This window comes from Lissotriton vulgaris, chromosome 8 (genome assembly GCF_964263255.1).
Source record: "Lissotriton vulgaris chromosome 8, aLisVul1.2, whole genome shotgun sequence".
Classification (NCBI taxonomy): Eukaryota; Metazoa; Chordata; class Amphibia; order Caudata; family Salamandridae; genus Lissotriton; species Lissotriton vulgaris.
The window spans coordinates 1,258,360,566-1,258,432,654 of record NC_141696.1 but is presented as its reverse complement, the minus strand read 5'-3'; the positions used below and the strand labels follow the sequence as shown (position 1 = coordinate 1,258,432,654).

General features: G+C 44.1%; 1 protein-coding gene across 1 annotated transcript; it reads left to right on the top strand.

The window, feature by feature from the left end:
• The first annotated feature begins 35,110 nt into the window (after positions 1 to 35,110).
• On the top strand, positions 35,111 to 40,939 carry RASL11A (RAS like family 11 member A). The gene is made up of 4 exons (XM_086933464.1): positions 35,111 to 35,411; positions 38,189 to 38,245; positions 38,343 to 38,422; positions 40,186 to 40,939. The coding sequence occupies exons 1-4, from the start codon at positions 35,288 to 35,290 to the stop codon at positions 40,645 to 40,647; spliced, it is 723 nt and encodes a 240-aa protein (XP_086789590.1). The 5' UTR covers positions 35,111 to 35,287; the 3' UTR covers positions 40,648 to 40,939.
• The last annotated feature ends 31,150 nt before the right edge of the window (positions 40,940 to 72,089 follow it).

Below are 72,089 nucleotides of genomic sequence, written 5' to 3'. Positions count from 1 at the left end.
GCCCGCCATAAGTGCTGGGGTCCCGTAGGGGGAATTAGGATGTGCCCCCCACAGTGGCGGGCACATCCTGTATTTTCAGTATTGTGGCGGGCGGTGCTTTCTGCACCGCCTGCCACAATACTGAAAATGACATGCAGCATTTGCATAACCAAAGCGGCAGGCACCGCGCGGTGCCTGCCGCTTTGATTATGTAAATGTGGGGGGGTACCACAGGTACCACCGTGTGCACCCCCCCATTCTCCTTCACTCTGGGGGCCTGCAAGGGGCCCCCAGAGTGAAGGCCGCCTGCCTTTCCGTGGCGGCATTGACGCCACGAAAAGGCATGTCAATTTGCCCATTGTAATATGGCTGGCGGTGTCTAACAGACACCACCACCATATTAAACAATTTTCGCCCCGGCAGCAAGGCGACCGGGGCGGAAAACAGGCGGGCGATGTTTTACACCGCCGCGGTCACCCCGCCATCCTAATATGGCGGGGGGAATTGGGCAGTGGATGTCGGGTGGATTGCCTCCGCCAGGCCGGCGGTGGCTACCGCCAGCCTGGCGGAGGCAATCCGCCCGACATCCTAATGACCCCCTAAGTATGCAAACCTCTAAACTCAAGATTCTCTCACTTAACGTGAGGGGACTCAATAACTTGATTAAACGCCGTGCAGTGCTATCATATTTGGAACAGACGGAGGCGGATATCTGCCTGTTACAGGAAACCCACCTTTTAGCCAGGGACTGTTATAGGCTTAAAGCACGGGCATTTCCCATCCAGCTGTTCTCGTCTAACTTACTAAAACGGCGGGGTTGCTATCTTGGTACCACAGGCTTTCAAGGGTAGGGTGGTTCAGAAAGAAGCTGAGATCAAAGGCAGACTGCTTTCTTATTGCTTTATAGTCAGAGGCCGGGGACTAACAGTAGGTTCGATTTATGCCCCTAATGAGGTCAGGAGGGTTTCTTCCACACCGCCCTGTCAGAGGTTTTTGCCACGGATGAACTTAATATACTACTGGCAGGGGACCTTAACTTAGTATTTAATATCACAGGTGATAGGTCAGCACAACAACAGGGACAAGTACACGCACTGTCCAAGGAGGGGCATGTTCGTTAGCAGGAACTAGTCTAATTGCTCTCTGGAGGGAGTCTTACCCTAAAGCAAGGGAATACTCCTACTATTCTGACACCCGCAAAACATATACCAGGTTGGGCTATATACTGGGTTCTAGAGAAATACATACTTTAGCTGCCCACATGGAAATACTCACCGCTACTCTCTCAGATCATGCGGCGATGGTGACAGATCTGTCGCTCCCGCCCTAAACTCATCCCTGCAGACAGTGGCGACTGAGAGATACTCTACTCAAGTGCAAAGAGGTAGTGGATCAAATTAAGCATACAATGGAGGTCTATTTTGCTCACAACGAGACCCCAGAGATCGACATATCCACCCTATGGGGGGCACTCAAAACAGTGGTAAGCGGTGAATTTATAGCGATTTTGGCAGCAGACAATAAGGTGGGGAGGGAGAAGAGAGAGAGCTTATCCCAACAGGTCAGGGAACTAGAATGCATACATCAGAGGACCGGGGCTCCAAGGGTGTGGTGACAACTCACAGCAGTACATGCTCAATTTGCGGCATTAGATTTGGACAGAGCACAGCATGCAGCCCTCCGACTGTGCCACTCCTTTTATGTGGGGGTATAAATGCGTGTGATGATTGGCAAACAGGCTTTGGGAAAGCCGGTAGCAGCAGAGTATCCAAATGATTAGCACCTGAGAGGGAGACCTGGTGACAGACTGCGCTGCGATAGTTGAGCCATGCAGAGCATGCGGCATAAACGCTAGACAATTCAGAAAGCACTAGATACCTCCAAGATGTGCAAACACCTTAACTGACTTCTGGTCAAACCGCAACCTTAGAGGAGGAAATCCGCATTGAGGAAGTAGTTTCGGCAATATCCTGGTTAAAGCTGACCAAATCCCCAGGCTATGCTGGCTTCTCAACTGCCTTTTATAAAAACAATTGCCCAGAGATTGCTCCTTTACTGACTAGGCTTTTTAATTCCTTCTCTACACCAAGTGCAATTCCGGCCTCCATGCTGGAGGCTGTTATAATGGTCATCCACAAACTAGGGAAAGATAAAACACACTGCGGCCCATCTCGTTGCTCAATATAGTCCTAAAGCTATATGCAGTTATACTGGCACACAGACTGAGTCGATACATGCCAGCCTTAGTTGACCCCGATAAAGCCGGCTTTATCCCCCAGAGGCAGACCAGTGATAACACCAGGAGGGTACTACATATACTAGCCCAGGCTTCTAGATTCCCAGGAAGTTATATGATGGTGATAATAGATGCTGAAAAAGCATTCGACAGAGTACACTGGTCCTATCAGGAACAAGTCCTGTGCCATTTTGGAGAATTATTTTGCACTCAGATCTCAAACTGTTATCACTTTCCTACAGTAACTATGAGAGTTAATGGTCATAGGTAAGCCCCTCTCCAGATTGCCCAAGGCACAAGACTGGGATGCCTTCTATCACCACTGATATTTTCACTATGTATGGATCCTTTTTCAAATAGAGTGCGGACACATCCACAGATACTTGGAGTCCCCGTTTGTGGGGACACACATACTATATGTCTCTATACGGATGATGTCTTAGTGACCCTTAACAAACCTGATACATGACTGAAGGCATTCCTCACAGAATTAGAAACGTTTGGCAGAGTAGCCGGTTTCAAAGTCAATGTGGGGAAATCTGTGGCTCTTAACCTCTCTCTCTCTCCCCTGAGGTGGTGGAACAACTTCAGGGTAAACATCCATTTCAATGATCCCTTGACACAATTCCTTACCTGGGAATTCAAATAGCTGAGTCCACACACACTACCGTCACAGCCAACTACACCAACCAACTCAGACAAGTCTATACCAATATACGTAGATGGAAACACCACCGATCTCCTGGTTGGGCAGAATAGCGGCTATTAAGATGATGATCCTCAACAAAATTTTATATTTGTTTCAGACACTTCCACTTCATCCACCATTGAGCATGATTCCCAAACTGCAAACGGAGATCATGCAATTCATGTGGCAGGGTAGTAAGCCCAGAATGAAAAAGAGCCCCAGCTTTCTACCACCTGGCGAGGGCGGGCTGGGAATCCCCGACCTCCAGCTGTATTATCAAGCAGCTCAGTTAAGGCATTTAGTGTAATGGAATCAAACAGTAAGAAAAACACTGGCTATTCCAGGATAGGGCAATAGCGAGTACGTCATTAATGAAAATTCCTTTTTTAAAGAAGACCCACAGACCGTGGAGCCTTTATGTGTCCAACATCACACAGACAACATTGACGACATGGGACCAGACCAATAATAAACATAACCTCATGATGTTCCCATCACCTCTGACCCCATTATTTGACAACCCAGACTTCGAGCCAGGAGTGGGGGAGAAAAAGTTTGTTATGGCGCAACTCCAAGCGTTGCGCCATGGGTCATTTTTTTAATGTTTAGGGGGTACTTCTGTTTCAATAAATCAAAGCAGACTACAGCATCCCAAAAACAGAGCGTTAGAGGTACTTACAACTTAGACATTGGGTTATGCAGCAACAAAATAGAGAGGACGCACAACGACTCCTTACTCTCTATGAGAGATGGCTACTGTCAAAGTCTTCAGACAAGAGAATGATCTCCGACCTATACAAGCTTCTGAATACACGAAACACATCTACATATAATGCAGGATGAGATAGATGGGAAAAAGACATAGGGGGACCCCTAAGCAACAAAGAGTGGGAAGAAGTGGGAAGGAGTGGGAAGGCATCTGTCACTGAGCACGACACATGGCTAGTAACATGGCCCTGACGCACATGCTCACGAAAGTGGTAACTTATTGGTACTGCACATAGAGAGTGCACATGATCAACCCATCAGCTAGCGCAGATTGCTGGAGAAACTGTGGGATGGTAGGCACACTGGTACATCTACTATGGAAATGTCTGCAAATTCGAAACTACTGGACCCAGTTATTGGATGAAATTGACAAACATCTTGAGACTTAACTACTTAGATTTCCAGCACAAACTCTGTTGGGAGTACCAGATCCGTTGGCCTACCCACTGAAGTCTACAAGGTGGGGCTTGATAGCTATAGCATTGGGTTCTGCCTTGCAAAACATCCTTGCACATTGGGGAACCCACCAAATTACTACACATACAGGCTGGCTAACACGTCTATGGCACATCTTGGGAATAGAAAAAATAACTCTTACACTTGCCGTAAACGGCACAGACTTTCGTAAGGTATGGCTCCCCTTTCTGTCCCTATTGACGCACGTGTTCCGTGAACTCACGTGCCAAGTATCTGCGCTTGCTACGGTTACCAGAAGACGGGGTGCCACCAGCCTTGGAGTAGCAACGGTGCACGGAAATTTTAACTACTTCTAGAACAGGGTTTAATGGAGGAAGGGTGGGGGTTGTGCAGGCTAGGGCGGGTTAGGGGGTTTGTTCCTTTTTCTGCTGCAGGTTGCATACTTTAATGTTATAGCAGGGCTCTGTGTAGCCCAAATTTGTGCCAGGTCATCTATTGGCAGTTTTTTTGTTTCCCTTTTTTGTTTCTATCTGAAAACAGCAATAAAAAGAATTAAACCATAAAGTGCATATGTGAAATGCCACTATTGAACCGAAAGGGAAGCCTCACTTTATCAGGCCAATGAGTTGCACCACTCACACCGTACATAAATACGTTGTAATACTGACCTGAGTGTTAGTCATAAGCATAAAAGCAAGCAACTGACTGATGTACAAACTGATGCCTGGTGCTAAGTAGAACTACATTTCTCTATGTCACAAATTCCAAGAATCACATATGTCCAGGATGGGTAGAGAAGTCCTCGGTCATGAGGGTAGAAAGGGCACATCCTCCCTCTTTTTTATACTTTAACAAAATAGGGTATCCTTCCCGTTATTTCTTTGTTATAACCCGCCAAGGATGGGGGGGGACAAAGAAAACAAACCAAAAATGGGTGTAGGCTTCCAATATGTATAATGGTGACTCTCTCTAGTCTAGTGTTACTCAGAGGATCAAGAGAATATATATGGAATCAACCCGCTGCTGTGGGTGGAAAGGGAGAAAGAACCCTTTTTCTTTTAATTGCCCTCACTCACTCTAATAGTGACATGCTTCAGAGCCTTACACTAACCTGCTGACGCTGCCACAGACCGGACCTTTCTTTCCTGGCTGCAGGGGCACTGGAGACAAGCCGCCACCGCCGAGAGTCATCTTTTGCACAGACTGCACGCGTCGCCGCTCCGGGACTTCAATTCCCGGCAGCCTACGCGGCGGCGCGCTTCACAGTGACGCGAGGGCGCCAGGAGGCGCACAAAAGCGGCGCTGATACCCGCTTCGCGGGACGCCCGGACGAAGCCCGGACAAAGGCCGGGCCGTCTGAGGCCGTCCGAGGTTGGCCACGGTTGGGTTGGGCCAGGGACTTTGCTCCAATTACTCCATCCATAGCGTACAAGGCAGTCCAGGCTCACTAAGCTCCAGGTAATCAGTAACCTTACTATTTGTAGTACGTGTTTTAGTCCCAAGTGGATTTCTGTTGCCAAATGCCTGCAAAAAAGCAACCCACACCTTCTAACACTATGGAGAACTATCTCGTACAGGTTGTGACAAAAATCAACACTGATAGAAGGGCCTCACTGGGTCTGGATTTACCACTACAATCACCATTAGTAGATATAGAGAACGAGGACTCATTCGCCTTGTTAAACAATAGCCTCCTCGGTGGGGCACATGCCTCCCTCCAGGATTCAAATTGTATTCAGCCTAGCGGCATTGTTGCTAATAGAGAAGAAAATAGTGACATAGATGCACCAACTGTGCTTTCCGTAAATAGCGAGTTTGCTATTTCTACCGCTCCCCCCATCCCCGCACCTAGGGTTTCAGGGGGTAAAAGGAAAGCCATACAAAAGAGAGGAGGCTTAAGGTCATCTAAAAACAAAGTTGCGTCGCCACCAAGGAAATCTACCGATGATGAGGAGGAGGACTTGACTGGGGAAACTTATGTGACTCTTTCCGACGATTTATTGCAAAAACTTTGTTGTCTGATGGATACAAAAATTAAAGGGATGGTAAAACCCCTAATCAGTAAAATCGACAAATTAACTGCTGAGGTAAGCAAACTGGAAGGTCTATTGGGAAAAACCTTGGGGGAGGTGAGAAAACTACCAGAAGCCATTTCAACATGTGTCCAGCCTCTGTTGTCAGAAATTAAATCTACCCACTCTGATGGTCCGACTCCTGTTGTTACACAAAATCCCCCGTTGCCCTTACTGGCAAACTTATCTGACAGGCCTCCCGGAGATGTTTCATCTGCTTTACCTTATGGGGAATCAAATACCACGAATGGAGCATCAGAGCTCGTCGTTGAAGCCTCACCATTAGTTCTCGTTCTTGCTAATGTACCCAAATTAGCCCCCGGTGATGTTGAGTCGACTGCGTCATTACTCAACAAATCATTGTCATGGCTAACTAATAACATGGCCATAACACCCTGGGGCAAGGAGCAACTTGCGGAAGAACTGGTGAATGCACGAAGGGTCGAGTGGATTGGGAACAGGGCAAAAAAATTTAAGGGGGATTGCGTTGTACTTAACTTTACTGACCCCGAGGTCCTGCCTAATATTTTACCAAACCTCCACCCGCCCCAGAAAAGATTTACCCCTATTGTTCCTCTGACTTTAGATTTCTTTTATCCTAGAAAAGGCAGAGGTCCTAATTGCAGCACTCTTAGAACAAAATGGAACGTTGTAACTAAGAGGGGCAGCAAGAACTCTTATCTTGCTGAGTGGGGTCTAGGAGTGGAAAATAGATTCGCTGCACTCTCCAACCTAGACGCTTGTGATTGACTATCATGCACCCCTACCACCGTGCTGCAAGTTCCTATGGCTGCTAACTATACAGTGGTTTCGAGTTGTCCTCAATCTGTACAGGATGTGATAGACACGACTGTATCTAGAGCTGGTGTAGTTATTGCAAATCCTAATGAAACTGGCAATGTTGATCTGTTGTCATCAGGGTTGGATTATTGCACTTGTTCTATAACAGCAAACACAACTGGGAATTTATTGTCTTGGAATATTGCGGGCCTATGTTCTAAAATGGATTGTGGTGTATGGTCTGGTTTTGTCAGCCAATATGATGTCTGCATTTTCCAAGAAACTTGGGCTGTAGATCCTGTATTTGCACTTGGTTATCTGAATTTCTACATACCAGCCACGAAGGGTCCTAAAGGGCGACCGATGGGGGGACTTACGATATGGGTGCGCCAGGCTCTCATGGTTGATGTGAGAAACATTGAGCTTCATCTAAAAGACATTCAGCTCATTCGATTAAAGGGTAGCTCATCTACATCCATGGATATCTACAATGTATATGCCAGGGGGGGAAATGCAAGCAAATCTGAGGTCCTTTTGTCTTTGTACAATCTATTAGAAACTCATTCATCAGGAAATAACATATTAATAGCCGGCGACCTAAATCGCACTTTTGAGCCTTTAGACACTGGCGATGTACAATTGGGTATGGAAGAAGACACCCTATGGGATATCCCCGCTCTCAATGCAGTCCCAATAACTCGTTGGACTGAGGACATTCTTGGCCTAAACGCTATGTGTTTTGAACATGGGTTAAGGGCCTTGAATGGCCGAACAAAGTCTGACAGAATACCAGCCATGACCTTTAACAATGGAAGAAACAAGAGCCGTATTGACTACGTAATATGTAGTATGTCTCTATGGCCAAAGGTCATTGATATGGCTGTGTTGGAAAGGTTAGAGAGCGATCACGACCCTTTATGTGTCCTTCATAACTGGTGGAAGTCCGATGCCGTTTTAAATACCTGTGCTGAACCCCTCCCGCCTTTGATTATACCCACTAATGATATGCACAGGCTGAGGTGGACCAGTGTTAAATCTGACCTGCTGGCTTTGGGAAAAATAAATATGGCAACTGATAGGGCCATTGTGGCCCTTGAGGGTGTGGTCGGGTTACCATCTACCCAGAACATAGTTACTCAGGTCCACAATGACCTTTTCAAAGAAATACAACGCCATTTTTTAAAATCGACTAATAACAAAAAGCCAGGGAAACTTAGGCCAGCCAAATGGTATAACCAAGACTGTAAGGGGGCCAGGGCCCGTTTATGGGCCGCGATTAAAGATAAAAACAAGGAGGCCATTAGGATGGCTAGGGTACAATATAAATCTTCAATAATTAAGGCTAAAAAAGTTTGGGACGAAGCTCATTGGAATATGTTACAGAGTGCCAGCGACCAAAATAACTCTAGGTTATTTTGGCATATAGTTAAATGGGGCCATGACAGGATTGAAGATGCCTCTACAAATAATGTCCCCCAGGATGCTTGGGTTAAATTTTTTAGTGAACAATACGCATCGAGCAACCTGGCTACGGATAGCGTTTGTGTACCCCATGAAACGATGGAAGCTGACACCTTTACGCAGCATGAAATAATGATGGCACTTAAATCTGTCCATCAAGGTCGTGCTCCTGGCATCGACGGTGTACCTGCAGACGTTTTTTTAAACGATACTGCAAGGTGGTCTAAATACATCCATCTGCTAATCAACCACATCGCCAGAGGTGCAGATATCCCTGTGACATGGAGGGGTGCCGTCATCATCCCGATATACAAGAAAGGGGATCGTGCTCTGCCTAGTAATTACCGTCCGATCAGTCTGATCGATACTGTCCAAAAGATAGTCGGTCGAGTAATTGTAAATAGGCTGCTTGATTGGGCTGAGGATAATAACATCTTATCCCCCTTCCAGGCTGGCTTTCGCAGGGCAACCAGCACTGTCGACCAAGTCTTCCGCCTCCAGCTGATTCAGTGGAGGACCGTGGTGCTAGGCGGAGGCAGCCTGTATGCAGCATTTGTTGATCTGCGGGCTGCCTTCGACCTGGTACCAAGGTCAAAACTGTGGGAAGTTCTTGTGACACTTGGGGTCCCCGGGGAATTGTTGTCCCTAATCATGCGGCTGCATGAGGGCAATTATGCCAAAATTCGCTGGGGTGGGTATGGTAATGACACCGTCGAATTCCCAGTTGAGCGTGGGGTTAGGCAGGGTTGTTCAATGGCGCCTACCCTGTTCACCCTTTTTATTAACGGTGTGGTTTCTTCCATGCAGTCCCAGGCAGTTGATGCTCCTTCCCTTGCAGGTGAAAAAGTTCCAATTTTAATGTTCGCCGATGATACTTTAATTTTATCAAAAACACCAGCAGGGTTGCAAAAAGCACTGGCAATATTTGATGATTTCTGTGTAGCTCATGGACTGGAGGTAAATGGGTCCAAGACAAAACTCATGGCCTTCAACCCTCACAGAAATTTTAAATCTAATATTTTGTTGAGTGGTCGTACCCTGGAGGTTGTTAAATCCTTCACCTACCTAGGGATACATATTTCCAACGATAACAGGTGGCAGTCTCACCTTAATATTTCTATATTAAGGCACAAGCAAATAGCTGGCACAATCATTAAAGAGCAAAGGAAATCGTTTACTAAGCCCATCAAACCACCCCTGATAATCTACGAGGCAAAAGCAATAGGGTCTGCCCTGTATGGTGCGGAACTATGGGGGTATGAAAACCTTCAGGAGCTCCAAACCTCAGAAAATAAATTTTACAGGAATCTGATAGGCGTCCCCCAGAGCAGCCCGCAATTGCCTCTAAGATATGAATTAGGCAGGAGAGCAATTTCTGACAAGGCCAAACTACGCCCGATTTTATATTGGCGTAGGCTTTGGACCACGCCAGAGCTCTCTCACTATGCGAATGGGTTTAAAGATGTTGTCACTAGAGATTGCTACAACAAAATTAAATGGTTTAAATCATTGAAGATTGCCTTGTTCGATATAGGACTTAATGCTCTTTGGGTTGACCCAGCCGGGGCCCTATTCCCTTCTAAGTCTACTATAAAAAGTATCTACTGGGAACATGTTGTTAATAAAAGTATGCTTAGTTTAAACAGTGGGTCCATGACCACTAGCTACTTAGAGACCAAGTTGTACCCAAATTATGAAATGTATTGGGATTACATATTAAAGCCCATGGACAGGAAACTGCTTTTTCAACTGAGGGTTGGTTCCTTGCCTTTATCCAACTTAACATCTAAATGGAAAGCAGGGTGCGCGACAACCTGTCCTGCCTGTGGGGTAGGCAATGAGACCCTTGGTCACTTTCTGTTCTCATGTTCAAGGTACTCTATTCCTAGGAGAGTTTGGTTGGCCCCAATGAGTAGGAACCTAGGAACAAAAAATAGCATGGTAGCACTGCGGATTTTAAGAACTACATCTGCTAATTGGATTATTATTGCCATTGCAAAGTACCTGGGGTGGGCTTGGGTTTTAAGACAGAGAACGATTAGAGGGCAATAACTCAATCTGTTGTTTACAGGATTGTTAGTACACGTCTATTCTCTGTAACAAGTTATGATATACTCAGAGACTGCTAGGCTTTAGTCTATTCTCTGGAAAAATGATTATTTGGTCAGAGACTGCTAGACTTGTATTCATCTTTCACCTTTTATAACATATTCAATTTTAATGTATCATCGGTTAGAAATTTTATGATATATTGTCTTTTTTAAAAATTGCTTATTTATGATCACTATTTTGGCACTTTTTCATATTTATCCTGCTTATGATAATTCTTTCATGTATTGTGTCTTTCTAAATATTAATTGTGTGCTTAAGTCTAATATGACGTTGTAAATTTAATTGTTTTTTATTATATGTATGTTTGTCTGCTTTTATGAGTAATACTCGAAATAAAGCACTTTGAAACTGACATGCTTCATCATAGGGCCATCCTGACTCCTACAGGTCGGGTGTGCTCAACCATGTTTCAGGGTGCACTTAGAGCTATTTTGTAATGGGGCGTACCATTAAAGATAAAATTCCTCACCCACTCCTAAAGAAATCTTTAATAGTGGAGTGGGAGGAAAGATTAAAGTACAAAAACGGGTATAAAAGATGTGATGGTCCTATGACCCTAAACACAACACCAACATATTCAGCCCTTCTTAACCGGCCTAAATAAGTCCTGGGCTTTCATCAGGGTGGGATGTAAGAATCACTGACATAACCTTGACAGACCGAATATCGACTAGACAAAATATCGATGACAAATTATCGACTACAAAAATATCGACCTCTAATACTTAAACAAGAAATAACAAATATATTGAAACCACAATATCGATAAAAAATAAAATCGACTACAACATTATCGACCATCAATATTATCGCATGTAAAAAATATCGACCAGCAATCCTTAACATAAAACACAGTCAAAATATCGACCATCACTATATAGAATACTATAATATCGAAAAATAAATAGTATCGAATTTACAAAATACATCAAAAATGTGCTTTCTAAAGAAAAAACCTATTTTACACATCACAAATATACATAATATATTTTTTTAAAATAATACAACATACAATAAACATTTCTAACAATTAAAAGAAACATTTACATCAAATAAACAATGTATAATACATATACAACATTGCAAATAATAAAACATTGCTTAATGCACATAATAAATATTCTTTCACTTTAAATCTTAAAAAACGCCATTAACCATTGAAAAAAATTGCTTTACCCATAAAAAAACATTAATTGGCGTCACCCATTTAAGGAAAACAATTACCAAAATAAGTTAAAAAATTCAAATAAACCAATAAGAACAAGCTATCAAAGTGGATAACCAATAAACTTTCTGAAACAATTTAACACATCCTATAAAAAGAAGGATTACACCTGCTAAAATAGCAAACTAAAACACCTAAAAAAAGGAAGGAGAAACTCTGCCAGTTTGCTGAAAGAGAACGGATTGACTTCTTCCAAAAAACAGCTACACCATTTATACTATATGACAACAACTCAAAAGATAAAAGAATAATACTGTTTGCCACTGCTGACAACATGACTAAACTAAACCAATGCCAAATTTGGATGATGGATGGTACTTTTGCAGTATGTCCTAAACCTTTTTACCAATTGTACACTATCCATGGTCATTTCCAAAATGCTAATATTCCATTCCTATATGCCCTCCTACCAAACAAACAACAATCTACCTACCAAGAAATCCTAACCAAAGTCAAACAACAAACTAATGACTATTTCCCACAAAAAATTATCATTGATTTCGAAAAAGCAATTATAAACAGTATCCTTAAAATATACCCACACACAGCAATACAAGGTTGCTATTATCATTTTAATCAATGTATATGGCGACATCTACAGAAATCTACTTCAATAGGTCCATTAGGAGGGCGGGCAGAGCCCACCCTCCTTCCCTGTATTCCCCCCGCCATATTAGAATGGTGGGGGGGACCACGGCGGAGCAAAACATCACCCGCCACTTTTACGCCCCCGTCGCATTGTGGTGGGGCGGAAAATGATTGATATGGTGGCGGTGTCAAGCAGACACCGCCAGCCATATTATGAAGGGCTTAGGGTGATGCCTTTCCATGGCGGCGCATGTGGTCTTCACTCTGGGGGCCCCATGCGGGCCCCCAGAGTGAAGGAGGGGGGTATTTCACATGGGGGGTGCCCATTTAATTGTAATTAAATTATCAAATAAATTTCAAACACATTTATTAAATTTATTATGATAATTTACTTTCAAACTATTACATATAACATAGCAATACAACAAATTAAAACAGATTTCCCACCCAAAAACATTTCTTTATATACTTACAGTTTCTGTCGCTTCTTCAAAAGTAATCCAATGTTGAAAAATCCATACCAAAAAATCCACAACCTCCGTACAATTCAAGGAAGTCCCAAACAAAATGAAAAAATACAAGCAAATCCATGGCGACTCCTCTCCAATGTAATCCACAGAGTAAACCCTTCAAAACCCGAAAATAGTAATTTAAAAAAATAAACGCTCCAGGAAAACCCAACAAAACAAAGTATGTGTGTAAAAATCCGAGTATATAATACTCGTCAAACTACTTAAAGAAAACGGAGCTCCTCCAAAAACTAAAAGGGCGACGACAACCTAAAAATAGAAAAAAGACATACCTACCCACACAAATACACCCATACATATATAAAAATACATATTTATACTATCAACATAAGCATTTACTAACATTTAAACATATAAACATACCTCACACACCTAGCACTAAAACGCGATAAACACTCAGGGCCTGATTAGGATGGTGGTCGGGCTTTGCCCACCCGCCACCCTAGTAGTAAACGGGACTGTCTGCCTCAAGGGCGGGGGTCCCGGGGATGGCATTAGGATGTGCCCGACACAGTTGCAGGCACATCCTGTACTTTTAGCATTATGGCGGGTGGTGCTCTCTGCACCGCCCGCCACAATGCTAAAAATGCACTGCAGCATTTGCATAATGAAAGCAGCAGGCACGCGGGCAGTACCCCCCGTGTGCACCCCCCTACTGTGCTTCACTCTGGGGGCCCGCAGGGGGTCCCCAGAGTGAAGTCCGCCTGCTTTTCAGTGGCAGCATTGCCGCCACGGAAAGGCATTGTAAAATGCCCATAATAATATGGCTGGCGGCGTCTGATAGACACCGCCACCATATTGTTCATTTTCTGCCCCGGCCGCAAGGCGACCGGGGCGGAAAAGCGGAGGACGGTCTTTCCGTCCGCCGAGGTCCCCTCGCCATACTAATATGGTAGGGGGAAAACGAGGGATGATGGCGGGTGGATTGCCCCCGCCAGGCTGGCGGTGGCCACCGCCAGCCTGGCGGGGACAATCCACCAGCCATCATAATGGACCCCTTAATATCGAACACTCGAGCTAACGCCTAAAACACAATGTACGATCGATATTACAATGCTACGCAACCTAAATACACCACACATACACTTAAATTAAATTTTGTTACTTATAAAATACAACAAAAACAAACGTACCCTCTCCAACGCGACGCAGCATCCAACCGAGAGCTGTTCCAGTACCAAATAAAACAAAATAACATTACGCGGTTAAAAAATAGTCCCTGTATAACTGAAAAGCCTATTTCTTTCATATTTTCTTACACTTAAAAATGTTAAATATAGGCTTACATTATATATTATTTCTCCCAATAATTTGTTTAAATAATTATAAATATATACTTATTTAAAACAATTATTTACAATATTATTTAATGAACTATGAAAAAGAAAACATTATTTATATGTACACTTTGTAATTAAATAAAATGTTGAAATTACTTTTATCATTCACTTTCTGTTAAACCTTATGCCTATAAATATGTTAATGTGATTATAAAATGTATCTACAGTTTAGAAATTATTTCTCATTATTTACTTTTGTAAAAATTTATATTATTAATATTTTCAATATTAATTTTATTAATTTATAAAATAAATATTATCATTTTGTAACCAACAAAAATGTTACTATTTTGAAATCTGTAAGAAATGTATCTATCAATGATTTGTACTATAAAATACTAAAAATTGTATGTACAAGAAATATAACAATTATTTTCAACATGTTTACTATTAAAATATTTCTATTTTGTATATGATTTAAAGTAATTGTTATGAAATAAATTGTACACTATGTAATTATATTTGTTATGAAAATTTACCTTTCCAATATATGTGAATTAACATAAAAATTATCTCACTGCAATTTATGAATATTTTTAATATTCAAATATTTACTTGCTATTACATTTTTTTTAAACTATTCACTTTCAAAATTATACTGCAAATAAAAACTTTTCCTCTACTCCCCATTTCTTTTTACATCTTAATAAACTGTTTGTAAATATTTTCACTCAACCATGTGTGTGTCTCCTTTCTTAATTTTCTAAATAAAATATAATGTAAACATTTTTTAATTCTTTATTATTTATGTTTTTTTAAATCATACAAATTGTGATTTCTTTATCAATGTATTACTAATATAACAATAAATAAAATGTCTACTATAGTTAATATATTTACATACAAATATTAATTCTAATATTCTACCAACTAAAATGTATATCTCTACAATGTGTTTGCTATTCCCACTCCACCAACTATAAACTCAGTGAAGGTGCTGGACATTCAACCCTTATAAATTACTATTCCCACTCCACCAAGTATGAACTCAGGGAAGGTGCTGGACAGTAAACCCATATAAATTACTATTCCCACTCCACCAAGTATAAACTCAGGGAAGGTGCTGGACAGTAAACCCATAAAAATTACTATTCCCACTCCACCAAGTATAAACTCAGGGAAGGTGCTGGACAGTAAACCCATAAAATTACTATTCCCACTCCACCAAGTATAAACTCAGGGAAGGTGCTGGACATTCAACCCATATAAATTACTTTTTCCACTCCACCAAGTATAAACTCAGGGAAGGTGCTGGACAGTAAACCCAAATAAATTACTATTCCCACTCCACCAAGTATAAACTCAGGGAAGGTGGTGGACAGTAAACCCATATAAATTACTATTCCCACTCCACCAAGTATAAACTCAGGGAAGGTGCTGGACAGTAAACCCATAAAAATTACTATTCCCACTCCACCAAGTATAAACTCAGGGAAGGTGCTGGACAGTAAACCCATAAAATTACTATTCCCACTCCACCAAGTATAAACTCAGGGAAGGTGCTGGACATTCAACCCATATAAATTACTTTTTCCACTCCACCAAGTATAAACTCAGGGAAGGTGCTGGACAGTAAACCCAAATAAATTACTATTCCCACTCCACCAAGTATAAACTCAGGGAAGGTGGTGGACAGTAAACCCATATAAATTACTATTCCCACTCCGCCAAGTATAAACTATGGGAAGGTGCTTGACAATAAACCCATATAAATTACTATTCCCACTGCACCAAGTATAAACTCAGGGAAGGTGCTGGACAGTAAACCCATATAAATTATTATTCCCACTCCACCAACTATAAACTCAGGGAAGGTGCTGGACATTCAACCCATATAAATTACTATTCCCACTCCACCAAGTATAAACTCAGGGAAGGTGCTGGACAGTAAACCCAAATAAATTACTATTCCAACTCCACCAAGTATAAACTCATGGAAGGTGCTGGACAGTAAACCCATATAAATTACTATTCCCACTCCACCAAGTAAAAACTCAGGGAAGGTGCTGGACATTCGATACTTATGATTTACTATTTCCACTACACCAAGTATAAACTAAGCGAAGGTGCTGGACAGTAAACCCAAATAAATTACTATTCCCACTCCACCAAGTATAAACTCAGGGAAGTTGCTGGACATTCAACCCATATAAATTACTATTCCCACTCCACCAAGTATAAAGTCAGGGAAGGTGCTGGACATTCAACCCATATAAATTAATGTTCCCACTCCACCAAGTATAAACTCAGGGAAGGTGCTGGGCAGTAAACCCATGTAAATTACTATTCCTACTCCACCAAGTATAAACTCAGAGAAGGTGCTGGACATTAAACCCATATAAATTACTATTCCCACTCCACCAAGTATAAACTCAGTGAAGGTGCTGGACAGGAACCCCATAAAAATTATTATTAATCCCACTCCACCAAGTATAAAGTCAGGGAAGGTGCTGGACATTCAACCCATATAAATTACTATTTCCACTCCACCATGTATAAACTCAGGGAAGATGCTGGACAGTAAACCCATATGAATTACTATTCCTACTCCACCAAGTATAAACTCATTGAAGATACTGGACACTAACGCCATATAAGTTACAAAAATTCAACAACACACTCCTAATAAATAAAATATTTTATACAATATTACATTTAAAAAATTAATACAAATTTACCTTTAATATTTTAATTTAATTTCTACATTTAATTTCATTTTTTTTTTAAATTCCTAGCCTAATCCCCCAAAAAACCACAACCCAGTCCTAAACTAAATTATGTAATAAAATTAAAAATTTCTATAACATTTCTAAATTTAAAAAAATATTTTTTAATATATTTCTAAATGTAAATTTATTTTTTTTCCCAAATATTCCAACATTATTACCCAAAAATTACACTGCCCAATCCTAAAACACTAACATTTCAAACACAAATAAATTTGTAATAAACTTGTCATTTAAAATATATGACTTAACATAATTATTGCAATTTAATATTTAAATTTTCCACAAAAATTCGAAATTTATCTCCCACAAATTACACTACACAATCCTAAAATACAAATATTTAATACACTAAAAATGTTAAATAAAATTAAAAATATAAATAATTTAAATTTCTTGTCCAAATTAATTTCAAATACATTTCTAAATTTAAATAAATAATTTAAAATTAATTTCCAAATTATTTTTAAATAAATATCTAAATTTAAATAAATTATTTCAAATTAATTTCGAAATTAATTTCAAATAAATATCTAAATTTAATTAAATAATTTCAAATTAATTTCGAAATTAATTTCAAATAAATATCTAAAACTAAATTAATAATTTCAAATTAATGTCGAAATTACTTTTAAATAAATATCTAAATTTAAATAAATAATTTCAAAATAATTTCGAAATTAATCTCAAATAAATATCTAAATTCAAATAAATAATTCAAAATTAATTTCAAATTTAACTTGTAAATATTTTAAAACACTTCCCACCCTATTCCCCTAAAAACCCACAACCCGCTACTAAAACATAAATTTTTACAAAATTTTACAATTATAAAACATTTTTTATAATTTATTTTTATATATTTTAAAACACTTCCCTCCCTATTCCCCTAAAAACCCACAACCTGCTCCTAAAATTTTTTATTATTTTTTAACTACATATACATTTATTTTTATTTAAATTATTTATATATTTTATTACATGAAATAACAGACATAAACAATATTTTACAAAAAAATGTTCAAACTACAACATTATAAACATTCTATATTTCACAAATCGATATTCTAACACTCAATATTTTCTCTTTCGATATTCTAACACTCTATATTTTGACATTCGATATTTTCTACAGTCGATATAAACTACTCGATATTTTATACTTCGATATTTTTTTAAACACTTAAAAATCGATAACATTAACATCAATATTACTTACCTCGATATTACTGCCATGTCGATATTCTGTAGTTGATAATAAAAACTAGATTTAGCCTGCACACCGGGTACATGAGGTTACTTCCCCCAAAGACGTGGGTGCGAATGTACCATTTGCCTCCTGCACTACAAAAATAAAAATAAAAAATAATACCAAGCCTAATACTTACCATCGATCTGGATGAAGAATTTCCCCAGCAACTCAGGGTTAATGATTCTCAAGGGAGCTCAGGAGGGAGGCCTTCTAGTCACACATTCAGCAAAGGTCCTTCCCTGCTGGAAACCTACGTTTACTTGTACTCCCCGGCTTGTGCTTAATTACTCAGCATACATCTTAATGGAGTTGAGTGAATGGCATAAATTATACTTATTTGCAACACTGTTACTAGATTTTTTTTAAATCCTTCTAAAGTAAATGAAGCGCAGTATTTCAAGTGATGAGGAGGGCACACACTGTCTCTCATCCCAGCACAGTTCACCCTATTGCATTCTGGTGAATGCAGTACTCTTTCTTCAAAGTTTCTCTAGTTTTTGACCTTATTTGGTACAGTTTGTGCTGTTATCTCTAGACTCGTGTTTCTGGGTTTACCCCTTCATCAGTATAGAGCGGAAGTGGTAGAGAGCAGAGAAAAGTCCTTTGGGGTTGCTGAATTGCAGCCCACGTCTTCACAGGTCACAGTACCACTTCACAGGCATACAGTTGCATCCCAGGTAAACTTATCAGCTTGTTTGCTCAAGGGAGCCTTCTAAACACCAGGGGGGGGGAGAGCACACTGCCTCCCATCCCAGCACAGTTCACCCCGTTGCATTCTAGTAAATGCAGTATGCTTATTTCAAAGTTGCTTTTGTTTTTCACCAGAGTTGGTGCATGTAGCGCTGTTATCTCTAGACATGTGTTTCTGGGTTTAGCCCTTCATCAGCACCTACTTTGGTGAAAAATGACAGCAACTTTGAAGTAAGCATGCTGCATTTACCAGAATCCAATGGGGTGGACTGTGCAGGGATGAGAGGCAGTGTGCTCCCTCACCCCTTGTGTTTGAAGGTCTCCCTGGCAACGAGCTGAAAAACTCACCTGGGATGAACCTGTGCTCCTGATGAGTGGTACTGTAACCTGTGAAGACTTGGGCAGCATTTCAGCAACCCCAGATAACTTTCCCTGCTCTCTACTACTTTGTCTCTCTACTGATGAAAGGCTGTCTAGAAATAACAGCGCTAACTGCACCAACTTTGGTGAAAAACTACATGGTCTTTGAAGTGTACTTCATTTACCAAAATGCAATGGGGTGAACTGCGCGGGATGAGAGGCAGTGTGCACCCTCCTCCTTTGTGTTTAAAAGGCTCCCTTGAGCCAACCAGCTGACCTGTGATGCACCTGTATGTATGGAGTGGTACTGTGACCTGTGAAGATTTGGGCAGCATTTCAGCAACCCCAGATGACTTTTTCACTGCTCTTTACTACTTCTGCTCTCTACTGATGAAGGACTAAACCCAGAAATACATGTCTAGCGATACCAGCAGTGCCTGCACCAACTTTGGTGAAAAACGACAGCAACTTTGAAGTAAGCGTACTGTATTTACCAGAATACAATAGGATAAACTGTGCTGGGATGAGAGGCAGTGTGCACACTCCTTGTGTTTAAAAGACTCCCTTGAGCCAGCAAGCTTACAAGCTTACCTGGGATGCACCTGTGAACCTGTGGAGTGATACTGTGACTTGTGAATACTTTGGCAGCAACCCCAGAGGACTTTTTTCTGCTCTCTACTACTTCTGCTCTCTACTGATGAAGGACTAAACCCAGAAACACATGTCTGGAGATAACAGCACTACCTGCACCAACTTTGGTTAAAACTACAGCAACTTTGAAGTAAGCGTACTACATTTGCCAGAATGCAATGGGTGAACTGTGCTTTGGATAAGAGGCAGTTTTCTCCCTCCCCCTTGAACTATTTTGCTTCATTACTTTGGAAGGATTTCTTTTAAATCCAGTACCCGTGTTGAAAGTAAGTATAATTACTGCCATACACTCGTCTCTATTGAGATGTATGATGGGTAATGTAGTTCTACTGAGCACCAGGCATCTGTTTGTACATCAGTCAACTGCTTGCTTTTATGCTTATCACTCACATTCAGTTCAGTATTGAAACATGTAAAGTGTGAATGGCACGACCTGTTAGCATTACAAAGTGAGGCTTACTGCATGGCTCACTGGTCATGTTTCACATGGACACTTTAGCTTCCAGTATGGTCTTCGATAGCACCATGATGCGGATTGCAGTCACAGAGTGTGACTTCTTGTATCTCCTTCTGTACAGACGGTTTTCTTCCTTTCTTTCTTTCCTTCTTCTTCTTCTGCATTTACTGCTGTTTTATCGTATACTGCTTTTTACCCGACCTTCATGATGTTTATTCCAAACCTTTTTTCTTGATTCATAGTTACTCCAGATGAAGGGTGTTACACCCTAAATGCATTGGGCTACAACACAAAAAATGTAAATCTTCAATTTCTGATAATGATACCTCACCAACTTTCATCTACAAGTGTGGAGCAACATTTGTATCTGCATTGAAAGCTTGAAATCAAATTGTTTTGAATAAACTGTGTATAACAGCATTATCAATTCTTTTTCTAAAAGTTCTTGTATACTGTTAAAATGTAAATAAGGATTGTTAGATATCGATCCCTAGCGCTCACAGTTGTGCATTGTGGGTCTAGATTGCCATTTGGTGAACGAGCTTACAGAAATTTATCACAAGTACAGGCAAGACTAGCTCCAGAACTGCACAATTGTCTGAATTGTTTATCATTTGGATTATTTTGTCAAATCACAGTTGAGTGCATTATAAAAATGTTTCTGAAGGGTTTATTTTGCTAGGTCGAAATGGCAGTTTAAAACTGCACTACAGGCTGCAGTGGCAGGCCTGAGACACGTTTTAAAATGCTACTTTAGTGGTCGTACAATGAGTGTTGCTGACCACTAAATGCATTCCGTTTACAGGCCCTGGGTTCACATATTACTATTTACTAGAGACTTACAAGTAAATTAAATGTGCCAATTAGCGAGTCCAATGCTACCATGTTTGAAGGCGAGAGCACAAACACTTTAGCAAGAGTAAAAAGCACAGTCCTTATGCTACCAAAATCGAGTTTAGCAAAATCAGGGAGTGAATGTAAAATGTTTGGAGTATACCACAACAAGGATGTAAGGTCAAATAGCTTGGTCTGCATGCTGGGCCTCTCACCAAGATTGGCCATACAAACGACAAAGTTTACATTTTCTGACTTGGCCATAGTGCTGGCCAACAGGCAAATAGCAATGTGGTTTAAGAAGGACATGGCTCCCCCAAAACAGGGTTCGTATGCAGACTTGCGCAGGTGGGTGGCGGCGAAAAGCGCAGCTCTGGCTATGCTGGCCTCTAACGCTAAACCCAGGCAATGGTGTGATGAATGAGAAGTGTATTTGCTCAACATTCAAAACAAGGATGATACCAGACCTCCGTAGATCCCCCCGACCGGTTGCCCCACATGCAATAAAAGTGGGACATCCTTACGTTAAAAACGATTGGTATAGACAGATGTAGATGTGGAACTAAGTAAAGGGGAAAAGGACAAGCTAATCGCAAGCATAAATGTTTAAAGAAAAATTAAAATAGGACATAGTACATATAATCAAACGACACAGTGCTTGAATATTATCACAAAATATATTTTTATTTGTATTGTTTTACATGATATTTTGTCATTTTTTCAAGTGTATAAAAAAATATAATATAATTCTAAATGTTTAAAAATCGCAATGCATCAACACATATTATGACATCTGAGACATAATCAAGAGACTAGGAGATTAAAACATAGTGATACCATTGCCTTATGATATAATATTTTCTCTTATATTTGTGACAGGGCCCAGATCATATATGGACAGGAAGGAGGGTCGGCGGTAGATGGTACTACGCGTGTTTCGGCAAGTTGCCTTCATCAGGACACCGTTTCAACTTTCACTATTGTTATGTCTGGGTACTCTTTAACGGTTGCTTTCAGTTACAAAGGTTTTTGAAGATAAAATGCAAAGAGTCCCTGGGTCTTATGAAATGAACATCGGCAAGTTGGTCTGGTCAGTAGATTATCACGTTTTATTATTTTTCAAATCTCTACTAGCCTAGATTAGACGATTTAATCCAGTCGCAATATGTATCTCTGTAATCGGTCCCTATATGACCAGGGAATCCTACGGGCTGTTGTTCTATGCGCTCAGGACATCGTAGAGCAGCATATAGGGTCTCAATCCAATAACGTGCCTTTGCCCGGGGAATGATACCAGACCTCCATAGATCCCCCGACCGGTTGCCCCACATGCAAAGAAAGTGGGACATCCTTACGTTAATAACAATTGATATAGACAGATGTAGATGTGGCACTACACTGGTGTCTTTCACATTTGAGGGGAGGGAAGGCTGCTCTGAGGTAAATGTCTCATTGAGAAAGTAAATTCACAGACGTTCAGAATGTTTTGTAGGACTTCCAGCTTCTTTGACAGGCTATAGAGAAATATCTATGAACCTATTGCTTAAGAAATACGTTTGTTGCTAAGCAATTAACTCGCTGCTGAGCGATTGCTTTCCCGAACCGTTTTTCTGCATGTCTGACATACCATGTAACAAATATGTATGTGGGTTTTGGTGTCTTTATTTGTATTGCTACCTTTGCATAACTTAACAACAATAAAAATATATGCAAAAAAAGATGGGTCATGGGCTTTATTACATAACTTTCCTCCCTTTAAAGAATATCTCAATTACTACATATTAAAGATCTCTGCACTCTGGCAAGCACAAACCTCTTTCCCAGCACAACTAAAGGTCTTAAATACTGGCCCACCTGCTCCTGTTAAGGCGTACGCTAACTAATACTCACCCACCCATCGCAAGCAAGTGATAGTATTTAGGAGAAGTTCGAGTACTGTTGAGAAGCCCCAAAGCTTTTGGTCTCAGCTTGCATGCACCTCGGGGAAGCTTAGGGTCCAAGGAAAAGAAAATATTGAAAACCAGGCTGAGCTGCCTGGGTTAGCAGGTGTATGACACAGTATCTCCTTCCCACTTCAGCTGCCTTTGTAAAAGTTGTATGTTTTCTCACTCATTAGTCAATGAAAATCTTAATGGTTAATCGACATGGCGTGATCAATTTTCTAAAGGCAATTAACAAGTAAGGTCTCATTAAGTAGGGGATCACGCTTTGGTTATATATCTCCTTAGAACATTTTGAGTCTTTTGACCCAGTCTGCTGAGATATTGACTACTGTGGAATGTAAAAAGGTGCTTGTTTTTTTTTATACCATGCCTGATAATCCAAAGCCTCAAAACTTTCTTTGCTAAAAGTATGTTCCTTAACCTAATTTCCCTTTGCAACAGCTCTTGGTAGTGCACTGTATATTACAAGTAGAAGGTTTCCTTCTTTTAGGTTCATTTTACAATCCATATATTTATTAAAACAATGGCATCACAGGTAGATTTTCCTGATTCCCATGCTCTGCTGGACCTATGCATTGTGCTCTGTCGCAATATGTACGAGGTGCATGTGTTGAACCTGCATTCAATGTTATCCTCCCAGCTGCTGCTTTTTTTCAAGAAGCCACATTACCCAGTTTTCTCATCCATGCTAGTTTGTGGGGAGAGGTGGGTCAAGGGCTAAGGAGGTATAAACATGTCCTCAGCTTTGGGTGCCACGGCCACGGCATCTAATATTTTTTAGTCCAGGGATTTTTGGTTTATTTGTTACAGATCACACTTTAAAACGTATCTAGCACACATCCTCGAGGGTGCCAACTAGTGAACAAGTTCAGAAGATGGTTTTACTAGCTGGTGTTCATGCTGCAATGCTTGAGCATACGCTTTAAAGCAGAAAAATAGAGCCACTGATCCCACTATAAAATGTGGATTTATCAAGCTAAATTGACAGAATTAGCTGGTTTTATTAAATGCTGACGTAAACAGTACCCTTCTGTGTGTATAAAATCTAACATATGGATTTTCTTTCAGCAGGAGGAACGTCGGCAGCAGTATGATTTCTCTGACTCAGTCCTGGGGCATGGTCTTCGTCCTTATGAACTGGGACTGCTGCTCTTAATTACAGGCATCTCCTTGTTGGAACATGACCAGAAAAGATGTTTTGTAAACTGAAAAGTAGAGGTCCATGGTATCTGCCGACAGGCATTTGTTCACAATCTGAAAGTTTCATTGACTCATATTTTCCCCTAAAATCATGGCAGGTACAATTTCTCTTGCAATGACTAAAGGATGATAAGAGGAAACCTCATAGTCATCTTGTTGTTCTTAATAAAAGCTGGACATTTGTTCACTTTAACTAGCAAAATACTCAATGCATTACATGTACTTTTCGCATTACACATATTTACAAGAAACATATTTACAATTTGGGGCACAAAATGAGATTTGTCCAGAATGGCAACGTTTTGGCCAAGTACCAAAACTATTATTAGATCCCAAGTCTCCAATATGGGGGGGTACAAAAAGAACACACTAGACCAGTTGGCAGGGGGTGGTAGCTGTGGTTTGAAAACGAGGGTGCGTTTGTGGCAAAAACGAATTGCAGGACCTGAATTCAGATGAGAACATGAAAGCAGTATAGTTACTAAGAGAAAAGAGTGTGGATATACCCAAAGAGGGGTAAACTGGTGGATGCAGCGCACTCTTTTTTCCATCTTGTATCCACCTTAGCACAGTCCTCTGGATGTAGGCCCTATCATTCTCTCACCAAGGTCAGGATAGCAGCTTCGGGCTTCACTTCGACCTCTCAATCTCGCACTTGTCTGAGGTTGCAGTATGGGGCTAAGTTAGGCTATCCCGAGGCAGTGGGCTCTTGACAAGGAGCGACAGAAGCCTGCAGATGGTTGAGGCTGCATTCACTCTTCCCACGGCAGTGAGTTCTCACCTCTGGCAGACAGGAGCACTCTAGCAACATGCAGCATTCCTCTATGGGTGGAGTGGCATGGCATCCACCTGCACAGCTCATAGCTTGCAGGGGTACAGCAGGCGTAGAGGCTTCTGACGGTGGCCCTCTTCCGGGCATTGACTGTAGATCACAGCTTGCCCCAGTCCTATATTTAGTACATAGTGATTCTTCTTGGGTGCGCCGGCCACTCACTCAACCACAAATGATGGTTGTTCGGTGCAGCAGGTACCAGGTACTATCATCAGCACACAGTGCTTTGAGGTGACATCCTCAAATCTTAACAAGGCACCCCCAGGGTACCTCTATCGCAGGGACCGCCAACATTTTCTGCAATAAGAGCTACTTATGTTCAAAGAAAATCATCCCGAGCTACTAATATTATTAGTATTGTAATAGTGACCGCATCAGACAAGATTAAAGTAGTGACCACATTATGCAAGATTACTAGTTGTGATCATCTAAGTGCATCAGTCAGGGTTGCCAGCAGGAATTTATACAAGTGTTTGTCAGTTTGGAATTCCTCTCCAAGAGTAATACAGAAAAGCCATAGCTCCAATGCCCCTGACTCCAGGAAACTAATATTAATAATACGCCTCTCCAATGCAACATGATTTATCATTTTAATATTTGTTTAGTATATTTTGGACATTCAGACATTTTTCTCCAAACCTCACCTGATGAGTTCTGAAGATGCACTTATTTTAGTCCTGAATACCCACTCTCAATGCTGTTATACATATATCAAATAAACAAAGCAAAAGCGTCTAGTTAAGTAGACAGGGCTGCACACAAGAGAGCTACTTCCAGGTAAATGGTGGGCTACTGGTGTCAGTGTTGCGGTCACACAGTCCACTTACAGGGCACATGGGCCACCAGCAGGAGCTCATCACAGCTTCAGTTGTGCCCACCACACAGGCTCAACACTCCAGTGGGTGCTCTGATGGGGATACGTCACGACGGTCGCACTGCCTGACCCTAACATACTGCTATACCTTTGGGGCTCTTGCTTCTCGAATCTCTGTCGGACTGATACAACGCTAAGGTCCATTAAAGCAATCCCGTCCATGATCTTCTCTTCCTGAGGAGTTGGAACTTCCTTCCCTTGCTCAGAGCAGCATATGTTGGTACTCAAGACAGTAATTCCTCATTCAAATCGGACACCAGGAGATGATCAGGAGATGGTTGTCAGTGCAACATCAACCTTTGACTGCTTCATAGTCCCAGACTACTCTGTGAAGTACCCCCTACTTAGTAGAAGAGACCATACCAAAGAACAATAAAGGGTCTTGAGCTCCCATCTTTATGCAGCTTTCACTGATAGAGGATGTGTATTCCAGGTCTGCTCCTTTGAACCAGTTTGGGGCGATTCCCCTTTCACGTGTCCTGGTCAGGCCACTTTCCAAGCTTGGCCTCTATCTGCATATATGCTCTGCCCATCAGGACAATCTCACGATGAAGCGCCCACGACAAAAGTACACACAGGTGAGACCAGGCTGCACCCATTTATTTACGTCTTTCTTCACAGAGATCAAGAAAAGAGACAAGAATCTGTGCCCCTTCAAAGGACTCCTTTCCCTATCAGGAGTTACTGCAGGCCTCTCACTTTGTAACCCCTGGCATCCACCAAATAACATCTGCAATCAGAGTCATTTTTAACATGAAGGGCCCGGACACTTCTTAAGAAAGCCTGTCTCCTCTTTCCTCATCTTAATGTCTGGTGCTCCCCTTTTCAACCGGGAGATGCCTGCGATACATACATGTTGTCTGGAAAAAGAAACCTCTTTCCTATCTTGTACTCTGGACACCACATACTCTGGTCTAGGCTGTGGGCTTCCAAAATGGAACTCACATGCTTACAAAACTCCTGCAAGGCGAATTATTTCTTCTAACACACATGCACACACACTACATGCTGCATGGCACAATACTGCTTGTAGCATGCAGGCACAACACATGGGGTGACGCGTTTAGGATTGCATGTTTATCGTGAGTAATGGAACTTTAGATGATTGGGCCAGTAGGCTCACATTCATATATCACCAATAAAAACCCTGTCATTATAATTGACTAACACTGTATGCTGCCTCCACCGTGTTCCATGCATGAAATCTGTTACAGGGACAGTAATCTTCTGTCGCCATAAGGATGTGCTTAGTGCGTCCCACCCAGAATTTAGCATCATTATCAGACTGGGATTAGGTTAATGCACGCACGTACACAGGCAAAACAACTGGATCACATGTTTGGAGTACAGGCAGAGGACTCAACTGTACGTCATGCAGGGGACATTCCCGTCCCACCAGTTACACATTTTTATTTTATTTGTACACCATTAGTGGTCGTTTGTAAGGCGCATGGCAAATGCAGCAGTGTTTGTAAATGCAGAGCTGCCATTTTAAAGTCGCCTTTCTTTGCCTCACTATTCAGGTCTCATTGGTCAAAAGTGATGATGCTGTAAACAGTAGCTGGCCGCACTTGAACTAGGCACAGTTGTGAGGTCAGCCCACAATACAGTCACAGTGCCCACATTTTATTGCTCCCCTGGTAGCAATGTGCTTCGGCTGCTGTTCCAAATCCATGAATGAGTCACATCAGCCGTCTGGGTTGCTTTCACGCGACATGGCTTTAGACCAAGGGATGATGCGTTCACGAGAAGTGTCACTGGAAATGAGCGACGCTGGCTAATTTGTTTGTGGGAGTCAATTAGGCCAGCAAAAGGACACAGTGTACCAGCTGGAGAGAGCGAATACTACGCGCGCCATCGATCTTCTAATCCGATCCTATGCTCCTGTGTGCACGCCCTTCAAGATAATGTCAATTACGCCAGGCTAAAACCAAGCGGTAAGATAGGCACTACACATCTGGAGTGCAGTCAAATAAAAGTGCTTTTAAAAGCTCTGACTTCCACAGGCGTTTGTTTCGGATTATTAGCGCCCACTTCCTGTCCGCGTGCTGTAGCTTCTCCCTATACCCCCACGTAAGTGAGGTCGCACGTCGCGCCGCATGCTTGCGCTGCTCTACGTTAATTGTGGCGGGGGTGGAGGGACGCATTCCTGCACGCCTCCGTGCACCTCAGCGCTGCACTGCAGTGACTTGCTGTACGCATCTCTCCGCCCAGTAGCTCTTAGGTGCGTTTTCTGAAATGAAGGAGAGAAGGGCTGCTGTCAAACTGTATATTTTATTTTCAATGAACGATTTCCTTACACCGAGTTGCAAGCGATATCCAGTGAGTGATATCGCGATGCATCTCACAACCCAAGGTGGCATCAATAGACAAGCATTCTGGAAAGCCTGTTGTTGGCGATTGTTAGACATGCAGGTGTGGGTAGAGAAATGCCTTTTCCTCTACACTTGATGGTCCCTTAAATTTTTTTTACACTGCTTCTGAAATTTGGCTCATTTAATCAATAATACATTCTTGCATGTGTGTTACTCTTCAATTCATGTTAATGTTAAGCTGTAGCACTTGTATCTAAAAGTATTTACATAGTCAGTTTTGCGTGAATTAGGATCTCCCAATCGAGACTGGTTCTCGATTTAATCCACGTTAGTGTATGTGAACAATTCTTAATTAAATACTTTGAAATAAAAAAAGAACGTTTTTAAAATGGTGAAATACTGATGACATTTCTCTCTGCTTGAAAATTGTCACTCAGTCAAGCATGAGCATGTCTTTCGCTCGTTCTCAGTTAACTGCCAGGCAGAATGGCCATCAATTCTACACGTGACGACATTTTGAGGTGGGTACACGAAATACCCTGCAACCAGTGAACAAAGGTTAAAGCTGGAGAAATGATCATTCACCAGACATGTAAAGTAAATATCTCAAGCACATTTATAGTATGTGTCTCTCAAAAATGTGTCAAATGTGTCAAACATTTATGTGGCACCCCTGGCTAGAGTGATGCGTAGGTACGGGTTTACCCCAGTATCCTACGCTGATGACACCCAGCTCCTCTTCCCCTTTAAAACCCTCTCCGCTGAAGTAAGAAACTCCTTCTCATCAGGCATGAAGGCAGTGGCGCACTGGATGTCCTCAAACTGCCTTCAGTGCAACGTCAGCAAGACGGAAGTCATGCTGTTTGGAGAAGCCAGGATGCTATGGGCCCCGGATTGGTGGCCACAGGACTTGGGAGCAGCCCCAGAACCCAAGCAGATAGTGAAAAATCTGGGGGTCCGTCTGGATCAAGAACTATCACTAAAACAGCATTCCAACTTCATCTCGGGTTCTTGTTTCCATACCATCAGCCTGCTGCGCAAGGTCTTCCCTTTACTGCCAGATTCCTTTAGGAGGACGCTAGTACAGGCACTCGTGCTAAGTCGGATCGACTATTGTAATGGCCTGCTGCTTTCTGCCAATGAAGGCGTGTTGGCTAGGCTCCAGGTCATTCAAAACACAGCGGCCCGCCTAGTTCTGAATGCTCCGCCAAGAACTCCATCTAAACCCCTCCTTGAGCAACTACATTGGCTCTCGATCCGGCAAAGAACAAAGTTCAAGATAGCCTGCCTGATACACAAATGTCTCCATGGACAAGGGCCTGCATATCTTGAAAACAAATTTATTCCCTACATTCCATCTCGAACACTAAGATCAAGCAATAATCTGCTCCTAGTGGTGCCCCGCGCCAAGAAAGCGAGGCATGGGAATAAAGCGTTGTCAATTGCAGGACCCACATTATGGAACAGACTCCCTCTGTCCCTAAGACAGTGTACTGAGCACTTAAAATTCAGAAGGCAACTGAAAACCGTCTTATTTAAAAATGAGATCTAGCATCTGCTCCAATTCACATCTTCTGTTTAGCCGGCACCATAAGCGCAGAGATACTCCATCTGGAGTTGATTCAAGCGCTATAAAAACCAGCAAATAAATAAATAAATAAATAAATACACGGTTCCTTATAATGCATTTGAAGACTGTCTCTAAGTCAAATGATTAATGGTTTGCATTGTGCTTGTAACATATGCCTTGAATAGTGTGCATTAGAAGTGCCTTGTAAAATGATAACGTCACTCAACTATGGATATAAAATGTAGCTCCTAACTCTAGTTTTCAAAGGGGCAACTGTCAATCATGTGTTGGAGGAGTGCTTCTCAACATATGTCGGGGAAACTGTTCTCAACAATTTTTGTGAGGAATTCATTATTGCTTATGGGGTATGATGCTAAGCAGTGAAAGAGCGGTCTTTCATTCATTTGTGTGAGCGATGCCTCATTTCTGTGAGAAGAATTCCTCTTAGTCTTGTGTGTCGGGAATGATTATCAAAAATCTATATCAGGAATGACACTCAACTATGTTTTTAGGGAATGTTTTCAATATATTTGCCAGTGATGAAACTCTGGAGCCTAAGTACTGCCTTTTATTTATGAATGTGTTATTTTTGTGTATGCAGAATTTCTCTGATTTTTTGTAACAGGAAATCTTTTTAGTCGTGCATGACAGAAATGTCTCCTAATCGTGTATGTGGAATGTTAAAATATTGATGCTATAGACTTCTAGTGCCACCTTCCCACTCCATGGAATAGGTTTGGGAAATTCCACTACCTGATTCATTCATTGATCCATGACAGAGGAGCTGTGGAAGTACACCACAAGTTCTCAACCTGTCAAGATTGAAAATTGTCACATTGCCACAAAGTTGGATAGATGAATGCAGGATTGTGTAGGCCAGTGTATGGGTGGATTCATGAATGTGGACGGGTACATGAATGAATGGATGGATGGGCGTGAACGCATAAATGGACAGTGATGGATGAACTGTTGAATGAATGAAAAATGGAAAAAATCTATTTGGTGCATATGATGTTGAAAATTGCATTGTTTTCCTTCACGGAGCTAAATAACATGTCCCCTATGTTAACATGTTCCTGTACAATGGTTTTTAAAAAGGAGTTATGAAGTTGAGGCAAACAGTTTTCTAGGCAATGCACAAAATGTGTGTGAAAATAAAGCAGTTTTTGTAATAGTAATCCTTGTTTGTGCCCTTGCAGCAGTAAAGCCATGCAAAATAATAGTGTTAATGTGATGGAAGACAGATAATAATTGTGAATAAAGGAATGCCTTTATTGAGTGAACAATAGTTCTCGGGGGAAAAAAGTATACATCACTCTTCTTTCAGCGACCCATACCGTGAAATGTGCCTGCTATGTTATGTTGTCTTAATACACATATGTAAAATTCCTTCTACTGTAAGTTCGGCAAAGTGATTATTATTATTATTATTATTATTGCATTTATTGAGCGCACAGCTACCCGGAGGTTTCCCGGCGCTTGCCTTGGGAACCCGTCCTGGCTTTTCCCTGTGAGATAGCCCCTACAGGGCATCCCCAAGGTGAAAGCCAGGCATCCCGCCACAGGGGGCCGTTGTGGAGATTAAGCAAGCTTAATGCCCAGAGTTGCAGAGTGAGAACCCATGATTAGAGCAGGCACCGAAGCGAGAATTATCGAGTCCGTGGACATTTGAGCTCAAGACCTTGCCGCGTCAGGAATTGAACCCTGGTCCCGGGTCTGACCTCAGCTTCCGGGTCTGTCTGCTCTACACCGTGAGCCACACTTCTCCATCTTACTTAACTTAATCTGAGTACCACTTTCTGAGATTTCCATGGAACAGTTGTGTACTGTTGTGAGGCTGAGTATGGTTAGTAGAAATCTGTTAACTAGCTAGTTTACTAATGGTTTGGTTTGATCCTGCTAAGGATGGTTGCCTATAGCTCAGCCTAAGCAAATCATGTTTTAGGTAGCGTTGCTAGCCAGTTAAATAGCCATAACCAGGGCTACTAGCATTATGTGATTCCGCTGCTACAGCTTTTTCTTATAATTATAGATTTGCCACATTTGCAACATAATCGATCATCTTGTGCATAATCTGCCCTAGTTAATGAAAAAATGTGTCTTTAGCTCAAGTGGATCATAAGTTACTAAAAAGGTAGCAACAAGTTTGTGTGTAGTAGAATGCCATGCGGAAAGGTTACCTGTTCACCTTTCATTTGTTTATTTCTGTATTTGATTGTTAGACTGGTACTATTGAGGTGGAATCTTTGCTCAGACAGTATTACCATGTGTAAAAATGACAAAATAATGAAGCAATACTATATATTTTTTACCACATTATGCTGCATAATTTGCCTTATTTTACTGCATAATTTAGTCAACCTGCAGCATAATTTGATGCTCCCCCACCGTGTAATTTCAGTGGCCCTGGCTATAATGTTTTGTTATACGCCTGAAGATGTGCCACGTGTAAACTATGACGACGAAGGAATTAATATTACTATGCCATGCCATCCTGCCTTTTAACTAGTCCAGTCCTTGCAACAATAGGAAACGTCGGCCACCCAACATTGCATGTTTGGAAAGAGTGCCACTGTGATGACAAAGGGAAAACAAGCATTTGCAAAGGTAGTAGGTCTCTCCTTTGGGAACTATTGGCTTTGCCTATGGCTTTAGCCATGTGGCACAGTATGCCCGATACTGTGCCCATGGCTAAAGAATAAAAAGAAAGCTTTTGAAGCACCAGCCAAGTCATTTTGCGGTCATATGCATCACACATGTGTCCGCCTACGAAATTACGCAACTGCTTTTTTTTCTTTTTAGTTACAAACTTTAGTAGGATAAGCAACTAACATAAAACAAGCACAAGAGTTCTTTTTTAAAGCAGGTATGGCAGAAGCAACATGGAGGGAGAAAGCACACATGCAAGAGAGAAGAAATGGGAGTGCAATGAGGGAGGAGAGAAGGGCAATCACGAGAGACATGCTCTCTTGTACACTGTTTAAACGAAAAGAAAAAAAGGTAGCACCTGAAAAAGAGCAGTGGTAGCCAGTGCTGACCTTTGCTCAGATAGCACTCTGGGTGAATCCAAGTTTGGCGCCTCCTTCCTACAGTGTGTTGAAAATTTGGGACGAGTAGGAAGAAGATGACGGGCGCAAGATTAAAGAGTGCTATGAAAAGGAAAAATATCACAAAATGCAGGCACCGTGCCATCAGCATTCAGAAACAGTATTTGAAAACCCATTTCTTTGAGCCCAGGTCAGAAGAGACTACTAAAGGCAGCTCCTGCACCTCTCTGGATGTCGGTGCACTAGGCGTAGTCCAGCTTGCTCATCCCAAAGAGTATTCTTGGTGGAAGGATATAGTAATACACCCATGCTGCAGTGGCGGGACAAACATAAAACGGGGAAGCCTAATACAGCTGATGAATTAGAAGCAAGCAAACGAGTGACCACGAAGCAAACCAGGCGTAAGCAATAGGAGGGCCCTACACCCATTGCAGATAACAATATGTCTTTCAAAGGACAGTGCATTCTGTGAATCAGAGTCTGGAGAGACATAAAAAAGCACTAATTCTAATTTGAAATATGCTGGGCGGAGTTTTAATGTAGATAAAGAAGTAAAAATTATATTAAATTGTGCCAGTTCCATGTACAAATGCACAGCTCTCAGAAAAGTGAATGCTTATTTATAAACCTGAACTGCCAATAACCATGGATTTGGTCACGGGTATGGAAGGGGAAGACTGACCAAAGGGGGCCTTTACTGAAAGGGGCCAGCAGGAGTGGGAGAAAAACCCTGCAAAAATGCAGACTTGCAGCTGGCTGTGCGGCCGTGCATACTTTAAATCACCCAATGCGGTAGCAGGAGCGTGGAGGCTAAAGAGGTCATAAGCGAGGGCATGAAGACCCTCTTCTCAATTGATCCCACCCACTCACACCAGATTGCGGGCATCGCAGCCGCAGGTGAATTGGGAGGAGGGGCAGTGGAGGCAGCACACAAAGACAGTCACAAAGGAACAGTAGCCCAGCAGAAAGACTCCCTCAAACAGTGTCCTTGGGATGCCTCATGGAAGGGGCACTGGGAGCAGGAGATTGGTCAGCAAGGGTCAGGTTCAGATGGACACAGCACTTACAGCCTGGACTGGACCTGATGGCCACCCACAAATCTCTGTGGCAAGGGAAGCCTAGAAGCCGCGTATGCAAAAGAAACAATTGATGGATGGAATGCTGGACAATGCAAACATTCACCCCTAGTCACAAGGATCTGGGTTAAATCCATCATTCTCTTGCTCACCACACCACTCCAGTTTGGACCCAGCCATATGCAAATCAGTCTTGACCCTGTTCCTTGTAGGAACAGTCCAGCCCGAACGGCCAAGCCAGGTCCTCCCTGGACCGGAAACAAGCATCCTAGGACCGGTTTCAGGGCATCACGCTTCATCAGCCTGGCTAGCTTGAATCCAGTGGTGTAGCGAGCACGGGACTCACGTCTGGGCATACCCTTCCCACTTAGGGCGACATATGCAAAAGAAAAAGGAACACTAGACACCTGCTATGGGGCCATTGCACAGATCTACACCAAGACATGCTGTCAAAGTGATTAGTTGGGGACAAGGACTGGTGAAATATTTACCAATTATGCTTTATGGTTACAAATGACCATTGAAAGTGTTTTTATGAAGAGCCATGTTTTATACAAGATGTGAATAAACTGCGACCTCTTGCACCAAAAGTTGTTCACCAGTGTATTTGAAGGAAAGAAGGGTGCGCAGGTTGGCTAGGGAGGGGGCGGGGGGGGGGAGGGGGGTCAGGGGCCACTCGCACGTCTGGGAGGTGTTGTTGTTGGTGCATAAGCATGAAGCACTCAGGGATACACAGGGACTGCGTCTCCCCAGGAATGCCTGCCTCGCTGCCTGGTCTATCCGGGGATGCACCTCGCCTGGCTAGGTGTTGTCCTTCTCTACCCCGAAGATGCCTCTCTCTTGTCTCCCTGGGGTCTCCCTGGGCACGCCCCTCCACGCTCATCAAGCAGTGCGGCAGGGTCAGTGATGGCAGCGGTGCGCGCGTTGGGGTGGGTGACGCCGAGCGTCACTCCTCGGCGGCCCTGTGCGTGCACTGTGACAGCGCCTGCCTCCTCCTCTCACTGCCTTTCATGGACCGACGGGGGTGGCTCCAGAGCGGATGTTGTGGCGCAGCCTTTATAAAACTCCCCGCGCGAGTCCCAGCAGCAGCTGGAGCGAGACGTGCGCAGGGGCGGAAGGAGCACCGCACCGAGGCTGCTCTGCGGGGACCTGGAGTTATTCAGCGCGCGGCGAGGGATTCCTGGGACGCTGCTGGCCATCGCTCTGGTCTATGCCTGGTCCTGTCTAGGTTTGCCCTGGCATCAGCTCTCTCCTCTTCTTCCACATGCGTCTGCCGAACATGTCCAGCAACTTTCTTCTCGCCCCGATCGCCGAGTCCGCGGATTACTTCATCAGCACCAGGGACATTAAGCTCACGGTCCTGGGAGGCAACAGCGTGGGAAAGACCGGTGAGTGAGCCGTGGAGGCGCGGGTGGCCGGCTATCTGCAGCCCCTGCTGTGTCCCCGAAGGCGGCGGGGCTGCATGCACACGGTTATCCATCCCCCCACTCCCACCACACTTGTTCGCCTTGTTTTTGCACGCACGCAAACTCATAACTGTGTTAAAGAGGTCTGTGTTAGGCATGCACGGTAGTCTACGTTTTCGCTTTCTGCCCCTAAATATCCATCATTTCAATCATTGGCGATTAAATTATCTCTCTTTCCAATGCATTGTCTTCCTGCTATCGTTCCTCCAGTGCTGGCGAGTATATTACTCGCGCCCAGGCAGCTGTTTGCGTGTGTTCCTATAACATCTGTATCGTATTTTTGTTAGCCCCATAAACGTTTTGGTCACTTCCAAATTATTTCTTTTGTGAATTACAAACTTTAAACAAAGCTGACGTTTGATGCATTACTTGGCACCTTTCCCTGCGCACGTGGGAGACAAAAACGGAATCCAACAAAAGGAGGTCAAAAGCAAATGCAGAAATCTTCCACTTGGGAGTTTTCAATTATAGTCCGGCATGCCAAGAAAATATCGATGTACTGCAGCAAACATGTTTTTGCCTAATAGAGCACTTTTCAGATTTTTTTCCATTAGTTCCACTCCAGTCAGATGACCGATACCCTCTCTGCTTCTTGTGTTCCATACGTATGTTGCCGCCTCCATGCATGTCTGCGTATCTCCTTAGGGCCTCCTCACAACCAGTCTTGACTGACCATTCTGTCAGTGAGCGGCTGTAGGCTCCCCGGCTGTTTTCAGAGCAAGTTGGGCTGCCATGACCCACCCATGAAAGACTTTATGACACCATTCTAGTCGCTACCCCTTCCAGTGTGAGGCGGATTTGAATAGCTTGCCAGGGTTGATTTCGACCATGTTCGCAACCTGAACATTATATGGCACTTGCATTTAAGTGGCTTCCGACAGATCCCATTTTGTTTCTTAAGAGCCAGGTTCCCTGCACCCACTGAAATGCCTGGGAGCACAGCCTGACCAGTTACAGAGAGTAATACAACTGTTTATTGTGTCTGGGGTGGCCTTAGGCATGTGCAAGCTGTGCACCTGCACAGGGCCACCAAACCCCAGGGGCCTCCACGCCAATATATATCCTTAATATAATAATCCTCTGAGAATGGATACATATTTGTGTGGCGGCCCCTGGCAGGGATTTGGCAGTCTCCGGTTCTGTTCCACTTCCAAACACCCTGACCCCCCCCTCTTCACTGGCCTCCGCGCTCCATCCCACCCGGACCCCCTCTTCCGGGCCCCCTACCTACGTTCCCTGCCCAGGGCCGCCATGAGCCTAGAGCCGCCCCTGAGTGTGTTTATATTAAAAGTTTCTTTCCAGAGGAAGTGTTGGGAGCTGTGAAACGAACTACTATGTCAATCATCGATTAGGCCTTCACAACTCCTCAGGTCTAAGATAAGCCCCCGAAACAGTGCTCTCTCACTTCCCTATCACCTTCAAATTGTATGCATCTTGAGTCGCTCCCACCCTGCACCCCACATTACTTAAAAGTGATCCCCTATCTCTCACTGTGTAGAGCAGATGTCAAAAGTTGTCTGCATGGGCATTTGGGTGGTCTTTAACCTCTTAGCTGCGTCGAACGTTCAGCACCCAGTGCTGAACGTTCGAATAACGAGCGCTGGCCGGTCGGCCAACGGTCGTGCGCAGCACTGGCAAGGTAGTGCTCGCGACGACCGCTGGCCGACGGCAGCGCTTAAGGGGCTAAGGGGGACGAGGTACGGGTGCCTGTTTTGAGCATTCTATACCTTAGCTTTGATTGTGCCAGTGAAGGACTTGTATGTGTACCAACACTTAGTATCTTGTATCTATATATATAAACTCTTGCACTGTCCCACAAAGATAATTAATTTACTGGAAGCTACATAGAGAATCATAACGAGCACACAAGGTGCAGTGTCTTGGAGGTAAATGAAGATTTATTGCCACTTAGCACAACATGGAATTTTTCCTTCTGAGGCAAGAACGTGGCTTCTTTTGTTTCATTTAGACTTATCAAGGCATGAAGGTCGAGGTTTGAAGATTAAGTACTTTACGATGCTTTGAATCCAGTTGCAAAGTATTATGGACAGTGTAGTCCGATGAATGAAAGGAATTTGAGCCAGGACTTAACAAACTCGAACAATATTAAATAGAGGGCATTAGCCATGTATTTTAAAGAGTACTGAGCATGAAAAATGTTACCTGGCCCTTGATGGTGAAAAAAATCATTCTTTATTAGTGTTGTCAAAGATATGTTTTGCACTCGTAGTCCTTCTTCAGTGTTGAAGACCATAGCACATTTAAATCCAGGTGTAACTGACCCTCGTATCAGCATATGACTAAGACCCACTTGGGGTCGAAACGTGTTATGCTTTGTCTGCCTAAAGAATAAATTGACTTACCTGATGTCTGACTAGAGGGCTTGTTTTAATGCTGTGGATATTGCGTGAATGTTCTGGTGTTATTTTTGGCAGTGACGTCACCCATAAGCCCTAACCCATCATGCTGGGCTCCCTCTCATTACAACTACATTAAAAAAAAAAATATATATATATATATGTTTGATGTAATTCATTCACAACCACTCATACTGTTCAGTTGAAAGCCAGTCTCAATAGTTCAGTTGTCAGAGGTTTCCTAAATGGTCAGTGATTGGGTGGATCTCAGATCTTTGGTCCTGCTGTGTAGTACTTGACTGGATTTGCTTCCTGTTGTAACCTATTCTTCTTTCTCCGCAGCTATGATTGTGCGCTTCCTGACCCGGCGGTTCATTGGGGATTATGAGTCCAATACAGGTGGGATATACATTTGTGCTCTCTCGTAGTGGGCAGATGCTGTCTAGTGAGCTCCTCTTAAAGCAAGCAATTAACTCTTGTGGGCTTGTTTCCTCAGGTAACCTGTACTCCAGGCTTGTTCACGTGGAGGGGGAGCAGGTCTCTCTGCAGATCCAGGACACGCCAGGCTGTGCTCAGGTAAAGGAACCCTATCAGCAAATACACCAAGGGTAGGGCTGCAAATAGTATTTCTGTGGCTCTAAGGGGCCTTTGTGCAAAATGTTCCATGTAGAAACTGTTCCGCATTCCTGCCTATTGTCATCACCAGTCTTCAAAACAGGCTAGAGGGTGTTTGCTGCAAAAAATCCTTTGAACCTGCATGCCTCAGATAGCCTATCGTCCTTCTAATGTTGATAAGACATGGACGCTTGAATTATACATATCAAGCTACAAGAGGTGGTTAAGGTTGTGTTGGGCTGTACATGTAGTGAATGTTACGATTATGAAAGTAACTGGCCTGGCTGGCAGCTGAGTCAGTATCCTTACTGTTGGTGTCACAGGAAAAGGAGGCCCTTTCTTGCTAAAGGTGTGTTTTTTAAAAAGACTAGCTCTAAAGATGCCTAGTGGTAGTATCCTATATCAGGATTCAGGAACATGAGCACAAACTTTCCACTTTACTCTTCCAGTGCAAGCGCCCTCAACCGACTGTGTAAAAATATGTGAAAAATGCACCATTCCTAATAAAGTAAAAGAACATTCTGAATTCTGGTTGAAAGGTTGGGAAATGGGGTGTGCGTGGGGTGATGCTGTGAAATTGTAATTTTTTTTCTCTTTTAGAACCGTCCCAAAGTTCTGTGTGAACTTTTTTAATGTTGCAAAGTATGACAGTTTGCTACATTTGTGTGACAATTTGATCTTTTTAAACATTTATGTTGCAAAAAAAACTTTGAGAGAAAAAGTTTGCATACATTTGCTCTCTGCAAAAGATAAACTTGCAGAGAGAAGTCAACATAGATTTTCTGTCTTGGCTGGAATCAATTTAACGGATTGTTATCTTGTATTGAGCAGAAAAAGTTTGTGTGCTTCAAGGGGAAGAAAAACAGGAAGCGTTGCAAACTTTACAAAAGCAAGAAAAACACGTACTTTACAAAACCTCACCCATGAAAATAAATATCTGTGCACTTCTAGCATTGATGGTTTAAATAAGAAGCACAGTGTATCAAGACTCAGCTGTGAGGATGCTAAGTTGTGCTCAATAATAAAATCCACCTCAGACAGCGGTGTAGCAATGGTGACATGCGCCTTAATGCAAGCATGGCACATGGGCCCTCTTTACCCACAATGAGTTGTAAAAACATTCTTAATTGGGATTGTGGCAAAGATTAGTAAAGTGGAGTTTTGATAGGGCATTTATGCTCTATTAAATATATCAATATACATCATAGAACTATCATGTTGCCCAGGGATCCCTTTCTTTCATTCAAAAAGTACCACTAAAAAATACAAAACCTGCTTGCATTACTAGACCGGGCTTTTAGAAATTAAAGGGCAATGCTTATAGAGGAGAAAGAGCGAGCAATATGTCTGCATTTATAGGCAACAATGCTTATGTTCACAATAATGAAGATGCTTTTTCTGAAATTTTTTATAGTTGTTTGGTCCCGAGTACATTGGTCGGGCTTCGTTCTTAATTGAGAACTACAATTAATGCTTGATTGCTTGCTTTGCAGTTCTTTAGGAGTTCGAAGCCCTATGTGTAGCAAGGCACCGATCTCAGTAACAGGGATCTGTTGTGTAGAAAAATTGTGATTAGCTGTTATGCAGAGCTAGCTAGAGATTTGAAACATTGGCACACTTTATCCTAGGGTGATTGTTTTGTTTTGTGTTTTTTCTTGTATCTGTTCTGGAAAGACCTGTTTGTATCCATTGCTCTGTGTTTTAATTGCTGTATTTTTTCACAGGCGCAAGAGGACTTCACGCAAGACGGGGACTTGATTTCCAGGTGTGTGCAGTGGGCTGACGGCTTTCTTCTCGTTTACTCTATCACAGACTATAGCAGTTACCAATCCATTCGGCCTCTCTACCAGCACATCCGGAAGATGCACCCTGATGCCAAGTGCCCAGTTATTATAGTTGCCAATAAAGGGGACCTTGTCCACGCGCGGCAGGTGCAGACGGAGGAAGGCCTGCAGCTGGCGCAAGACCTGGGCACCTTGTTTCTGGAAATTTCAACCAGTGAAAACTGTCAGGATGTCAGTGATGTTTTTCAGCATCTGTGTAAAGAGGTCAGTAAGCTACAAAATGGCGGCAATGGGGAGAAGAGAAGGACATCTGTCATATCACGGCCAAAGTCTCCCAACATGCAGGACCTCAAACGACGCTTCAAACAGGCCCTGTCATCTAAAGTGAAATCATCCTCTTGATTGAATGACTGCACCTGGAGGCATAGACATATTTATATTTTTATACACTGAACTTGGATTTTATTTTTGTATGGGCAGTTTTTTTCTTGTGTTAGAAGAATGATAAAATATGCACAATATGCTTTTGAGCCAAATTACAAATGCTGCAGCAGGGGACGGATGGTTTTCAGTTTCCAAATGTACCTGCCCACCAAATGTTTACGAATTTTTCAACTGCTGTGGCAGAGGATCACACAATATCATCCCAGCATGTGGAGAAGATGTAATAAAATATTCTACATGGGAAAGCGGTGGTTTCTGATGGACCTAGTGAGTTTGTGGCAGGGGAAATTCTAGCTGGAAGGTGGGGATGAGGCAGGGAACTTTTACATTTGCTTGTGTGGTGATTCTTAGCTCAGAATGTTTACGCTGTTTACCAGTCTACATTACATAGCTAAAAACAAACAATACCTGAAATGACTGATCTACTTGTGTTAGTAGCTCATGAACATATTTTGGGGCAGATTTACTACTTCTGGCGCATCCCTGCTAATGAGCAGGGATGCGCCAGAAGAGTTGCGACGCATCTGCCCACCCGTGTACCACCACTGATGCGCCGCATTTACAAAGCAGCGCACCAAGGTGCACTGATAGACAGGTGCGTTTCGCATCCCCCGGGGAAAGGCGGTGCATTGCTGGTGTTGCGTCGAAAGCGCGACGCAGCTCCAGCAAGGCTCGGGGTGCCCCAATCCCTAACATGCTGCGTCAATCCTTACGCCTGCTTCAAGCAGGCGCAGTGTTTTGACGCAGCATGGCCGTAAAAGTGAGTGAGTGAAATCTTGTAGATTTCACTCAGTCACTTTTGCGAGGCGTTCCTGTGCTGGAACGCCCCCCCCCCCCGTGCTGGCACGCCCACATGTGGCGCAGGGCTTTACAACGTGACGCATCTCCATAGATGTGTCACGTTGTAAATACCCCGCAGCATGGCGCTGCCTTTGCGCCGCCACTGAGTCACAAAAGTGACGCAACGGCGGCGCAAATGTGGCATAAGGAGCTTGTAAATCTGCCCCTCAGACTTTAAGGGAACACTGCGTCACATTGTGTAAGTCGTATATGTTTGGGATTCATGAGCTAATTTTCAGAAAGAAATGTTGGGGTGGTTTGCTGGCTTGAACTCAGCAAGCTGTCTCATGTGTTATGAGAGATATAATAATTTTTCCAGGGGGAGGTGGGAGGGGGATGTGTTGGTGCTCTTAATAACATCCTTTGACAGGCAACAGTAAAATGGCAAAGAGGTGGAGAGTATATGGCCCTCATTTAGAAATCGTTGGGCCATTCACGCTAATACCACTGTTTCAGTATTAGCTGTCCCTCAACCGGCATTTGCGACAGAAAATTCAATATTAAATGGGGAGTGATATGCTTTTGTGTTTCCACATATTTATCCGCATTTAAAGGGACTGGTGCTTAAAGTCACAGATTTCTCATGCAGAGATGTGGTATCTTCAGGGATTTAAGTGGGCCGGGTCCTGCTGTGCTCAGCACTGGCAGTTCCGAAAAGCATGTACTGAGACAGGTCCCTATCGGGCTCTCCATTTTTGATCGCACCCTCAGGATGAGAAAAAAAAAACTAAATTCTGCAGCAGTTCATTTTTTCACTGTCTGATTTAACTTCAAAGAGACTCGTAGGTCTTTCATAGTCTCATTATTTCAGAACTAAAGTATTTTCAATATGCTATACTACGAAGCCATAGCTGTTGCTTGTGCAACTAAACAACCATTAACAATGCCAATCGTTATGGCTTGCTGTAGGTACAAGGTTGCTTTTTCTATTATATATCTGGATGCAATGACAGAAGCAGCAAATTACCTCTCGGGCGGCACACTATGCTAAGCCCAGATTTTTAGCTTTCGTTTCAAGCCACACCCTAATTACATTGGGTAGGCCCCCTTAAGAGACACCTGTTTTTTTTAAAGCCCTGGGTATCTTGATGTGATAACACCCAGCGTCGGATTGGTAACGCGGGCACTCGGGCAATGGCAGAGGGGCTGGTATCAGACTTCTAGCTGTGGGCTGCTTTTTTGGGCAGCCTGGGGTCTGCTTTGGGTGGTGTCTGTGTTCGAATACCGCCAGCGGCCCAGTGGGTGCCTGAGTGGCCTTTCTGGAGGCAGATTGGCGTCCATTACCTCCCTTTTCTCAACGGGCGGAAGTGTCACTCCCTTTCTCTCTCTGGGCCGGCCCATTAATGAGTGCATATTGAGCGGGGGCAGTGGGCCTGAGCAAAAGGGCCCTCATTTGTTTTCAGGTGTGTTTCACCAGTGTAAACTAATCCGTGCATTTTTGTAAACGCCCTTCCACCCCCTCCCCCCGCCCCCCCCCCCACCCCACTATTAATATAAAATTCGCAGAGGCAGTGTTTTGCGTGAAGGAAATATGAAACAGTGGGCCATTTTTTTTTAGCTGCCCGGGCCGATTTTGAATTCCAAATCAATCCTGATAACACCATTTATATCTAAATACACAAATATCATGTTAAATTGCATGAAAGTGGATGGATATTCACTATGGGCTAGATGTAGGTAAATCTTATTTACCGATTCATAAATACTGAATTTTACCGATTCGGTATTTATGAATCAGTAAATAAGATGTAGGTAAAAATTCGTTAATTTTTACCGAATCGGTAGGATTCGTTATTTACCGATTCGGTAATTACCGAATCAGTATTTGCCATTGATTCCTATGGGCCTTGAAGCCTATAGGAATCAATAGCAAATACCGATCCAGTAATTACCGAATCGGTAAAAATACCGAATTGACAAGGGGGAAAGGGTGTCACTTTGACACCCTGTTACACCCCTGTTTCTGGCTTGTGTGCCATGTGGCACACATACATGCCCTAAGGGCATGTATGTGTGTGCATGTATGTGTGTCACATGGCACAGGTGTACATGCACAGATGTGCATGTCCACAGGAATTCATTATTTACCACCCAATGGTATTAGGTGGTAAATAACGAATTCTAAAGGCCCTGTAGCACTGTTTAAAGTGCTACCTACATAAGAAATTACAGATTCGGTAATTTTACCAATTCGGTACATTTACCGAATCTGTATGTTTTTGCTACCCCTACATACCAATGTCCAAATACCGGTCGGAAACGGCCAAAAATCGATCGGTATTTTCGGCCGTTTCCGACCGGTATTTGGACACCTGCATCTGGCCCTATGCTTTTTCCTGAGGCTGCCTGTAAAGCTATGACTATTGCTCAGGTTAGAACTGCCCAGTAATGGGGACAAAACCTTCCCCACCCTGGCGATACACTACAGGAACAGTTTACGATTAGATTAGTCAATGAACATTTGAGCTTCTGAAGGACCCGAAGACATGTCTGTTCATACAGTGCTGATCTTGCCTGGTACCCCAAGCACCACCACCTTTATCTTGTTCTTTCCTTAGTCTGCTCGATCAGCTTTCGATTTGCTCTTCTAGATGAAATAACATTATGATAACATGCATCACTATACTGCAGGCAGCAGCCAGTGCGCTCATAAGAACTACCAATGCAGATTAACAGCAAAAGGGAGACGCTGTCTGTGAAAACACACATAAGCTGCAGTGGAGGAAATTTCGACTAAAGATGTGATAATGCTATAAAAGGCCTTGGAATTTGGAAGTGTGATCAAAGTCAAGAGAAAGCTATGTCTCCTTTTGAAGCATTTACTTAGTAGAAGCAGCCCATAATTAAAGGTAACACTCAAAAGATTATTTGAGGAGATACCAGTGCTTTACTTGATGCTCAGCGGATGGACGAAGGCAATGGAATGGGTGTGATCTGAATCTATTTTGAGGGACCTTTAGTATCATTCTAGATTGAAGAATTGTTGAGCTCACCTGTGGTGGAGGCTGTGGTTGCAATTTTATAGATCTGGCTGAATAATAGACATAAGCGTTTTGGAATATACGGTGTGAAACAGACAATGTGTCTCAGTTTAGCTAGCAGAAGGCAATTTGAAGATCTGCTTTAAATTGCGTACCACTGAGGAAATGCAAGTACAAGTCATACCTAGAATCTGGTGTCAGAAATATATCACCAGGCCTCTCTAGACAGCCAGTTTCAATACCTAGCGGAACACCAAGAAAAACTATTAAGTCTTGGCATGGGCGTCGATTCACCAAAATGCCAGGGGTAGTGGAAGTGATATCACACACCCTTTGGCCTTGATGACAACACAGAAAGTGACATCCTATGACCTTTGACCCTACATGTCCCCAGGAAGTGATATCACATGACCTTAACCCTGAAGACATCGGAATAATTGACACTTTTGAAGTTCAGTAATAGCTGCATGATTAGTGTAACACGACAGGCAAATTACAATTTTCGAAACCACCTATATTAGGGTGCTTACATGATCTTTGAAAGCTGTGGAATGTAATACTTACCCTTAATTGTAGTGAGCCAGACCTCTTCTAGGGGTGCTCAAGGGTGGGTTCTCCCACCAAGGACATTTTTGAAATAATGGGGCAAATAGTGTATTAAAAAGCATGACTTTCACATACATATGCTAAAAAAAACCTGGCCTTTTAAGGTGCACCAAGCCAATGAAACCTGACACCCACGAGGAGTTCACCTCATTGTTTTGAATTTACTGTGGATGCCCATTTATGTAAAAAATCACCTTCATTGTGTTATGACCAGCATTTTGTTAGGGGTGTTCTCCTTATGCAAAAAATACCTACATTATCCCTGTGTTAGAATTTTGCAATTAGTGTCTTCACATACATTGGGTTACTCTTATCTCAAATTATCTTTAGTACATCAGGGCCAGTATTTTGCCATAGGAATCCCTCTCCCATATATCAGGGTTTTCCTCCCAAATGCCAAGAAATATCCCCAGTGACCTACCGTCAGCATTATGCCGTGGGTGCCCGCAAAGCCAAAAATGTCCTTAAGTGTGCCAGTGCTAGCATTTTTCCATGGGTGCACATTATGCCAAGAATTACTTCCAACATGCCAATACCAGTATTTTTCACAGGTGCCAGTCATTCTAGCAATTGCTTCTAGTATACCAGCAACATTATTTTCCAATGGGTGCCTCTATAAGCAAATAACACCACATTTTCACTCACACTCACTTACATTAACTCTCTCACAGTGATATACTTACACTCCATCATGCCATTGTCCCTTTCACTAATTTATTCTCACTTTCTTGCATTTATACTTACTCACTCTCATTCATTTTTCTCTGGCACAATCATACTCACTTGCACTAACTATATTTTATACTACTGCTCACTTATTTTCAAACACTCTCACTCATTCTCCTTCATTCACACTCACTCTCACTCACATTCACTCTAACTCTCACTCACTCATACTTTATGACTCACGCCCACTCACTTTTATCATCAATCATTCTGACTCAGTCAAACTCACTCAACTCATTCTTACTTATTTTCACTCACTACCTGTCACTGACTCTCCCTCAGTACCAGCAACTGACTCTCACTCACTTTCACGCACACCCAAACTTACAGACACAGGCTCACAAACTTACTCTCTCTTGCACACTCACATTCTCACCCACAGTATTTTAAAAATTGCTATATCTGACGCCATGCGGTTGCAAAAGCCGTGCCAGGGGCTGCAAGGGGCAAGCCAGGGATCTACCCTTGCTGACCGCCCCCCAAATGACGTCCAAGGCTTTTGTGAGCCGTATGCTTTTTTAGGTCTCGCATCCATCCATCCACAAAGCTGACTTTTACGATCCGGATTTGTAGAAGTGCACGTGCTCGTGACCGCGCTTCTATCACAGCCATCAGCCTCCCTCCCACGGGCAGCTTGGCCTCAGGCATTCACCCAAGCGCGACTTCTCTTCCCCCCTAATTACATCCCTGCTGTTTACTTCTTTGATGGCCGCGAGGTAGTGCTGCAAAGGGATCCGCTCCCCCATCCCCTGCTTTAATTACATTAGCGGTAAAGGGCTTGTTTTTCGTTGCGACTCTACGTGCCATCCCCCACCACCTCCTGCTGCGTTTCCTGCTAGTCGGTGCCCATTGCAGCTCGTAATTAATTTACTAAATCAGCAGGCAGTGTGTGTGCCGTGTTTGAACTGCAAAAACTTTTTGGGTATAATTTGGGAGGTCACTCTGCTTTCATTTTATCTGCAAGGCGCTCGCTTCAGGTCGTCATCTTTCTTCACCGGCATGGTTATGTGCATGCCTTTGGTTTGGGATTCAGGTGTGTTTAGGACTCTGCTAGCTTTCAGCGGGTTTGGGGCTTTTTTTTAAAAGGGGTTTGTGTTTGTGGTATTCTTAGAACGCTAAACTTAGTACTGTTTGTTTTTCCGCCCTTTAATACAAATGGGCAGTTACAGCCTCGATTGCAGAAGTGTTCGTGCTTTGCTTATATCTTTTTATTTCTATACGCTAGAATGCTGAGCTGAGTTTTCTGTCCGTTCCAACACAGGGGCCTTTGAAGATCGCAGTTACGAAACCTGTGTCTGAACCCAATCATCTCCGAAGGATGTGCTGTGCGTTCTGCTGAATTTGCAGCATTTTTTACACCTAGCATCGCCGCCCATTGAGGTGCACACATCATCTTAGATGGCTGCATACAAGCACACTTTCATCGGTGACACCTTAGTGATGCCGGAAAACAAGGGTGGAGGTGCACTATTGAAGGCATACGTTGCCGACAATTTTTTTTTCTGGTCATCTTTATGATCACCATGAGGATCTCTACTCATCTTATACCCCCGTCCGCCTCCTCGTCTTTCTTATTTATATTTGCCAACGGCGGATCACGCACAAACCAGCGACGTCACAAACCACCATTTGTCTGTCCCTCACATCAAACTTCAAAGGCTCCGCTCCAGCTCACGTACACCAGCACTCTCCTACTTCACCTCCCACCTCCCACGGCCGCCCGCTCTTCCCAATAACGCGCTCTGCAGGTCACCATTTGCCAGCATGCGGAGACTTCAAGCTGTGGCCATAATCAGGCTCCTCTGCTTGCCATATCCCCTCCCTTTTTCCCCCCTCCCTCCTGGTCAGCCTCGCTCTCCCAAACGCCTCGCTTAGGCACATACATACACCACTCTCGTGCTCCCCCCTCCTCCTCCCCCGATCACTTTAACTTTCACGTCCCTCCGTCTCCCTAGATATAACACGATTACATGCAAAACAGAAAATGTATAGTTCAGCTGTTGATCTCCCAACTCAAGGCCGTATGTTCGACATCAAAGAGTTAAAATACCTATATTCCATTTGCTACTGTTAATGCAGGTTAAATGAAACTACTAGTTGTTTTGAAACTGGCATAATAAAATCATGTTTTAAAAAATATTATTTTAAGCAGTGCCAATTGATTGTAGTTTGTACTCGCCACAGGCAGCACATCGATAGACCCGCTCATAAGTTTCAATCCCAAAGAAATTTGTCTTGCAGGAAATGTATTCACTGTCACAGGAGTCTGTCATAGGCAGACACCCAGTCACACAATCTCAGAAGGCTGCAGAATAGGAAAATGAACAACGCATGAACAGACACAATTACTGTTGTGACAGCCCACACCACGTGATCCAATCACCAGGTACAGAGTACATAATTTCTCAAGCTTTTATTTTCTTCACCCCAAATTAGACTTAGCACACTGATAGAATTCACTTTTCGACGCTCTAATTACCCTATGATGACGTGTGAGTTAGCATCATATGACTAACTAATGCATTTCGTATATACACCTATGCTGAATACATATTCTTACTTATCGCTTATATTCAAATGTATGCGTGACCATATTAGCTTCTTAGCTTAGCCTGTGTGCCACCATTTTGTGTAACTCTCTGTGCCTGCGGGCTCTACTCGCTCATGCCCCTCCCGCAGGAATACAGAATTATACTAAGACAGCAGTTTTCGTTTCTCGGCTTACTGTGGTCGAAACTAGCAAGTTTCGTTATCAGTAATGTTCTCATGCCCAGAGACGCCGAAGCCTGGCTCCCTGGCCTTGAGCAGAGATAATAATGTATCCCTTGCAGGTGCAGATGCCTGCTGTATGAGAGCATTGTCCACTAACTTGAGGCTCGGTAACTTTCCACAAGGGGCGTACCCCATTTACTGTATTGCATTATAATGTATTGCTGTGATGCAGAGAGTCAGTCCTCTCGTTCGCACTCCTTGGAGTGAGGTCGGACAGGGCCCTCTCATATGAGTGTTGTTTGGCCTAATAAAGACTTTTGTTTATACTTCTCCACTGTCCGGCTGACTTCCTATAAGGTAATTATAGGTGAGTGCTGTAAGTCACTCCAGTGGATTTGAGCCACGCTTATCAGATGGCGCCCGAATAGGGACCCCGCGATAAGGATCTTTCTCACCCGTAAGTGGGCAGCAGAAGACCGGGGACCCGCTGGTCGGCACGGTGGGCCCGGGATCCCATTTGATGCCGAGCTTGGTTCTCGCAGCGCTGCCCCACCCTGCTGATCGGGAGAGGTCCCGGTTCGGATCTTACGCCGGGGTCCAGAAGGCGGAACTTGAAGCTGACCGTGTTGGTCCTGACAGCCGGAGGTGGAGAACGGTAGAGGTCGGTGCCGCCAACGGAAGGTGAGCGGTCCACCTGTGATTGCTGCAGGAACAGGAGTGTTCCGGGAGACTAGAGTGTCTCCGATGGTTTGAGGAGCCGGTGTGCTCCTGGGGCTAGTGTGCTCCGGGGAACTCAGAGTACGAGTTGGTGCTCTGACAGACTTGAAGGGGTTGGGGACGTATTTTGAGGTAATTGTGTGTAGTGATCCGACCGGATGGTACTGTGGTGAAGGCGTGGCTCATTGTGGGTAGACTCTGGTGCGCTTACCCTGAACTCCTAGTGTGGTGATTCAGTGGAGGTGTGATCCGGGTTTCCCGCGGTAAAGTGCGCAGTGATCCGCAGTGCCGCACGGGTGGCGGACTCGTTCCCCTTCCTCTGAACAGTTAGTGTACTGTTCGGTCTGCGGTAGAGTCCAGGTTCCCCAGGACTTGGTCGACGGGCCTTGTCCCATTTGGTAACACGTGTTTTGGAGATATTGTATATGTGTACGTGGTTCGTCTATATGTTTATGTGTGAATGAACTTGAGCTGTGATTCGAGATAAAGCAAAAATGCCGTGTTTTAGCAAATTGCGATGTTTTGGATGCTGTTGTCGACCCTCAGATACTAGACTGGCCGAGAGCCAACCCGCACCCCCTGAAGGGACACCGAGTTTTGATATGTATGTTAAACACGGACTGGTTCCGATTTTGTTTGGCACTTTGTGGCATCGATACACTGCTGATAATGTGGATTTACAATGGCCTTTGACGGGTTCTTTTGATGAAGCTAAATTGGATTATTTGCAAGATAAATTGTTTGCTAGGCGTAGTCGCCAGAGTATGTTCGACTCTTTGCGAATATGGCAGAAAGAGGTCAGGAAACGTAAGATGCGAGAGGAGAAAGAGGAGTATAAAAAGTCCACCCAGACTATGGCGCAGAAAGCGAGAGAACAGGTGGGGAATGAGAATGCATTACGCATGGAGCGCGCAGATAGACTTTGTAGGTTGAAGGAAAATAAAAGTTACGTAGTGAGAGAGGACGACCCAGATGAGATGGAGGACATTTTGAATGCCCGACCCCCTCCCCCTTATGCCCCGCAGCCATTGTACCCCTCATTGCCACTTTCGGCCCCTAGTAGCGCCATTCCAGGTCCTTCAGCGAGTGCCCCCCAACAATCCCTGCCCTCGACACCCCTCGTTTCTCAACTTCAGCCCACTTCACCCGCCCCCTCGCCATTTTCCCTAGCACTCCCTACTGTCTCAGCTAGCACCACCCCAAGTCAGGAGATGCTAACACCGAGTCGCGGCGCAGGTAGCGGATTGCTCTCACAGGTACGGAAGCTGCTTACGCGTTCTACTGTTGGTTTGGATGAAAAAAGTTTGGTGGCTAACCAGGCATGTCAATGGGCCAGGAATAATATTTATTCGTTTGATGATATCTGGTCCACCATGAAAGATTTTGAGCCATTAATGCAGCAGCACGCTTTGTGGCACATGGCTAGTGTATTGATACCGTTATGGGAGCAGGGCTATGGAGGTGTGGCTCCGGCGGTTTTGCGGGATATACAGGCTGGAGCGTACAGAACGAACACAGGGGTGAAGGAAGTGATGAGTAGTTTGCGCGCGCTTTTGCAATACAGGAATGAATTGCCCTCTGCCGGTACACCCCATTTCCCAGGTCTCCACCCAATGCGAGAGGTGCACCCTATTTTTCATCCTGAGGTCCCCGAGCTGTTAGACCCACTCACGAGGGCTGTAACAAGGAACAGAATTGATGCGCATTTTCAGGAGCAATGGGTGTATACGCCATGGAAGAGAAGTGAGGTGCTGTCATTGAAAGCTCAGCTGCCGGATTCTAGAAAGAATCCGACCGCCTATTACAAAGAGCTTACGGAAGCGGCGTCTTCTACTGTGATGACGTTGGCTGATGTTGAATTGTTTTTCGGGCTTTTGGTCCCGGTTGATGTGTGGCGACAAGTGAAAGGTACGGATCATACGGAGGAGCTGGGTGGTACATGGCAGGAGTTGAAAGATTGGGACAAGGAGCGTAAGCCAGGGGAGAAGCCGAAGGCTGAGATATTGGCTTTGCCAGGGCGTATTATAAAATATATGCATTCCCTCATCCCCCCGAAAAAGGTAGATTGGGACAAATTGACGGCTTGCAAGCAGAAAAAGGATGAAGCGGTCTCTGATTTCTTTACGAGGTTTGAGGAAACGTATATGGATTTTAGTGGACAGGATGTGTCACAGGATGGAGGGTTACGGCTCTTCGTCAACAGGTTTGTCACAAACTTATTGCCTGAGATATCGGCCAGACTGCAAGCATCGGAGAGCACGTGGACAACGTCCTCTCCTTCGGGAATATTAAGTATGGCGCAATATTACGAGCACAGGGAAAATGAAAATAAGGACAAGCAGGAGAAGAAGGCTAAAGATTTGAAGACGAGGGTTTTATTGCAGCAGGTGGCAAGAGGCAGAGGAAGGGGTGCAGGGCCGAGCCGCGGAGGTGGATTTGGAAGAGGTGAGAGCAGAGACAGGCTGGGACCGAATCAGTGTGCGAAGTGCAAGCAGGAGGGGCACTGGTGGAGGGATTGCCCGCTGCTTCAGGCAAGCGCTGGTGTAGGGCGCGGACGAGGAAGAGGTGGCGGTGATTTTGGGAGACAGGCTGCGCGATCAGAAGGAGGCGGGAGACAGGGAGGCAATTACTTTGACAACGGGACAGATAGACAACAGTCGCAGAGGAGCGGGGGCCAGTATTACAATGATGATTACTCAGTTGATGATTTGACAGGGTTCTCCCACAACTAGGACAGCGTAGGACAGAGCATGGGACCAGTACTTATGGAAGTTGATCAGAGGGGACCTTATGTCGAAGCCGACTTACTAGGGTCTCAGCAGAAATTTCTAGTGGATACGGGTGCAATGAAAAGTTCAGTGGCTCGTTCTCGGGTCCCAGGGGCGGCTCTGTCTGGCAAGAATAACATATCCGTGGGTTTCGCAGGAACTCCGGTGATTAGCCCCATTTCTAAACCTCTCACGCTAACGATTGGTCCTTTTACTGTTGATTCACCGTTTTTATTGACATCAAATTGTGGTGAAAATTTGTTGGGTTTAGACTTATTGAAGAGGTTGCATGCTACCATCTATTGTTCCCCGGATGGCGTGTACCTTACTCTAGGACCCAATGTTGCCCGCCCACTACAGTGCTTTTCAAAAGACGACCCGCTGCCACCTGAGTTTCGAGGCATACCAGACAGCTTGTGGGCCGTCAGTGATAATGATGTGGGACGAATGGACATTGCCCCGGTGTCAATTAGAGTGAAGGTGGGAGCCAAATTGCCCAGAATACCGCAATACAAAATACCTAGGGGGGGTGAGAAGGCATTGTTACAAATAATTCATGATTTAATACAGTCTGGAGTAGTGGAAGAGACTGATTCGAATATATGTAACAGCCCTATTTTGCCTGTACTTAAAAGACGGTCACCTGATGCCACTGATAATACTCCTGATGTCTATAGATTTGTGATTGATTTGCGTCAGGTGAATAGAGTAGTGGAGCCGCAGTATCCGGTGGTCTCGGACATCACTACGATATTGACAATGATTCCACCTTCGGCCAAATATTTCTCTGTCCTTGATTTGAAAAACGCTTTCTTCAGTATTCCAGTACATGAAGATAGCAGGTACCTTTTCGGATTCTCATTGGCTGGCCGTAGCTTTCGCTTCAAGAGAATTCCTCAGGGGTACACTGAGAGTCCTAGTATATACAGTCAAGCTCTGAAGGCACAATTGGATGATTTGGAACTTCCACCTGGCAACGTGATGTTGCAGTACGTGGATGATATCCTGATAGCATCGGATGACGAACAGGGTTGTCGAGATGCTACTGTGAAATTGTTGCACCATTTGGCTAAAAGGGGGCATAAAGTGTCCCTTCCGAAATTCCAATACTGTCGAACGGAGGTCACCTACCTCGGTCACCTCCTTTCGAAAGTGGGGAGGAGATTGACGCCGGAGCGCATAAAAGCGATCACTAACATGCAGGTACCTAACACGCAGCGAGAGGTGCGCGCGTTCCTAGGCATAACATCGTATTGTCGTCAGTGGATACCTAACTATGCGTTACTAACGAAACCCCTATTGTATCTGACTACCAAAGAAGTGCGCGAACCCCTACCCTGGACCCCCGCATGTCAGGAAGCGTTTGAGTTACTAAAAGAGTCTCTGTGTTCTGCGCCAGTTCTTGGAACACCTGATTACCAGAAGCCTTTTGTTCTTTACGTGCACGAGGCGGAAGGTTGCGCGTTGTCTGTCCTAACTCAGTGTTTTGGGGGGAAGCAGAGACCGTGTGCGTATTTCTCTGCTGTGCTCGATAATGTGGCAAGAGCGCTGCCGAGCTGTCTGAGAGCCACGGCGGCTGCTGCGGTTTCTATAAGACAATCGGCAGGGCTCGTGCTGGGAACAGATCTCACGGTAATGGTACCGCATGCTGTGGATATTTTACTGAACAGGACACAGACGCAGCATTTAACAAGCGCTCGTCTGACGGGTTACGAGATGACTCTTTTTGCACCCCATGTGACAATTAAAAGGTGTGCCACATTGAACCCCGCCACCTTGTTACCTATCCCCACAGATAGTGACACACATGATGATGACATACACGACTGTTTGTATAAGACTGAGGAGGAGACAAAGGGGAGGGTGGATTTGACAGACAGGCCCATGGAAGAACCAGATGGGGAACTGTATGTTGATGGATCCTGTTTTAAATTACCAGACGGGACATCGACAGCAGCATATGCAATAACGACATTACAGACGGTGGTAGAGACTTCTAGAATACCTTATAATTCTGCTCAGGCTGCTGAGATTATCGCTTTACTGAGAGCATGTGAGTTGAGTGAGGGGTTGGATGTCAACATTTACACTGATAGCCAATACGCCTTTGGCGTGGTTCATAATTATGGGCGACTTTGGGCAGAACGGGGATTCTTGACCTCCCATGGACAACGCATCCAACATGGTCCACTGATATTACGACTGCTAACGGCACTGACTTTACCCAAAAGATTGGCTGTGATAAAATGTAGTGCACACAAGACAATAGTGGACGATGTCGGGCGAGGCAACGCTTTTGCCGACGAGACAGCAAAAGAGACTGCTAGAGAAAAATTACCACGAATGTTTGTGGCAGGGCCAGCACGATGGGTCCCAGATAATTATATGTTCGCAGACACGGTACAGAGTGTCAAGAACATACAGGGCAAGGCGACGGATGAGGAATTGAGAGCATGGAAGGATGGGCAGGGACGACTGGATGCGGATGAATGTTGGACAGATGTGACAGACAAGAGACGATGGATGTTACCGAATGCGTATGTCCTTCCAGTAGTGACGATGGCACACGGGCCTGCTCACGTGAGTGCGAAGGGTATCTGCAAACTATTAGACCCGGTGTGGAGCAATAAAAATATCTCTAAGATGGCCACCAATTTGGTTCGTCAATGTATGGTGTGTTTGAGACACAATCCTGGAAAGGGTACCCCTGTTCCAGCTGGAAATTTTGCACCCCCCTCTTTCCCTTTTGAGGTGATTCAGATGGATTACATCGAAATGGAAAGAGTCAACAACTTGAAGTACGTCCTTGTAGTCGTATGTGCCTTTAGTAGGTGGGTGGAGGCGTTCCCAACCAAGGACTGCACGGCTATGTCTACTGCTAAAATGTTGATAAAGGAGTATTTCTCCCGCTTCGGATTACCTAGGGTGATCTGGAGTGATAATGGCACGTCCTTTAATGCTGAGTTGGTGAAGAATATATGCAAAGGCCTACATATCACCCAGAAGTTCCACTCAGCCTTGCATCCTCAGGCAGCAGGACTGGTGGAACGGTTTAACGGCACACTCAAGTTAAAAATGGCCAAGATATGTGAGAGTACAGGTCTCCGTTGGCCAGATGCACTTCCCTTAGCGTTGCTTTCCACAAGAGTCACTGTAAATGCCAAAATGGGCGTCTCCCCGCACGAGGTGGTATTTGGCCGCCCGGCCAATATCTGGGGAGTGCCCCGTCCAAAATGTTTTTCAGAAGTACCTTACCCTCTGTTGACAGATTATCTGTATGCTTTGACTAAAGATCTTCGTTCTATTCATCAGCAGGTAGCAGACACTCTGAAGCCGTTGCCGGAGGGGCCCGGACACACCATCCACCCAGGGGATTGGGTCGTGGTGCGACGATACCAGCGGAAGTCTTGCTTGGAGCCCAGTTGGTCAGAGCCTCGTCAGGTGCTCCTCACCACGCGCACGGCGCTGCGGATCGACGGCAGAAAGGCGTGGACCCATGCCTCTCATGTGAAGAGGGTCCCGCTTCCGTTGCCCTATGATCAATGGGTGCAAGACGGCATCGCTGACCAAGAGTGTGAACATATCCCGAGGTATGTTCCTTTCTCGGATGCTTCACTGATTGGAGAAGAGCGAAGCGGCATTGAAAATTCTGTGAGCTCTACCACTCCTCTTGTTGCTAGCAAAGAGATACCGGAAAGTTCAGCATCTGCCACGGAGACACCTGCTTTGTTCTCCGACCCATCTGCCACGGAGACACCTGCTTTGTTCTCCGACCCCGAAGTGCCAGGGAGCACTCGTTATAATTTCCGGCCCCGAAGAAAATAAGTACAGTGCTGGAATATGATGGATTAAATACTGGAAGAAGGGCTTAGTGGACATTTTGAAAAAGAAGATTTAGTGGTAGGGATGGACTTGTAAGAGCCCTGGTGTTTAGCCGAAGATTGTGTTCTCTGAGACTGAAAGCGTGGTGCGGGGCCCGAATTAAGTGCTTCCCTTATTTCAAAGTATTGATGAACGACGTGGGAGTAGGTATGAACGGTAAAAGCCTGCCTGTGAGGCTTTGAAGGACACAGGGAGAAGATCCCTTTTTAAGGGTTGAAGAACCCCTCTGGCCGGTTGAGGATTGTCTGGGACTATTTTTTTTAGTAGTAGTGTGATTTTTATTTTTATTTTTGATTTTGGTGTTGATAAGTATACAGAATGTATCCCTTTGGGCGGCCAATTACTGATGAGGAGCTGCCTTTTGCAGCCCCCCGAGACGTGAGCCTCATTCCCCCTGGTTGGCCCTTTCCCGAAAAGGAAAAATTGGAGTGCTAATTATATTTTTAATTGCCTTTTTGGTGACTCTTGGCATACTGTTTTTCGTTGATAAATACTATCCTGTGCACACATTTGCACCCACACCTACTGCTGTTCCGGAACATGCAATGTTAACTGTTGAATATGGTGAAAGAATGATACGTGCAAATTATAAAGATAATGTTTTTATTAAAACACTGCATCATGCACATGCCACTACCAACATGACAGATTGCTGGGTTTGTGGGCTTTTGCCTTCTGCAGCCTATAAGAAAGATAGATTCCTTGCTCTTCCTTTGACTCCGGTGAATAGTTGTGTGGGATGGTACACCCTTATAGGTCTAGTTAAATATTTCCAACAGCCAGATTCCCTCACACCCCGACTACAGAATAGGGGGTGGACAATGACAATGCGAGTGCGACCTTTGCCTTCAGCTTCCCTTGGACGGATATACACTGACGGACGTTTTGACCAGACTTTTATACAGACATGTGAGAAAAAGTTGGGTCGCTTCTTGACACCAAATGATACTGATAGGCTAAGGGATAGTTTCATGAAATTGAACGCCACCTTGTCTTATAGGCATCCCCCTAGGAGTAACGACAGCTCCAAAAGTTTGATACCCTTGGCTGTGGTGGGTCCTCCTCCATTTTTCTGTATAGAGGGAAGGGGTCCCATCAAGGTTGGAAATAGCTCTTGTAACGTGACTGCTTCAATACGCCTGCCCGTTAGCCCCTCATTGATTGCCCCACCCAGTGTCTATTTTGTATGCGGTGAAAATGGATACTTATGGTTGCCCGAGGGTTGGGGTGGGGTGTGCTACCTGGCTTATCTGATTCCTCCCGTGTATGTGGCTCCCTCTGATTACCACAGAACTCATCGACGATTCCCCAATACTCCAGAGCAGCCGCAGGGGCAGCGTAAAAGGAGGGACCTTCAGGTAGAGGACGTTGATCAGACAGATACCTCGTATCAGCAATGGACTGATTTTTCTAAGGGTCTGCTTCCTTTCTGGGGTCCTATATTCAATAGTAGAGCTATCAGACGACTCTCTAGGGTAATGGAAAAGGTGGTTCTGGTTGAGGCTGACATTACGACTAACATCTCTGTTGAGGTTCAGGCTATGAGATTATTTACGATCCAGAATAGGATGGTCCTTGACGTCATACTAGCTGATAGGGGCGGGGCCTGCCGCGTCATCGGGACCTCTTGCTGCGTTTATATCCCTGACTCCGCCCCGACTGTTAACTTGGCAGTGCAAAAATTGCATAGATTAGCGACTGAACTGCACCAAGATAATGGAACTTGGTCTCTCCAAGGGTGGCTCTGGGGTGCCTTTTCTTCCTGGGGCTGGAAAATACTGATGGGTTTGGTTGGAGTGGTTAGTGTAATACTGTCATGCTGCCTTTGCATATATTGCCTTCCTCCATGTTGTTCAATGTGTGCTGCAAATATTCGTCCGAAAAAGAAGTTACCAGGTCAATATACGACTTCTATGATTACTGAAATTCCTGCTGATGCAAGTTGGTTAATGTTTATTGCAGAAGATGTTCTAGACTGAAGTAGTAAAGTCCTGCCCCTAGAATGGATGTCGGCACTACCTTTGGCAAATAAATGAGGCTATAGTTAGCCAATGATGCTAAAAGGAGGGTCTGATAGAATTCACTTTTCGACGCTCTAATTACCCTATGATGACGTGTGAGTTAGCATCATATGACTAACTAATGCATTTCGTATATACACCTATGCTGAATACATATTCTTACTTATCGCTTATATTCAAATGTATGCGTGACCATATTAGCTTCTTAGCTTAGCCTGTGTGCCACCATTTTGTGTAACTCTCTGTGCCTGCGGGCTCTACTCGCTCATGCCCCTCCCGCAGGAATACAGAATTATACTAAGACAGCAGTTTTCGTTTCTCGGCTTACTGTGGTCGAAACTAGCAAGTTTCGTTATCAGTAATGTTCTCATGCCCAGAGACGCCGAAGCCTGGCTCCCTGGCCTTGAGCAGAGATAATAATGTATCCCTTGCAGGTGCAGATGCCTGCTGTATGAGAGCATTGTCCACTAACTTGAGGCTCGGTAACTTTCCACAAGGGGCGTACCCCATTTACTGTATTGCATTATAATGTATTGCTGTGATGCAGAGAGTCAGTCCTCTCGTTCGCACTCCTTGGAGTGAGGTCGGACAGGGCCCTCTCATATGAGTGTTGTTTGGCCTAATAAAGACTTTTGTTTATACTTCTCCACTGTCCGGCTGACTTCCTATAAGGTAATTATAGGTGAGTGCTGTAAGTCACTCCAGTGGATTTGAGCCACGCTTATCAACACGACAAACATTAAATCCAAGTCGACATTGCACCTTGTCACTTGTGCTTTACTTCATCTCCTGAAAGGTTCATGCTTAAGCTTTGACCAATGAAATTCATTTTGTTCCCAGACCACGCTGCTGTGCAAACAAAGATACTCCCCGGAATTTTTGTATAACGCCGCCCTGCCTCTTCTGGATCTTTGAGTACATACTGTATGTAAATTTAGGTTCTCCGGTATAAATATTTTCTGTCGCCCCTCGTTTCTAATGCCTCTCAATCTGTGACAGTTGTAATGAGAGGCTTTTATTATTAATATTGGAATCAGAACTCCTTGAACTACATGCATAGTTTGGAGGCTTCCAGTTTAAGCAAGCTGTTCCTGTTAAAACAAATGTGAGACTCCCCTGGGAGTTGTAGCGACACTGCTGCCGGCCACATACCTCACCATTGCTGATGCATGTGCGTGGGTTGTCACAGTAAAACTCACATGGCTGCCAATCTCCCTAGTGTCTTTGCAAATACCACACTGATCCTGGCAATGCCATCTTTCGCTGAGCTCACAATGTCCAGTCTGTGCTCACCCAGTGATCACACCTACCGGTTATATATATATATATATATATATATATATATATATATATATATATATATATATATATATATATATATATATATATATATGTGTCACTTGAGAGTGTCTGTCTCTAACAGGTATCCCAAGGCCTGCTGACTAAGACTACCCCAGCCATTTGCAGAGCTTCATGACAGCCGCTGTCCAAATGAATCACAGATGCTGCCTTGGCTGTTCTCACAGTGAGTCCGGCATTCTTAGTACTCAGACTGAGAATAATAAAATATTTCCGTCGCCTGTGCCCATTACCTTCCACAGAGCTCTCTGTTCACCCAAACCCCAGGAGGGCTCGGTACACCTAAGCATCATTCTAAAGGGGCACAGTGCGAGAAATACTCACCAGGTCTCCGCTTTTAAAAGCAAAACAATATTTCAGGAATCTTTGGCTTTCAATGCATTATCCTACTTTGCTGAATGGCGTTGACCAATTTTGTTGATTTTCAAGCACTTTCGCTTTGCGTTATTGCACTTACCTGCAGCGGGTGCTGGGCCTTCCTGTCAGTTATCCATTCTACCCATTCGCACATTAATGATCGTTTCCTAGGTAAGCAAAACCTCATAAAGAACATTGATATGACGAATTGGTTTTTTTCAATACCACCGTATGTTCATTTATTCTCAGAGGTGGGTTTCACGGTATTGAGTCACTTCACATTCTCCAGTTACGTTGCAGATAAGGAGGAACGGCTCATTATTTGAACGTAACACTTAGGAGAGTGTCTCAAGGGCTTCCACGCCTTTCATCTTCATAAGGGCGCGAACATTTAGTTGGAATTTATTTTCTGCAGTCTAATATTTAACGCCCCCACCTGAAAGTCTTTATCCGGCAGCTGTATACCAATCTTAATTTTAATGAGTTTTTTAAATTGCTGTCAGAAGAATCAGGTTTTCATACCTGTTGTGTTGTTCTATCAATTTGGCAAATTATTGCTAATATGTTCTGAAAAAAAGACATGTTTTATTGGTTTCCCTTTCAGTTGTTTTTCTCTAACCTCATCTCATGCTTGCTTGTAAAGTTAACCCAGACAGACATTGTGTGCTCAGCGTCATGGAATTGGACCTTCAATAATGTTGACTAGTGGTTCAATGCTCAGTTTATTTTTTTCTCGACCCAGGTTTGCAAAAAAGGTGTTTCTAACTGTAGCCAGGGGGTCTGTCATTTAAGTGGCCTTTTTTATTTTTTACAAACTGTCTATTGTTAATAAAAGATATTGCGCATACCAGAGTAGAACTGTTATCCAGATCTGTTTAAAGTACAAAATGGAGGGTGCATAGAAAAAAGAGCAGTTGCTACCCAACATGTGCACTCATGTCAAATAGAACCTCTGGTACAAAGTACACCATCATGAAGTTACCTATTGGAGTTTGTGGTCGGGAGGTGGAACATGCCTTTATGCATTGGGGTGTAGAGGAATGACTTGGCAAACTGGATGACTAGCTTATTGCAATAAACTGAGTGGCTCAAGGTTTACATCACTCTACCGCCCTCACTCTACCACCCTCACTCTACCACCCTCACTCTACCGCCCTCACTCTACCGCCCTCACTCTACTGCCCTCACTCTACTGCCCTCACTCTACCACTCTACCGTCCTCACTCTACCTCTCTACCGCCCTCACTCTACCACTCTACCGCCCTCACTCTACCACTCTACCGCCCTCACTCTACCGCCCTCTCTACCACTCTACCCCCCTCACTCTACCACTCTACCGCCCTCACTCTACCACCCTCACGCCCCCACTCTACCACCCTCACGCCCCCACTCTACCACCCTCACACCCCCACTCTACCACCCTCACTCTACCGCCCTCACGCTACCACTCCCACCGCCCTCACTCTACCACCCTCTATCTACCACTCAAACCCATCACGCCCTCACTCTACTGCCCTCACGCACTCACTCTACCGCCTTCACACTATTACTCTACCACTCTACCGCCCTCACTCTACCACTCTACCGCCCTTACTCTACCGCCCTCACTCTACCGCCCTCACTCTACTGCCCTCACTCGACCACTCGACCGCCCTCACTCGACCGCCCTCACTCTACCACTCTCACTCTACTACTTGACCGTGCGGGGAATGAGATTTTGATATCTTATCTGATCACCTAGATACCTATCTCATTCTTCCTTTTTGGATCGATTATTGACTGTCATTGAGTAAAAGGCAAACCCACATAAGTTAAATCAACCCCATAGACTTACGCAACTCTGAAGAACCACTTACGACCGGTAAAGTTTAAAAAGTTTAATATAAACCCAACGTTAATTGCAAATACAATCCTCTCAAGATAAGATTCAACAAGTATACAGGAACTAAAAGGAACATAAATTCCCTAAGGAATCTCAGTCTACAAAAGAATACAATCAAAATCAATTCTAGAATCAGCAAATTGAATAGCATAGACACAAAATGAATATGATGCGTCATTTACATAAAAAGAATAAACAAGTTAAATCTGTCCCTACTCTATGCTAGATGACATCCCTACTCAGAAAGTCCTTTACCTAAAAAGGTGTCAGCAGTTTGACTTCCAAAGAAGTTCAAACTCTCTTAATCTCTGATGGAAACCTATGTCGAGAAGCAGTACCCTTTCTGCCTACCCATCCGCTCTCTAAGGGTCCTCGGCCTACTGCTCTCCTTCTGTTCCCTTCTGCTCAGGCCATCTGCTCCCTTCTCTTTCTTCTCCCCGGGGTGCTGTCCCTAAATACAAAATCACAGTATGGATGGAACGCCCCTTTGAGACGCCCACCATGTACACATTTCACGTAGTCCCGCTTCTGGGTTTTTCCATCGTTACGTCTCTTCGAGTCGTCTGTTAAGTTGACCTTGCTTCTCAGGCGCCGTCTTCGTCATCGTGCTGGTAACCTCATGACATTCCAGTTGACACTTTCAGACCAAAGTCTATCACTTCAACAGAGCTCTATTCATTACAGTTGTGATTATAACCCCCTTGGTCACCTCGAAAACAGACACTTCGAAACAGGACCCCAAATTCCAAGCGTCCCTTATCTCACTAGGCCATAAACTTCGTCCAGTATTGTCACTTTAATTTAACAAGACCATTGACTCTTGGCTCGCACGTACAGATCAAAGCTATCCCCCTATTCCTGAGAGGCCACTAAATTATATGCAGTGGACTACACTCTTGCGAACCCTTGGTCCGTTAGGTTAAAATAGCATATGATCACACCATTCTAAAATTCCTACAAACTCTTCTACACGGTATGACTTTTAACACACATATATATATATAATCGAATTAGCAAATCATTGATTATAATCGAATCCATGTTACATAAAAATACAACATTATACTCTCATTCTTACACAGTGCTATATAGTCTGCACATTTCTTCAATTTACATTTCATCTCTTCTCCGTTTAATTAATTACATACGTACATGAACTCTGTTTAGCACGTTCTACTGTTCTTAAGCATTTTCACATTTCTATATTAGCCCAACCTATGTATACGGGCCTTTCTAATTCTAATGCACATTCTGGAGTAAATACAGATACATTTCTTATTACTAAAGTTACATGTGCTAACCTTACGCTACAAGTTCTAACTTTATGCTATAGGCTTATAAATATGGTACGGACATTTGTTCATTCAAATTGCGCTCTCTCAGTTCCCCCCTTTGATGACCTCTAGGGGTCATCACTAACACCTCAATTTGAATGTCGCTTTACACAGAACTAGTTACAAGGCTCCCTCTTTTTATCGTCTCGAGAGCTCTTAAACTTCTATACTGCTGATCTTGCAAAGCAGCTAATCTTCTTTCTTGCTCTCTCATGGACCTTTGTAACCGGTTTGACCTATACCATTTGTACAGTCTCACTAAACCCCACAATGTGATTATGCAAATCAATATTATTAAGACAGGTTTCAAAATGTACCAAACAACACTTTTACCAAGGTTGGCAAACCAACCTCCAACTTTTCCCATTCCATGACCTACTTTTTCCCACACATTTACTTTTGTCAAATCTTCGATTTCTTGATGTATCTCAGTAATGTTCTGTATAACCTTCTCAAGTGGTTTTGAATTGTCTGGAATGTAAGTACAACATTCTTGGACCTTCAAAGCCTTGCAAACTCCGCCCTCTTTTGCTAACAGAACATCTAAAGCAAGACGGTTCTGAAGAACCATTGCCCTAATCGACTGCATCTCTCCTTCTACTAGCATCAATGACCTTGCAGTACTAGCAGACAATCTATCCACAACTGTAGCTAGTCTCCTGATCTTAACATCATTAAGTATCAAACCTAAAAGAGGAAACATTGCTCCGAATACGTCTCCAACTACCTCAACATCTCCTACTTCCCTTTTCCCTCTTGTCGAAGCCTTTCCCTCTATGATCTCTAAATCCTTTGCATGATATATTTTGGGGAAGACAATTGCCAAATAACATGAAACATACCAATTGTCAGGCAATTTTACATAGGCATTTCTTCCACATACAAAATATACATTAGGAATCGCTTGCATCCCTTTCATGAAATCTTTCGTGTAATATTCCAACCGAAAAGCATGTTCACAACTAACTTCACCTACAAATACACTCTCATAATATGTCTTGCTTCGAGTTAAACATAACTTTCCTTTCTGCGTTCTATCCAAAGCTATTGGACCATTACTACCCTTCTTTTTATGTGCCTTTTCCTCTTCAGTCCAATCTGTTTTCCATTGTCCTGACATTTTTAGAATCTTCTGCCTCCTGTACCTGTCGTCAACTTGTCCAATAAACTTCTTCTCGATCTCTGACACTTTGCAAGTTAGATTATTTCGGCGTGCATATGAAGTATCTAATGTATCCCAAGGAAGAAAGAATTTTGCTAATCTATCTTCCTTTTTGTGATAGTCCCACTTATTCATTTGTTTATAATTCGGGACTTCAGGCAGTACCGAATCATAATTTGAAAAGTAGTACTCAAACCCTTCACGACCATAAAATATACTAAGCAATAAACTACATGTTATCCCATATGTCATTGGGAGTTGATGATATCTGATGCCTTCATCTACAGAAGCCGGCAATTGCATGCAAACATAACAATCTTTGGCCTCCATGGCATCAATGTACTCGTATAATAACTTGGCATATGCGTTTGATCTAAAATTTCCCTGCGACTCGTCTACGTGTAACCTACGAGCTTCATCTGCCAGTAACGCCTTTTCACGGATTTCATTGCTCTCCCCCTTCTTCCCAACAAGAGCAGGTTTCAAAGTCGTTACAGGCTTTACATCTGTTGTCTCCTTTACACTTGCATTTCCTATTATGTATGATATGGTAACTACTGTAATAATGAGAAAAATTACTACTGCTATTAGTGTACCTATTATGCATTTGACCTTTCGGTTTGGGTTGCCATTCTCCATGTTATCAAACAACGTGGCTCCTTTCTTTTTCGAGGAAAAGTTTTCTCTTTCAGGTCTTTACTTGCTTTATTTGATTTCTCAGTCTGTGAAGCACTCTTAACCAACAAAAGTCTCTTTTTCACAACAATGTCCTTTTACTTCAGCCACAGACAACCCTAACCCTTCTCCGTCCTCTAAATGTAATCCCAAATGTTATTCTTCTTTCCACTCGGCGCTAGGTTATCTTCTTCTTCTTTATAGCTTAATCACAAAAGTTTTTATGCATCTACAATGATTCTAGTACCTGCAGCTCTAATGGCATATTCCAACAGTTCTAACAAATGACTTTTTCTTCCTGTGCTGGTACTGGATGACCCAAAGTTGGAACCTCTAATCGATTCAGCATTAGGCCTTTGATCCGACTTAGGTAAGGGGAACGGGAAGTGTGAAGGTCAGTAACCCCTCAGTCTCGATTCCAGGCGTCAACATCCATATCTCCACCGTCACAGTTGAATCGAGATTGGTCACTTGCATCTCTCTCACTCTCCCAGATCTCTGTCCCCAAGACATCTGCTGCTAGATAAGTCCACTCAGGGGTGGCGTATCTTCTGCAGGGCACACGTACCCTCCTTGATCTTCTCGGACTCTCAGAGCCTGAGTCCGTAGCTCCTTCGTCTAGATCTGAATCTTCAGAGATCGGGACAAGGGTTCTCTCTGGATTCGCTCTCAAGCTTGACCTTCTCCTTCTTTCCGGCCAACTAGCTTCTCCATTCCTTGTCCTCCCGCTCCTTGTTCTTGGACTCGTTTCTTGACCACTTACAGCTTGTTCGGTGTCTGATCCGAACTCCCAGCTACTTTCCTCTTCTGAGGCAACTTCGGTCTCACTGGTGTCCTGACCGTCATCAGCCTGTTCCGACACAGGCTCAGCCTCTTCGATCACCTCTACAGCTTGACTTTCCCTCTCTGTGGCTTCTCCGCTTTCCGCTGGATTTTCATCCGAGAGAGGAGCTGTTTCTTCCAGAGGTGCTGGAACTCTTCGGGTGTGTGAGGCGTGTATCCAGTTGGGCAAGCCTCCACACTTTACTGCAGTGTTCGTAACTAGTATGACTTGAAATGGTCCACGCCAGCGCACGTCTAGACAGTTCTTCCTGACATGTTTCTTCACCAGGACCCAGTCACCAGGACACAGGTCATGGCACAGGTCTTGAGCTGATGGAACCTCTGCAGCCTGCACCTGGAGGGACACAGAATGAATGGCGTCAGATAGTCCCTTGCAATAGTCCAGGATCAAATCGTCTGTGATGTTCAATAGTGCTGCAGTCGGAACCGATGGCAGTCTCATAGCTCTCCCCATTAGCACCTCGTGTGGGGAGAGACCTGTTCTTCTATCTGGCGTGCTACGTATACTCATAAGAACCAATGGAAGTGCATCAGGCCAGCTCAAGGACGTCGATGAACAAACTTTGGCAAGTCTGGATTTTATGGTGCTGTTGATTTGCTCTACAATCCCCGAAGCTTCTGGTCGATAACTACAGTGGAGCTTCTGGTCAATACTTAAGGCTGAACATAGCATCTTCACTATTTCACTGTTGAAATGTGTTCCTCTGTCCGATTCCAAAGAGGATGGCACCCCAAACCTCGGTATCAGCTCTCTAAGCAACAATTTTGCTACTGTAAGTGTGTCGCACCTACGTGTAGGGTAAGCTTCAACCCATCTGGAAAATATACAGACAATCACTAAGACGTATCTGAGTCGATTGCACTTGGGCATTTCAATAAAATCTAGCTGCATTCTATTGAAAGGCCCCCCAGACCTCCCTATGTGACTCAGTGTGACTGGTGTTCTCTTTCCTACGTTTAGCTGCTGACAGATCACACAACGCTGACATACTGCTTCTGCCGCTACTCTAAACTTCGGATTGTACCACGTTTGTCTGAATACTCTCACCATGGCATCTCTACCTATGTGTGCTGGTCCATGCAATCTCCTTGCCATTAGACTAACAAGTTCGTTTGGTAAAACTGCTCTCCCATCTGCGGAGATCCAAAAATCCATCTCACTTTTGGTACAACCAGCTGTTTCCCATGCCTTTTTCTCAAAATCAGGTGCATTCTCCTGGACGCACTTCAATTCATCCCACGTGTCTACAGTATCTAGCAACATAGTCAAATCAGTTCTTTCCTGTATTCCCCCCACTTCTACCTCTGTGAGAGAATACCCCTGTTCCGCACAGTAACGTGCGACTTCATCTGCATATCGGTTACCTTGCGACACAAAATCTGTATTCTTTGTGTGCGCGGCACATTTAACAACCGCTATAGCTGCTGGACCTTGCAATGCCTCTAACAATAATCTCACGAATTCTCCATTCCTAATGGGAGAACCCGAGGAGGTCATGTAACCTCTTTGAGACCACAACTGCCCATAGTCGTGAACTACCCCGAAACCATACTGGCTATCGGTGTATATGGTGACTCGAATTTTGTTGCCTGCCAAACAGGAACGGGTCAAAGCAATGATTTCAGCTACCTGAGCGGAGTGTACTCCTTCCAGGCAGGCGGCTTCCACTACTCCGGTAATGGTACAAACTGCATATGCTGCTCTCAGCTGACCGATATCGTCTCTTACGCATGAACCATCAACAAAGAATATTTCATCAGGGTCAGTCAATGGCTCATCTACGATATCTGGTCTTGGTTTGGTGCATAGTTCAGTCACATCAAGGCAGTCATGATCTGTACAAATTTCATCATCAATATCATTAGGAAGTGGCATCAAAGTAGCAGGATTCAAGACAGAGCATCTTTTTAGGGTCACATTCTCAGCAGCCAATATGACTTGCTCATAGCGTGTGAGCCTGCTATTCGTCAGATGCTGAGTCTTGGTCCTAGTCATTAACAATTCCACAGAATGCGGCACGTACACCACTAACTGATGTCCCATAACCACATTTTCACACCTTTCAATGCTGACACCCGTTGCAGCAACGGATTTGAGACATCCGGGCAACGCTGCGGCTACTGGATCTAAGGTAGCCGAAAAGTATGCAACTGGTCTACGGGCATTTCCGTGTATCTGGGCCAAAACTGCTAAGGCACAACCTTCCCTTTCACAACAGTAAAGCAAGAATGGTTTCTCGTAATCTGGCATTCCCAAAGCCGGGGCACGACACAAGTCCTCCCGCAGCTGTAAAAACGCCATCAAACAATCCTTGTCCCATGGTACCGGATCACTCACCCCCTTGTGCGTCAGTTTTTGTAAAGGTTTTGCCTTCAGTGAAAAGTTGGCTATCCACTGCCGACAATAACCAACCATGCCTAGAAACATCCTGACTTCCCTTTGAGTTTTGGGCGCGCTCATTTTCATGATCGCCTCTATTCTGTCTGGAGACACCTTCCGCTTTCCCTTTTCAATCCTATGGCCCAAGAATTGCACTTCAGTCAGACAATACTGCAATTTACTTGGAGACACCTTGTGTCCGTTCTCGGCCAAGTGATTTAGTAAGGTGATGGTGTCTACTTTGCAAGCTTCCTCAGTTTCTGACGCCACAAGTAGGTCGTCTATGTACTGGACCAGAACCGAGTTCATGGGCAGTACTAGACTCTCAAGATTTTTCTTCAGCAGCTGGTTAAAAATCGATGGGCTTTCTGTATACCCCTGGGGAATACGACACCATGTTAGAACGCGATTTTCCAGCTTAAAAGCGAACAAATATTGGCTTTCCTCATCTAGAGGGATTGAAAAGAAAGCCTGGCACAAATCTATCACTGTGAACCATTCAGCTTGGAACGGTATCTGAAACAATATCATTCGGTACCACTGGACAACATGAAACAACAATATTATTAATCTTTCGAAGATCCTGCACTATTCTGTATTTCCCACTAGGCTTCTGCAAACCCATAATCGGGGAGTTACATGGACTTCCCACGATCTCCTTCAGTATTCCCTGTTTAATCATGGATTCGATCACAGGCTTTATTCCTGCAATCGTCTCTGGTGTCAACTTATATTGTGGTGTTCTTGGATAGTCGGCATTGGGTTTTACCATGATCTTTACCGGTTCTACCCCTTTAATCAGTCCTATTTCTTCTCCAGTAAAATCCCACACCTCAGCTGACACTGTCTCCTTCAAGTCCTGTGGAAGCTCCTCAACCGTTAGGGTAGGATATAGTTCCACGCATCCCTGCGAGTTTACAACCTTAAAATCGGCATCATCATCGTTAGTCTGCACTTCTACTCCTTCAGGTGTGCAATATATGGTGCAGTTTAGTTTACACAACAGATCTCTTCCTAGCAGACACACAGGGCTTGAGTCACAAATCACAAACTGGTGTTCATCACTGTATTTCCCTATCTTCACTGATACTGGTTCTGTCAGAGGATTCGTCATTCTCCTATTTGCGACTCCTACCACCTGGATCGTTTCTCCCGACATTGGCAGACCTGGGACTACCGCCGATCTCAAAGTGGATCGAGTGGCCCCCGTATCCACCAAAAAGGTCGTAGGACATCCAGCCACCTCAGCCTCCAGGTATGGTCCCCTCTGGTCTACCTCTAGGGCTGCCCCTAGGGTACAGTCTTCTTCCCTATTCACTCGCTGTCCTGTAAGGGGATCAACGTAGTAGCATTCTTCTCCTCCTACGAACAGTGGTAGTTGCCTATAGGTTTTCCCTCCATTTGCAATGCGAGGCGGTTGAGGGAACTGAGGTCGAGGAGTCTGAGTCCCCCCTTTGATAAACTTTCCCTTCAGGACCGCTGTTCCTTTTACCAGGCTGTTCTGAACCTCATCCTCCTCCTGTTCTAATTCCCCCGTCTCGACATTATAGGGACACTCGCGTCTCCAATGTCCCACCTCGTTACACTGATGGCACCTCGTTGTCTTTTTCAGTGTCGCAATATCTACCCTAGGTCTCGGTTTTTCCTCCTCATCCCTGGTTTGATTAATCTGTTTCTTCCCTAGGGTTCCTGTTCCCTGTTGCCGCTGTCCACCCTTTCCAGCTGACTGCATCTGCACCAACATCAGCTTCTCCTTAAGTTTCTTTGCTTTCGAATCTATTTCATCGCTACAATACCTCGCATACCTCAGGATCTCATCTAAAGGTTTGTTTTGCCAACAGATCAAATGCTGTTGAATCACTAGGCTTATGTCTGATCTCAATCCCAGGACGAACTTCGACACAAACTGTCCTATGTCTTTGAGATCCATCACGTCCAATCCACTGTACTGTTTGAATGCTTTCAGCAATCTCTCATAGTACTCGTGAACGGTCTCTTTAGGTTCCTGAGTGGTTCGATCTATCTTAACCCAGTCTATGTCCTGCAACGGCACCTTCTCTTTCAACCATGCCATTACCCTCTCGTACTTTTCCATGACTTTCTCTGATGGCCCATTCATCTGGGCATCCCTATCTGGTTCACAAATGGGCCATTCGACACTGAGCTTACATGCCGTCCACAAATCTCCGGGTACTACAATATCAAACAGGGTGTTCAAGTCGACCCACAGCACCTTAGAGATCTTCACGAACCTCTCTACCTGTTTGTACCATTCGACGGGATTCTCCCTTAGCTTTGGGAAAGAATTGGTAAATGCCGCTAGATCCCCCCTACTCCAGGGCACATGCACGTAGTTTCCGTTCGCGATTTCTCGCAAAGGGAAAGCTTCCATTCGCATTAGCCCTCCCTCCGGGGACCCCGCAAGTGTACTCCTTCTGACGGATCCCCTCTTGGACCATCTTTCCTCCCATTTATCCAAATTCCTCCACAATCTGATACTCAAGATCAGTTCCTTTATGTGTATTTTCAGCCCAATCGTCCTACGCTCATCTAGATCCTGATCCGTGCAGTTTAACCTATGGTTACCCTGTAAAGCTTTAGTTCGTGATAAGTCTATCATATACCTGTTTGCCAACTCAGATACTTTTTCATGAACTGACCTCGCTTTTCCGAGTAACATCCTTAGACATGAACAGTATTTCATCCTGTTCATACAGATCGATCCTTTCCATCGGCAATGTGCCGTCTATTATTTCATCCAAATCTGATTTCAAACTGGTTACATCGAGCCGTTTTGCTTTTATCTCAGCTCTCAGTACCTCACTCCTAGGTGGTTCGTTTACATCCCTCTCACACCCACTACGAGTCCTACGTCTAGGCACAGGTGAGTTATGAGGAGTCCTCCTTGCTTCTCTTTGTTCCCACCTCTCTAGGTCCCAAGCTTTCCCATCTTCCCTAGGGGTATGGTGGAACAACGTTCTATTCCCCATCACTGCATTCTGTCTTTTTGGCTCGGTCTCTCTAGATGCAAGATAGGATCCTCCATTCTGTTCTAAATCACTGCTATTCCCTTGCTGTCTGGTGTCACTCAACAAACGGAAAGGTCCCTCACGGCCCTCCATGTTCCCGCGATCCCGTCCGTGATCACCGGATGCATGGCGAGACCCTTCGCGACTCCCCATACCCTCGTGACTCCAATGTCGCACATTTTCGTCCGGGGCATGGTGAGTGCACCTGAAACTATCTCGGTACTCCTGTGTCCTTCGTTCTCCCTCACTAAAGATGGGGCGAGGCATCCCCCCACATCCTGTACTCTTGTCTTCACACAATTGTCTATTGCCACCGATGGTATGGCAAGTATCCCCTTTGCTTCCTTGACTCCCTCCCTCCCACTCCGGGCTGCTTTCGCCAGCTCCGCAGTGAGAGAGGATCCTGTTATCTTGATCTCTCCATTCTGTTTCTGTTTCTATTCTTTTATTCTGAGTCTCTACGGCAGCATCCCATTCTTTCAAGTATTCTCTTAACTCCTTAAAGGATTTCGGTTTTGGTCCCCTCAGATCCATCTGTCCTCTCTGACCCCCCTGTTCTATCCAGGGATCCGTTACTGGACCCAATGGGGTACTCCGACTCCTTGGTCCTAGCAACTGCCTTTGGGAATTGATCGTATTGTTCCTACTTTCCATCTCTGCCCTTTCCCTGTCCCACCGTGCCTGTGCCTCCTGCTGGGCTCCCTCCGGGTTATAGATTGACACTATAGGACCTATGGTAACAGGTACTTGTAGAGCATCCGGCAGTTGATACGACCTTGCACACTCCGTTTCTGGCACCTTCTGGACCACAAATCTTCCTACTACTCTCTGTACGGGACTAGATTGAGGTACTTCCTCCCCTTTCTTGGGTTCCCACTCTGTTACCGGGAGCGGTCTATATTCCCCCTTCCTAGCCCCGTCCCCCTGCTGTAGTTCGGGACTTTCGGCTTCTCTGTTGTACGGAGGTGGTCTGTCCAATAATAGCCTATCTATCAGATCCTCCTCCGTCTCGCTCTCCTCATACTCTTCTGGAGGTTTCTTTTCTCCCGTAGCCTCTAGCATTGGGTACAGTTTGTCTGCTTCTATTCTTTGCACCCTCCACTTTTTGGCTTCATCATCCCATTTA

Bases quoted from the DNA above. Each gene is read 5' to 3' on its own strand.
- RASL11A (XM_086933464.1), top strand. From the start codon at position 35,288: ATGCGTCTGCCGAACATGTCCAGCAACTTTCTTCTCGCCCCGATCGCC. The intron at 35,412-38,188 runs GTGAGTGAGCCG...CTTTCTCCGCAG, and splicing joins CAACAGCGTGGGAAAGACCG to CTATGATTGTGCGCTTCCTG. The intron at 38,246-38,342 runs GTGGGATATACA...TTGTTTCCTCAG, and splicing joins GGATTATGAGTCCAATACAG to GTAACCTGTACTCCAGGCTT.